Here is a 72,089-nt window from a genome sequence, read left to right on the forward strand (position 1 = left end):
ACATTGCATTAGCCTACATTGCTCTCTCTCTCTGTCTCTCACCCGCTGTCTCTCTCTCTCTCTCTCTACCCACTCAACTGTTGTGTCATCTTTTGGCGTACAGTATGTGGTGGTGACATCATTAAAAGAGGAAGAAGGGCTGATGAAAGGGAGAGAAAACACATGACTGTGTAGAAGAGGAGAGGAAATGGGTAAATACAGATCCTGTGAAAGAGTTGGACACACAGTATGTGATCATCACGAACCAGCACGGCTGAACTAACTGGGAGAAGCGGATTATAAAAACATGATAATTATTTTCCTTTTCACCACATTCCTTCTCACAGGTAAATTAATATCCGCTATTTTGAAGGTGTCAAGATCAATAACTATAGTTGTTTTGTATCATTCAAACCAGCACCTCTGTCTGGGAGTGTGTTCATTAATTTTGCATTTCCTGCACTAAGACGTTTCCTGGTGCTACTTACTGTATGTTTGTATGTACAGTATGTACTGTAAGCAAGCCTTGCAGCGTATGACGTGCTGTGTACTGTATGTCTATTAAATGTATATGTAAAGGCACAGTCCATTCATTTGCGGCCCTCTGTGTGTTTGTATGTGTGTTGTGTATTCCTAGTTTGCCTTGCATTTCTGACAGAAGCGGGACATAAACTGTGAGATAAAAAGTAGCAGGAACATCTAAGGTTAAAGGAAGACACAGACATTTTGGGACTTTAGCTTATTCACCATATTCCCCAGAGTTAGATATGTCGATACATACCCTTCTCATCATGTAGTTACTCTGTCTGACGTACCCACTGCTAGCCCAGCTTAGCACAGGTGCCTCAAAGTGGCCGGCTCCAATAGTCTAATAGTGGTCCCCAAACTTTTTCTTCCGAGGGCGAGCTCACTATGCCTGACTCTAAGAGAGGGCCAGAGACTTGGAGTATTTTAGTAACCAAAAATAGCTTAGTGCTGTGAACAACAGCAGTTGACCTTAGTTGAATATTCCATTACATTTAATCATAGGCTACTGCAATTTAATACCATTGGCTGTGTTTATATTGCCATCATGTCATATCAGTGTAAAATGTAGCTCAAATGAAATAGTACTTATAAAAAGACTTTAGCATTCCTAAAAGTATTAGCTGGGAGTCCCAAAAGTTTATTTTATTCAAAATGTTTGATTCAAAACAAATGACCACTTTCACTCACCTGATGAGAACTTTGTGAATTGTGAATTTGTATGAACATTTGAACGAGTGAATAAAAAATAGAAATAATTATCCAAGAAAGTCACAGAAATATGACTTGAATAGAAGTTAGTTAGTTATTAACAATTAATTGATAAACTTTTAGAATACTTTGAGCACTGATGCAGTCAGCATAGGCCTCTTACATTGTTTGCATGTAGGCCTACATTTCATTCTGTTTTCGATGGCAAACGTGAAACAGCGCCAAAACAACCACTAGTGGACAAAAAGAGTATTACATGTGTACTGTTAAGACTCGCCATAGAGAATGAATGGGGAAATTACGGAGAGTATAGTACGATGTCATACTCCTGTGCGGGCCAGATGCTATATACCACGGACATGTTTTGGGGGGCAACCCAAAATGAGGTCGCGGACCGTAGTTTGGGGACCACTGGTCTATATGTATATGTACAAAGCTCTTTAAACTTTATATAAGATGAGTGAGTCTATGCATTTTAATTGTTTTTGCAGTTAATGTCCAGGCCCTTTCTTTAACTGGACACACAGGAGGTGCTGTCATTATGAAGTGTGGTGGCTATGATGTACACAGGTACATAAACAACAGAAAATATCTCTGTAAAGCATCAGGGCCAGTGTGTTCTACGAATATCATAGTGGATAATGGAGGCACCCCTGCACAAGACAAACGGTTCTCTCTACATGACTACAAAATGGAGGGGAATTTCATGGTATTGATCACACAGCTGACTCCTGCGGACAGTGGAACATATAAGTGTGTGGTGGAGAACGCTACTATATCTAGGCCTGCTGACATAACATTGACAGTTAAAACAGGTTTGTAAAATTTGACTCACGATTACTTATAAAGAAAGAGAAAGACTTCATGACTCCATGAGGAGGGATAGGCATACTTACTTTTGTGTTTTGACTCATTTGCTGATTGACAGGTCCATGGCAGTCTACTACAATCTCTCGTCTTCCTGAGGAGAGCTTTACGTTTATCTGCGCTTTCCCTGAAGCATACAAAGAGAGACAGAAATATGTTTGCCACCATCAGAGAAAGTTGACTTGCTTCAAACTCGTCAATTCTCCAACACAGAGGAGGCAGATACACATACTATCTAATGTCTCTGTGTCTGTGACCCTGGACCAGCTTACGGCAGAAGATGCTGGAGATTACTGGTGTGGAGTACAGGCAGCTGTAGGTGAATCCATCACTATGATCAGCAGGACCCAACTCATTATTGGTTAGTTATACATTTCATATGATGTCTGGTATCTATAGATGTTGTGATACTACTTTGTTGACACTTCTTGACCATATGTTGGTGAATATAGTTTGTTGTTTCTAATGTGTGGTCATATGACCACAGTAATATCTTCACTGTGTAAATAGCAGACAAAGTCTGCTCTAGTCTGGTATGTTTTAAAAATACTCAGCTCTAATACAGCTCTACTTTGACCCAAGTGGTCCTGATATAGGGGAGACCACACTGAACTTAATGTTTAAATATGATGTTGGTTTATTAAAGAATGATTTGTCCAAAGTCAGTGGTAAGCAAACCAAAAGTGTCGTGCTTATCAGTTAGATGTAAGTGTAAAGCAAAAAGCTGAACAGGCAAGGAGCGATGACCGCAGCCAGCCTCTGGTCGTCAGGCCGAGGTAGTAGAAAGAGAGAGCGAGCCGACTGGAAGGCAGTGATTTTAAAGACCCGCTCATCGGCCTACCAATTAGCGCAGCACGGCCCACCACAACAGCTCCACCTAAAGGCGACAGAACAGCAGTAGAAAATGCAGGCTGGATTACCTACGTAGGGCCAAGCCAGACACGCCAAGCACACACCCAGCATGGCATAGACGGGCGTGACAGGAGTTGAACCTTTTTTTTTTCAGTTTTAGGTGCTCAAGGCGCGTTTGCAAAAAAAAATGTGAGGCGCTTAGGGAGCTTAAGCAGCGTGCATACCGCTTACAGAAAAAAGACTCCTCACTGCAAAAAACAGCATTCTTTCTAATCGTGTCTAAGCCCGAGGCAGTTTCGGTTGTTGTGGTTGACATTGGGAAGGAAGAGGAGAAAAGGTGTGAGCAATCAGGGGCGTCATGCAAGCCAAGATTCAGAGGGGGCACAATCAGGCAATTTTTTTCGGGGGGGGTCATGTTAGAGGGGGCCGGAGATTTCTCCCCCTAGAAATGTTTAAATTCTGGCTGCTAAACATTTCATTTCAGGGTATTTCCCAGAATTGGGGCCTATTTCTGTCCACAGGGTGTAATTCTATTAAAAACACATTAAATCTAATAATGTTTAGCATCACTAATTAGTATAAAGAAAAACAAGCCTAGACTTTTTTAATGGTTGCTCCTACTCATGATTTAGACACATTTTATTGGTGTTTTATGGTACAATATCAGTGTTTTGGTGTTGTCCGCAACCAGAGTTTTCACATATTGTGCCATATCTCAAACATTATTATAGTCAGATATTTCTTTTTTTTTCTTTTTTCTTTTTCGCATGTCCAAATTTCCGTCAAGGATTCCCGGGACACTGAAAGACCGGGGTAGACGAAACTTGGTGGGCATGTAACCCCATATGGATAGCATGGAACCATCGTTTTTCGTTTTGATCTGTAGCCCCCCCGCTGGACTGCACCCCCCGAAAGGAGGGTAGGGCAGACACAGTTTTCTGTGAATATCTTGAGAACCGTAAGGTTTAGGAGGACCATTTTTTTTGTTTGTTGATCTCAAGGGGCCATGTCAACCCATTCCATAACCACTCATTTCATGTATAGCGCCACCTAGTTAAACCCAAAAAAGTAAAAATTAGGTGTTGTAATCGCAGGTATCTGTGACCTAACATAGTCAAAACTGCACGAAATTGGAAGTGTAGGATCATTATGACACCCTCTGAATGGACACCAAGTTTCGTCGAATTCCGTTCATGGGGGGCCACACAATAAATTAATTTATGTTACTATACACCAACTGGCCTGTAGGTGGCCGGAGACAGTTTTCTGTGAATATCTCGAGAACCGTAGGGCCTAGGAGGTCCACCTTTTTTTTGTATGTTGGTCTTAAGGGACCCCCCCGCTGTACTGGACCCCCCGAAAGGAGGGTAGGGCAGACACAGTTTTCTGTGAATATCTTGAGAACCGTGGGGCCTAGGATGACCATTTTTTTCCGTATGTTTGCCTCCAGGGGTCATGTTAACCCATTCCATGTGCACACATGTGCATAAACACCACCCCCCCCCCCGTGCTGGGCCCCCCGAACCCAAAAAAAAAAGTTTTTCCTAAATAACTACCTGAACCCACATCAACCTGGCCCATAATCACTCATTTGTGATTTGCCCCGGTAAAAAATGAAAATGCAATATTATTCTGCTTTAACCGCCCCTATCTTCAGTTAAGATGTTCAGAACTGCACCAAATTTTATGTGTATGATTGACCTGGCATTCTCTGGGGGTATGCCAAGTTTCGTAGAATTTCATCCATGGGGGGGTCTAAAACAATTAGGTTATGTGTACATTTAGTGACTGTACACTCATTGGCCTGTAGATGGCGGGCACACATATACACATGCACACACACACAGGCACCCACATACTATCGGTATTAGAACTGCCGATACATAATTACAAATTCAGTAAGATTAAAAGAAAGCCAAAATAAATATTCATCATCATCATCATGGCTGCATTTTCAGTATTGGCGATAAGTAGTCGTTTGTCCACTAGATGGCGCTTGTCGTTGCAGTGAGGCGTAATTTTGTTGGAAGTTAAAAGTGGGTTGGAAAAACAATGGGCGCTTCCTACAAGGACTGTACAGCGAACATCTAATAAGGATAGGGCGATGTTCACATGAAGTGTAATTCCCATTTCTTCTTGAAGCGAAATAAATCTGAGGATGTTTATTGGACATGCTTGGTTTTACTGCAGGAATGCGTTAATCTTGTAATATCAATAAGGACCTAGGTAATGTTACCCCGTTGGTTGAGTGATGGAGGCCAATTTGATTGATTGCATTTGTAGAAAACTATAAATGCAGTTATACCAAGAAAATTGATAGCAGCACTGTTTGTATCTTTCGACTGTCATTTATTGCACGTGCTACAAAATCATTCTGTGCAATGGAAGATTTACCAACGTTACACGGTCTGATACAGTTTTGCCTATACATGCGTAAGACTGAGGCGCCTGTTTATTTTGTTTTTAAGTGCGTGCAGGGTGTGAGAGGGGAATCGATGTGCTTTGATTCCAGCTTGGTAGTTGTAGTCTGTGAAATTAAAAAGCACGTGTCTGTGAAGTATCCAAACAATGACACCTTCATTTCATTATGGCTGCTTTAGCAACACACCTTAAGCTACTGTGTAGTGGGTCCCATTTAGAAGTGGCTACTTCATTGGCGCTTTCCTTGACTCATGGAGCTGCGTGAATTTTATTACAACTTTTTAAGCCCACGATATGGCAGTTTAAGTCCGCTTGATATACTGTAAAGTAAGCCGTTGGTTTCAAAGGAGATTTTATTTGTGTCACCAGCATAGCCTATTGACAATTTATGTTGTAAATAGGCCTACCTTATAATCCTACCTGTAGCTTAGGGAAGCTAACAGCTTTCTATTAGGATCTAGTTTGTTAGTTACAGTTTTGTCATAACTCCCTGATGCATTTTGCATTTAGAATAGCCAAGCGTGTATATCTCAATCGGAAAATTAAACAATATCGGTGCCTATGGACTAGGCTGGGTGAACCCAGCCTGATCTGGCCGCTATTTATTTTTGATTTCTTAAAAGATTGAGCTTGGTCTGATGAAAGCCAGACTAGCCATGGACCTCAGTTACACAATGCAAGGGAACATGAATCAGCCTATATTTGCCGCGAACAATAACGGACAAAAGCTCTTCAACTTTGGCCCGTTAAAATGTGTATGAACAGTCTAGCGACGCATTTCATCAAGGCCCATTTGGACATGTCCGTTATTTGCACCACTGGTTAGATGTAAAACAGCATTTCGTTTCAGACTACTGTTACTTAATTTGTGCATTAACAATAACGTTTCAGACTACTGTTACTTAATTTGTGCATTGACAATAAAATATTACATGAACTAAAGATGACTAAAATCTTATGTAGAAGAAGAAACATTCACAAAAAATCCATCCATCCAAAAATGACCTTTTGTTTTTGATAGCTGTTGAAAACGGCATGGAACTGACAGAGATGTTTTTGTTTATAAATACATAAAAAATAAATAAATAACATTATGCTGATACCTTTTGCTTTTCCCAAATACAATGTAGCCTACAGGTGTAAGTGACCTTTCATCAATCCAGTTGCAATGGATGAACTGTGATGAACTGCCCTACTTGTGATTGTTTAGAGATTTTAAAGGTTTTATAACAATGCTACATCTTCTTTGGCTATTCTACAATCTATTCACCTTTTCAGCACCAGTAGGCTACTTTCTGTGCAGCCCACACACACACACTCAGGCATGCCAAACAAGCATACACAAAAAAGTTTCAAGAGTGGGGATGGAGTAAAATATGGAGACAAATTGAAGTGTGATTCATTTTCGCGGAACGGCTGTACAGGACTGAGCGGCGGTCATATTTTGTACCGCTATGCGGTACATCTAGTTTATCAAAAATTCATTTTAAAAATCATGCATTTGAATTAAATGTTACCTGAACTAATGAACTGCATGCACACATTATGCATATATATGCATTTCCTGTTTTATTTTGCTTAATGTTTACCTGTCCCATGGTTTAGCCGTCATTACCAGCACACTCTACATAAAGGCACTTTGCTACTGTTTTTTCATCAAAAAAATATTTGGTAACCATGGTCACCTAATACCACAGTGGAATACATGGGTGTCAAGCAGAAAGATTGATGCCTTGATGTCCAGAAACATAAGAAAATCTACTCTTTATCCCTCGTTTTGGGCATGTACACTTATTATGTGTCATTACCATACGCATTGTATTTCTGTATTTTTGAATATTCCTGAAATTTTAAAATGACATTAATAGTTTAAATGATGTACATTACATGTAGAAAGCTAGCTACACTTGCATGGTGATCATTTTTGCTTCTTAGGGTAGTTTTTCGATATAAATGTCATCACCAACACAGTCATTACCAGCACATTATAGCTTGAAATGTAGTGGTAATGACGACTGTGTTGGTGATGACATTTTTGCAGATACATTTAAAGTACTATTTTTAAAAGAAATACGTTTTTTTTTCCCACAAAGTCAGTTCATCTTGGGTTTCTAAATTATAAACATTTAATTGCAATAGATTACGATCAGTGATTTGTCATCACCGCAACAAATGTCATTACCAGAACTGCAATGTCATCACCATCACCATGCATTTTTGCCAATAGAATATGTATAAATTACAATAAATTACATTAATTAGATATTTTTGACAATGTTGGACAGTCTAAATTGCCACTGGATGAAAACAGATATGATATTTGGCATTTATTTCAAATAAATGAAATTCCAAGCCAGGGTCAAGTGAAAAAATAAAGAAATAAGATACTTAAACGACTATAATTCATGTTGTAAGTAAAATTCAACAATTCTAATAAGTTCAAGATAAAATAGACTTCACGTGAAACCATAATTGATCATTGATTGATCATTGATTGACCATTTCATCTTTAAAATGTACATATTAGATAATGTGATGGTAATGACATTTACCTGAAAAATGACAAAAAAACATAAATTCCCTTATATTGTGGTCTCAACCAAGCTCACAAGGTTACTCCTATCAAAATGACTGATAACTTGTTGCATACCAATTAGTAAAAGTTTGAATTTTATTTTTCAAAATTTCAGTAACCCAAATAGGCCCGAAATCTGAGAAATGCCCTTCAATGCAATTTGGAAGGGACAGAAATACCTTAACAGAGCAAGCAGCAACCCTCATCTATCTGAGGACTAAGATAAAGTATCTATTTTTGTAAGTTAATGTAAAACACATAGGTTGGTGAAAGAACTGTAAGCTCAAATTCAGCTCATTAAAGTGTAAGCTCATTAAAGCATGTTTAGACACACATTTACACCTAGCCATACTACACATGATTTCTTCTTCAATCTTACATTAAAAAAGTTGCTGAGGTCTGACTTTGTGGTGCTCAGAAATTAAATTAGTTTAATCTTAATTCATGTGATGAAGGACTTTGAACGAAGTTTGACAGGTTTCAGTGCTGAGTAAGGTTAACACTAAAATATTTGAATATTTTACTACTAGTAATATATTTTTCATTACCATTATGGCAAGCAATAGGCTAGGCCTACCTCATTTGTAAGTTGCTACCTGCAAATCATGAGCAAGTGACCTGATAACCTAAGTTATTAGCATATGAGAGAGACTATTATACTTTCTTGCCCTCTACATCACGGTCATAGCGATCCTATATAAAACAACTTTAGGCCTCCTTTTAAAAGGGTATCCCTTTTCACTACATGGATTAGCTGCCACATACGTGGAGAACAAGTGGAGATTGAGAAACATCCAACGCAATGCCTTGGTAGGCCTAATGTTATTATATTAGGTTGGATTTTGAAGTCACTGCAAATTTAACACCCTCGTTTCTATGAAACTGGAAACAATTGAACCAGGAGACTTTGCCAAATATTTGTAATATGTGTAAGAGTAGCCTACACTGACACCATGTAGGCTAACGTTAACGTAATGCTCTGAATTCGCGGCCAACATCAAATCCATAGTTCTATTTGATCGCCAAGTCAAAATTTCCTGGTCAACCACAAATAATTCCACTACTTTTTATTGCTTAGCTAGACTACTTACCACTTCAACACCAATGACTGTATCTGTTTAAACTGTAACTAACAGTTCAACTGTTCAAACTGTAGCGTTAACTGTAACAGTTCAACACAAGCAAAACATCGCGAGCTCAATGCGTGCGTGAGTTGTTACGGGAACATACACAGACACCAATTTTAGGAAAAGGGCTAATGTTGACCGGTCTTCAGCTATTTTGGTACGGTTTATTACACATCCAGAAGAATGCATTTGAGTCGTTATAGGCTCTGGCTTATTATGGAGCATAATAGGAACAAAGTTATGATCAAAAAAATTATCAGGGAGGAAAAATCCGAGGGGGCACGTGCCCCCTTTATTTCAATGGGCATGATGCCACTGTGAGCAATGATTCTAAGGTCATGGGTGTGGGTGGAGGGAGGTGCCAGCAAAGGCAAGTGAGAAGATCTTTTAAATCTTGATCATGTTCTTCCCCTATAGGTCCCGATACATCTTCCTCAACAACATCCTCATGGTCCACATCATCACCATCAGTGCTGCCGACGGTACCTGGCCTGAGTAGGTTATATTTCACCGCACCTTTCTGTCCTTTCTGTATATGATCTATGTTGCACTCAAATATCAACAGTAGCCTTTTGCACAGAATCACAACCAGTAAGTTTAATTTATAAAGCACATTTAAACACAGCATAAACTGACCAAAGTGCTGTACAGCAGACAACTAAGATAAAGACTAAGACAGATAATACAGAAAAATACACTGAACCAATAGTCATAAGAACATAAAACACAACACAGACATATAGGATGAGCAGAAGTACAGGGTTAGGGAACAAGGAAGGCCATGGAGTAAAGATGGGTTTTTAGCCTGGATTTGAAGGCAGAAATGGAGGGAGCAGATGTAATATCCAGGGGGAGCTGGTTCCACAGACGTGGAGCAGCAACTGCAAAGGCTCTATCACCCCTCTGTTTGAGCCGTGAGCGGGGCACATGCAGAAGCCCTTTGTCTGAGGATCTCAGGGACCTTTGGGCTGAGTAAGGCTGTACAAGGTCGGTGATGTAGGTTGGGGTCTGCCCATTAAGTGCCTTAAAAACAAATAATAAAACTTTAAACTGAATCCTAAAAACAACTAGGAACCAGTGCAAGGAGGCCAGAATAGGGGTGATATGTTCACACCTCCTGTTGCCAGATAGAAGACGCGCAGCTGCATTTTGGACCAGCTGCAAACGAGGACTGGGGGAGGCCAAGGTAGAGGGAATTGCAATAAACCCAGCCGTGATGTAATAAAGGCATGGATAACTTTTTCAAGGTCATTGTTGAATAGGAAAAATTTGAGGTGGGAGATTGTTCTCAACCAGTGTTGTTAAAGGTGGAGTAGGTAGTCGTTTTGTTATGTATGTAGAGTATGTATGTAGAGTTTGTAATTGGGCAGCTGTAGTTGACTCCATCTGTTCAGGCTCTGTGTGTGTGTGTGTGTGTGTGTGTGTGTGTGTGTGTGTGTGTGGACGCACACACTTGTGGGTTGATCAGCTTTCCTAGGTAAGAGTGTGATAGTCCAGGCCGGTCTGACTGCTGTAGCTCTGCTGCTGGTGATCATAGTCATCATCATCATCATCATCTGCAGGAAACAGAGGACAAGAGGTCAGTGACTCTAAACTCATCAAGAGGTCAAACGGTTAGCAACAATGCTAACACACATATACTCACTCAGTTACACTCATTCATTGTATTCACACATACTCACCTGCACACAAATACACAAACAATGCTATTTTCTACTGTGTTCTACAGAGCATTCCCACCCATCCGACAGCCCATCAACCATCACTGATAAAAACAACCAGGTAACAATGTAACCACCCAATAATGACAGATTGCAGCTAACATGTTTAAACCTTTAGGGCTCTATCTTGCACTTTAACGCAATTGACTTCGCGCAAATCGCTTTGTGGGCGGATCTTGGGCGCTGTTTCTATTTTACCGGCGGAAAATTGACTGTTGCACCCGACACAAATCTAAAATGGGGTGTTCTGTAGCAGCTACATTATTCATGGGTGTGGTTTGGGCGTAACGTGCAATAAACCAATCTGAGCGTCATCTCACATTCCCTTTAACAACAGGCACGCTTGTTCCATAGCGGATTGCTATTATGATGGCGGATTTGCCAGGCGCAGCCAGGAATGGTTCACAGTGCTATAGGGCCCTATCATGACATTCTAAAGTGCATCGTCACTCGTCAAAAGTCTATTCAAATTTAGTAGGATGTCCAGTTCACATTGGGAGGGGTTTCGTTATCAAACGTGGAGCTCATGGCGCAACAAGGTGTTGCTAGTTTTTTTAAATCAGTCATATGGGTGTGTTTGGGACGTAACATCATTTAAACCAATGAGAATGACATCTGTCATTCCCTTTAACGGCGCAAAGCGCGATATGTTAAATAAATGCATCGGTATTTTGGCATTCAACGGCGCATTTAAAGGAGGCTGCTTGCGAGACCATGCTTTACTAAAACCTAGCATAGCCTTCACGCATTTGCACTCATCTATTATTTGAACTCATTGGCAAAGTGAAACTAACTTCACCAAGGTGTCAGTCAACGAAGACAGTTACTTTACTTACTTACTTTACAGTTACTTTCACTATTGACTGACAATGGGTTACCATCGAAAGCATAGGCTGGAAAAAGAAACACTTACCCTAATATTGCTCAAATGACTGAATAAAACAACATTTATCCTGCAGAGGAGTTGCTTATATCTCGTGACAGTGTGTCTTAAGCTGTGCTCCATACGTGTCTCTCGCCTCTCCCCTAATCACTTTTAATCGTCATTACCAATTTGCACATGACGGTGAATAACTACTCATCATGAGATGTACAGTATTTCGTAATATCTTTATTCTAATTATGTTTCCCATTGTAATCGTGCAATTTGTAATGCTTTGCATGGACGTGCGCTGGTGTGCGTTCATGAATGATAGAAGGATGGTGCGTGGCCTGCCAATATGACTGTTGACATGCGCTCTTAAAACAGCATATGAACAACTCGCCATTGACTTCTGACCATGTTTAGGTGGTGCATGATAGCGATTTTTAGACAACGCGCCAGGCGTCTCTCTAGGTTGTTAATTGCCACACCCCTGGGCGCAATGTTTAAAAAATAAACGTGCAAAATACCGAATTAAACTTCGCACGGCTGGAAAACGAGCTTCACGCCATGCGTTGGTGTCCAAAATACAGCCCATAGTAAGTTGTGAACAGTTTGCTATTGATTATTCCTCTTGACAAAATGTAATACAGAAATGTCACTTTCCGATGTTTTGGGATCACTCTCACTGAATCACGAGTTTATGAATGCATGGTGATATTTTTGCAATGTTATCTAATATTACCTCACTATAGAGAATGCAGATCTGTCAGATAAGCTCTCCTCTCCCGTGCTGCTGCTGGGGCATTTGGGTTAAATGGCATCGGCATGCAGTTCAACATCACGTCTCAAGTCTTCTAATATTTCCTAATTTATGTCATCAACACATCCGTGATTTATGGAAATGTTCTTACTCGCACTGATTTCCCTCGTGTAGCAATTTGTATTTGTCCTTCTAATTATGTATGGTTTGGAGAAATGGGAACTGTGCCATATAGATGAGAGGAGCAAAGTGCATTGCTCAACACAGGCGCCCAAGCGCTCCTGCAGGTGTAAGCTACGGCTGTACATGTACCTTACCAACAGGCAACGAGAAACACTTTCCCAGTTGACCTAACTTTCCAACTCTGCTCAGTATCCCATTAACTGCATGACAGTAGGCTATTTACAATATTTATTTTATGTAGAGTTTGTAAACACGTTATCATCAACTTAATGCACGCACAACTTTTGTTTGAGCAGGAGAGAGAATAACAATGAATGGACGCAGCAACTACAGAAATTGTAGCGAAGGCTACTTGCTGATTTCTTTTACTGTCTATGGTTGCTGGTTAACAGCACATAATAAGCTTGTTTAAGCGAATTCACAAACTCAAGACTTCAAGGCCATCATGGATATAAAACATTTTTTGAAAACAACGAAAGGATGTAGGGAACATAGCAAAGTTTGGAGTTATTTCAGATGGGCTACAACAAGGTAGGCAAAATTGTGGTGCTTGTCAAAACCTTAGTGCAGCTGGAATAATGCTTATAGGCTGATGTTAAAGCGCACACGATGTTTAAAGCCATACACAACGGTAAATTGGAACAAAACTAAAGGTAACTTTAGCCTTTATAGGGCTGTATAAAGTTGTCCAAATTAAGAGGTCGTAATTAGGCGTTGTTGTTGTGAAGATATTGCATGTAGATATACTGTATAGGCGACTAAATTTTTCGTTGACCTATGCACGAACAAAACCGGGAAACAGACAAATATTATCAAGGCTTTGAATGTTTCCATCTGTGCACAGGGTGTCTGTAGATCGGTGTGCATAGCATTCATTTCTGCAGGCCTGTGGCCATGCATGCACCCTTAAAATAGCATCTGAATTTGAGCCACTGACTGTGCCGGAATTGTTTTCTGAAACTGCAAAATATCAACAGGGACCGTTTGTGCCAAAACACGCCCCCTCTTTTCGCTGAAACGCCCTGTGGGTGCACATGTACCTGTGGAGGGAAAATTCCAATATGCGCTGACTGCAAAATAGGAAAGACAAAAGCGTGAGTATACAAAGTCAATTGCGCTGGTGTGCAAGATAGAGCCCTTAATGTTTTGGTCCTTTTCCCCCCACCAACAGATTTCTGTCACTGCCCACGTGTATGATGAGATTATAGATACCAGTCAGACTCCTCCCATACTCAACTCATGTTATGTCATGACCCAGTTACCCACAATCCTTCCTGATGACCCCACCTATTCAACTGCTGGATTGCCCACAAACCCAAGAACGTGATACCACAATTTCCCCTTAGTGTTTAAAGGTTCTATTTGACATTTTTGTCCAAATTGAGTTATTGATAGAGTCTTATTCTGTGTGAACTTGATAGATGATGTGAGGCATTTCTTGAGGTTGTATATATGTTTTGACATTATATCTAAAGTGATTTGTTCCACTTATCAGTGTAACAGTAGGAATGGAATTGTAAACCAAAATGAAGAACTGTTCTGAACACAAATAGAACCTTTTAATTCCGAATAATCCTTGAGCCAGAGGGGTCGTCGGTACCATCTGAGGGGAATAAGTTTCATAATGAGTTTTGACAAGGTACACCACCCTAGAGTTAGAAAATAAGTGATAGCATTGCATTGGTAGTAGCTTTTTGTGTATCATCACCCTGTCTGTCTATTATATGCTTAAGAAGGGGTATATTAGAGGTGAATAGGCTACAATTCTTAACTAATATCCCCACAAAACTTCCACAGCTGATTATTTATATTATGTCACTATTTTTTTGTATTGGGAGTTTTCTGAAATATGATGTATACATACAGTGATGGCCAAAAGTATTGGCACCCATGCTAAAGTTGACTGAAAAGAGGAATATAAAATAATCTTTTGGAAATTGATCTTAATGCCTTAAGTGAAAAATGAGGAAATATCTAACCTTTAAGGACACCAATTTTCTTAGTGAATGAATAATGTATCATAAATAAATAAATGTTCTTCCTTAAAATACAGGGGTCATGAGTATTCCCACCCTATGTTAAATTCCCATAGAGACAGGCAGATTTGTATTTTTCAGTTAGCCTATTAGCTGGTTTGATTTGAATTGAGCATCAAACCAGCTAATAGGCTAACTGAAATAACACCCATGCCAATCTCTAGGTATGGTGAAGGGTATGTGATGATGTGGGGCTATTTTAATTCAGGATGCACAGTATTCTGGATCCATGAAATAACTGGCCTTTAAAAATACAAATCTGCCTGTCTCTATGGTAATTTAACATAGGGTGGGAATACTCATGACCCCTGTATTTTAAGGAATAACATTTATTTATTTATGATACATTATTCATTCACTAAGAAAATTGGTGTCCTTAAAGGTTAGATATTTCCTCATTTTTCACTTAAGGCATTAAGATCAATTTCCAAAAGATTCTGTCATGTATAGAATGTGGTGTGCAACTGTTAACCTTCCATTCTTAATGTGATGACAGCTCAATGGTTTTTTTTGTTTGTATAGTACATATATAATGTTTTTTATGAACTTTTAATAAAGAAGTTCACAAAAAAGAGGGTAAAGTCTCCACATTTGTCAAATAATCGTATGTAAGTAAACAAAGAGAGCTCTTTATTGAGTAATACTTTTGTTTTTTATTTGTAGTGTTACTTAAACATTTGAGTAAAATGCAGCAGCTAGGACTCTAACAAAACCTAAAAGAACTGACCACATTACTCCAATTCTTAAGTCCTTGCACTGGCTTCCAGTAAGTCACAGAATTGACTTTAAAGCGCTATTGCTTGTTTATAAATCAGTAAATGGAGCAGGACCTAAATACTTGTCAGACATGCTTCAGCAGTACACACCTTCTCGTCCTCTCAGGTCCCAGGTGAAAAACCTGCTAGTAAAACCTACAGTTAGAACTAAACATGGTGAAGCAGCTTTTAGCTGCTATGCTGCTCAGCTGTGGAACCAACTTTAGGATGACATTAAAAGGCCCCAACTGTAGCCAGTTTTAAATCTAGACTTAAGACCAAACTGTTCTCAGATGCTTTCTGCTAACTGTGCCGAAGTTACAAATTCGAATCTGCCTTGATAATTATTCTACTTTGTCTTTTATTACTTTTTTTTACTACTTTTGCCTTTGTTTTGCTTACTAATTAGTCTTTATTTTTAAATGATTTTTACCTTGTGTTTTATGTTTTCTTTTTATTATGATCTTTACCTTTTAACTATTCTTTGACTATATTGCCCTTCTATGCTTTTATTTGTTATTATTGTTTGGTTTTTTTTTATGTAAAGCACATTGAATGACCTCTGTGTATGAAATGTACATATATGTGCTATATAAATAAACTTGACTTGACTTGAGTAACCATTCTGTAGTCAGAACTCCCACAGTCAGTAATGATCCTAGTATGAAAGTTGGTCAGAGGCTACAGTGCTGACCTGGCTCATTATGCTCATCTGAAAATAAAAATACATTACAATGGTCAGTTCTTCTGGTAGCGTGCCACTTCCAACCCATTAGTCCCTACGGTGTAGAATGGTAATCCTAGCCGTTCCTTGTGGCACACCATAAACTGGAGGATATCTAAAGAAGCGCAGCTAGGCAGGTCAGAGCAATTTATTTGTCAGGTACATGTTACTCATCCAACACATTTTACAAGTACATCTAAATGAATAATATGAATGTTACGAAAACAGGTTAAAGGAATATTTAGGATATCATACGAAACAATCAGAGAATGAACATACCCAGCTCAGAGGATGATGGCTACACACTAAAGTGGTGCAGGAGTTCTGAGAATGGCTCCTCGAACATTGTGTGAACTTCTCTGAAATAGGCTACCTAGATTGTGATTGATAGGGATTACATGGTGAGTTGTTGATGAAACTGAGAGAATTGTTGTAGTGAGACCATTAGAGTGAATCAATCAAGATATGACGATACATTTGATTACATTTCCTGGTCCAAGTTAACTTCTGTGGACATGTGACAAGCATGTGACAATAGGCCCACGATAGGCCCGAACTTAGTAGCTGATCAAAAGTCCACATATGATTGAAAGGATTATCATCAGCCTGGGAATCCATTTTACACAGCAATACTGTACAACATTAACAATAACTAAGTAGCCTGGGTTTTCCCATTACGCGCGCAATTTTATTCATGCTGCTAGGCAGCCTGGATTCTATGGACTTCGTTTTCACCTCAACGAAGGAACCAATCACAGAACGGAGGGAGGGCAGCAAGACAATGACGACACACCAAAGCCGTTATGAGCTACGTACAGACGCATTTGATAGACATTCGTAGCGCCCAATAAACGGCCCTGGGCATTTGTAAACCACGTTTCAAATACGAGAAAATGAATGTCTAGTTCCCAGACCCCATCACAATGGGATGAGGTCTGACGTTAGCCAGGCTAATAACTAATACTATGGTTATTGAATTTCACAAACATGAATGTAGATATTTTTTTCTTGTTATTATTGAGGTAGGATAGTGAAGTGAGCCTAGAACCGAATAGGATAGAGCAGGGCTGCCCAATTGGGGACCCACGGTCCAAATTTGGCCTGCTATTTTTTATTTTTTTTGGCCTGCGGCCTGGTACAAATTTTATTCTGTTTCAACATTCTATTGATTCAAAGACTGGTTGCAGTTCACTATCTGGCCACAGTACAGTGTAACATTGTTTTAGATGGGGCGATAAGGGGAGCTATTGAGCTTCTGTCAGCCCAGATCCATTAGTGAGGAGGGCTGGGAAGCTAGTAGCTAATCTGAATTGTCCAATTGCCATTGCAGTTGTCATTGCTCAATCAAATTTATTTGTATTCATATTTTGTTTATTACTATGTGTATTAATATTGTCTGAATATTTATTTTATTAATATGTGTTCAACTTCAAATTTATGAAAACACATGTGTTGCACAAACTGTTTTGAAACATATGGTTTCCATTCCATCTCCATTCCTGGAGAAAAATAGATGGCTCTGAAGAATTATGTCAATTTGTCCCATTATTAATTCGTATTGATGCAAATTACTTTCTTCCAAGACATATAATTGCTTCATATGCTTTTATTCAGATTTTGATTGTTTCAGCCACCGTGCAAATCTAGGCCTACTACTTTAAACAGCTATATGGATGTTCAATCATTTAAAATATTTATAAAAATAGTGTAAACACATTGCAAAGACAAACACAGTAAATAGTACTATTTTTACTTCTTAAATATTAGTCTACCTTTTATAGAATGTTGTTTTTGCACAACATATGCAATACATTTCAATTTAATGGTCTACGACTTAACATTTATTTTTGGCCCGTGGCCCCAACACCCAGTTTTGGGCCTTGACGGAAAAGAATTTGGGCACCCCAGGGCTAGAGAGATGGGATCAGGAAAAGACTGTGGCCAGATTGGATTTGAACCCAGGTCCCTTTAAAGCAGGGATTCCCAAACTGTGGTACGCGAGCTGCCACTAGGGGTTACGCAAGATGAAAAGGGCAATGGCGGAAAGGAATTAAAAATGATTAATTAATTAATACTCTAATTAACTCATAAACAATACATAATTTCGAATCGGGTTATAATGATATGGAAACGTGAAATTAAAGGTAATCATTTGTAAACTCTATAATAGGCTATGCTTTCATTAAAAAAATAAGCTACACACAATACACGTGATTTCCTGCGGGCAGCCAGAATATCTGGCGCGTTAGTTTCGTTGAAGTATAGGCTAGGTAGAAGGCTGCGTAAACGTGGAAAACTGGCTAAAAACAGGGACACTGTCCAAAAGGCCTAATTAAAGCGGTCGAAGAGGAGAAGCGAGAGAAACAGAGCAGGACACAGGTAACGATGGGATGGGGGGCAGAATGATGAAGGTGGAGATGGAGCGCAGGAGGATAAAAGAAAGAACGAGACAGAAAAGACTGCGCGAAGAACATGAAAGTATGATGAGGCAAACAGCCCTCGGCTTCACGTGGATTGGGAGACAGACTGCCCAAAGCCACAGTGCGTGGTCTGCAGTGAGATGCCATTTTAATGTGGTTCTCCACACTGTTTTTTTTTTTTTTTTTTACGTGAGAGCTCATAGACCAGTTGCACATTTTGATTTTGTTATCATGTAGGGTGGCTAATTAAACAACGATGCCTGAAATGCGTCAATAGAATGTGTTACTTTTTTATGTGTTGGATGGTGGGGGTACGCAAGCCGATTCAGGATGTAGAAGGTGGTCCGCGGGGAAAAAAGTTTAAAGGGTCACCATTTCGGGAAATCCGCTCATTTTCGACCTCCCCTCGAGTTGAACTATTGAGTTTTGGCTGATCGGATTTGAACCCAGGTCCCTATGGGCTCCTGGAACCGAATATGGTACAGACCCTGCAGCTACACCATGAATGCAGATGTCCTACTGGACTCCAGAAACCATAATTTCTCCTTGATGGCATGCACTGTGCGCATGGTCTCCACACTCTCCACTGTCTGGGGGTCATCTAAGGCTAAACATAAATACTGTTGCTCAGTCAGATGAGTTATAATCATGTTAGCATTCAATGTCATTTCCTGTGAACACACACAGACTTGTCCACAAAACCTCTATCTGCCCATCAAAGTGACTTCACTTCCCCCTCCTCTTCACCACTGGAAGTCCCCTGAGGCAGCAGGAAGTCCCCTCCCCCTCCCCCTCAGACTCTGGAGGGCTATAGGAGCGCTACCAGGCCATAAGAGAGTGGGTAAGGCTATTTTGAGCTTTGTGTGGTTTGAAAATAGATTTTTATTTTAAAGTGGTTATATGCCTGCTGCATACAGGCTGTAAACCATTCATTGTTAATGCAAACAACGGTCTAGCTCAAGATTCAGCTCAGGCTATTTTAACTCCGGATATTTCTTAAAGGTTTATGTTTAGTGATGTTCAGTAATTGTTCAACAATAATTTAACTTTCTGAACTTGAATCGTAACAGATGATGTGTGATGTCTCCATGTGTGATGGCTGACATTCCAAATAAAGCAACAGCTTGTGTGATTCTCAGAAATGTTCAGTGAGGCAGACGTGGACTGGACATCCGACTCATGACTGTACAGGCCTAGCCTGAGACTGGACATCCGACTCATGACTGTACAGGCCTAGCCTGAGACTGGACATCCGACTCATGACTGTACAGGCCTAAAGACCAATCGCTGGTGAACAGGAAAAGCAGAAATTAGCACAGCACACATTGCATTGTACTACAGGGTGGACACAGGCAACTGCAGACCTCTAAACTGAACTAGAACTGATTTAGGATGAAGATGCTTGTTCTAGTACTCCTTTTCATCCTACCAGGTAACTGATATTGTTTTTGTTTTTTTGCCATGTATCCCATAAGCTCTTGTGCTTGTGTGGGTAAATGGAGGCTTACAGCTTACATACAATATTGATGGCTGTCTGAGGTCTGTTGTCAAGAGTCATACAATCTTACAAGTTGGCTAAAGAAGATAAAAATGTATGTATGTGTGAATGCAAATGTTCATACAGCGTTGTACACAAATATATGGCAAGGCTATGATGAGTGTGTGTACAAGTAGCCCATTATAGTTAGATTTGTCTGTTACACATCTTTATGTTTATTATTTAATATTTAAAGGTCCCATGTGTAAGAACTTCTCCCATCTAGTATTTAGGGAATATATTGTAACCTAATAGAACTACGGTAGCCGTCGCACATCAAAAACATAACACCCAATTCACACCAAAGATCCGTGTCGAGACGAAACCGTCGCAGATGGAGTTGCAGCGGTGTGAATTAAATGCTAAATGGTGCACGTCGTTGCCAGCTGTTGCAAGCCATTATTTTAAAATGGAGATGGAGCCTCTCCAAACGCTATGTATATGTAAATGTCGATTTCTAAGCCAATAGATATGCTTCAAATTGGTGGTGGTGGTAATTAAACATGAATGAGGCCAAATTTATGAATGGGAAATGTTAATTAAGTTAACAAACAACGGAAAATGTTCCACACTGTCCTTTTAAGATCAGTGTATGAGCAGTAAAGGGTACGCCATTTTGGAAACCGTCATATTGTCCATTTCTGTATGACTGTTGTTAAGGGGCGGACTGACACTCTGGGAAAATTCCAGAACGGCCGTCTATCCGACGACCGTCGACTGCCTGGCTCAGTGCCTCATCGGCCAAGTACTGCTACTGTCTAGCTCTCCACATAAATATGTGACACTCATGCATAATCAAAGCTATCAGTAGGCCTATGTCTACACTACCAGTTGTCATTGTCATCCAAAAAAGTAAACATTTGCACCATTGCGTTTTCAATGATACAGGATTGGCAAGATGATGCAGCCTTTATATTTCAACCCTCTCTATGGTTCAGTCTTGCGCATAATAACCTTGCACCTCTAAAGCGCACTAGAATTTAATTCTGTGTGCAGAACAGGTGGTAAATGTCAGTGTGAGTCGAGATGTCTTCATGGAATGCTTGAATATGAAAAAAGTTTTTAAAGGAGCTACGAATAGGCGTGCAGCACATTTAGGCATTAGGCCCACCGTTTGTTTTCGTCCATTCAACAAAAAACATTGGCTTAGACTTAGAAAACTTTAAAGAGCGTGGACCAGAATACAGGTCCTAAACTGCTTAAAGTAAATAAATGTTGCATATACAAACTTTTTTACCAGAGCTGTAGCCTTTCTGGATTCTGCTATCAAGCATTCAGACATACACTTAGGCCTACATACAGTCTCACAATAGCCCCTATTGTTTGGGCCAGCCGAGGCCTACTGGTTAGCGCTTCGGACTTGTAACCGGAGGGTTGCCGGTTCGAACCCCGACCAGTAGGCACGGCTGAAGTGCCCTAGAGCAAGGCCCCTAACCCCTCACTGCTCCCCGAGCGCCGCTGTTGTAGCAGGCAGCTCACTGCGCCGGGATTAGTGTGTGTTCACTGTGTGCTGAGTGTGTTTCACTAATTCACGGATTGGGATAAATGCAGAGACCAAATTTCCCTCACAGGATCAAAAGAGGCTATATACTTATACCTTTTCAAATTACACACACACACACACACACACATCACACTCCACCAAGATGGTGGCCATTTCAGTAGATTTACTCACTAACATTGTTGTGGAAACACAATAAGCATGGAAACTAAATGCACACTTCCTGCATAACTGCATTAGCCTACTTGAAATAAGTTACTTCTCTAGTAAATAGTATTCACATGAAATAAAACAATAAAACATTGAGACCATTCAACAAAGGACACTGGGTAATAACAAATTCAACACATGAACTGGTTGCTATGGACTCGTCTCTAGGCTTCCTCAGTCATTGTAAAGCTGCCGAAGCTGACATTATTCAAAACTGCATTTCTCCGACGAGCGTCAATTTGGGAGCTTGCATGCTGCACTCCTTCCTTTTCCGGGTTTATCACATATTTTAACTTTTCCCCCGCTGTCTTGCCGTTTTAATATTTTCCCGTAGAATATCCCATAATACTCTCATAACATTAGTCCTGCCATCTGGCCTGTCTCTGTGTTGTCCTGTTGTTACCCCCTTGCCCTTCCAGCGAAATAGATGTCTTCAAATCATCGTTTTGCTTGCTTGAATGCAAACTTAGAGTGATGTTAACCTATTTAAGTTAAAGGCGTGGTTGTCGTGAGAGCACGACTCATTGGTGCATGCCGTGTTCGGTCGTATGTCTACGTGCTCACCTGCCTATCAGGCTACTCAGCTACGAGTGGAAGATTTCCCCTGTTTGTATATTTACTCCAAGTTGGCCTACCATAACTTACCAACTCTACACTGTAGACCATAAACTGGCTATTTATATGAAATAACCAAATGTATTTATTCAACTTTATGAAGCAGAATTACGCACTGCTACTTGGAACGTAACACATTTTTGTTTGCGCATGAAAGAATGACAGCGATTAACAAATTGCACTTGTTGCTGGTTTCCAATAAATACTATATATTTTTTTGCAAACAACAAAAACAGAAAGGATGGAGACAGCAAAGCTAGAGATGGGCAGAAACAAGGTAAATTGGTAGAAATGCTTGTCAAAACGTTAGGTGCTGGATGTGTGGATGAATGAAGCACAAATAGGTTATGCTTTACTGTGTTAAGCATGCACACTGTTTAAAGTTAGGCTACACGGTAAACTAAATGTAAACCAAAGGTAAATGTAGCCTTTTAAGGGCTGTATAAAGTTGATCAAATGATGAATATAGGCTGTTAGGCGTGAATAAAGTAGGCTACTTTGTTGCTCCAACCCCAACGTTAATGGGGACGAATGTGACATTTTCCCCTATTTTGGGTGAGAAACCCGGGAAATCTCCCTTATTTTCAGTGTTCAATGTTGACAGCTATGGAACGAAAGAATGTTATATTGCGACAGAAATCAACAATCAAACAAGGCAATTTGATTTTTTGCTGTTTTCATGAATACAAAAGTTGGGTGACCCCCCCCTCCTAGACAAAAAAAGTTGGGTGACCCTCCCCTCAACAAAGAATAAAAAGACATGACCCTCCCCTATTTTCCTCCGGTGGCCCCTTCAATAAATAACAAACAATCCCTTACACAAATAAAGAAACAAGAATATGTTACCAGATCATTTACATGTTATAAGGGGTTATTTGCAGGGAGCCACCCCTGCCTTTCCTACAGACAAGAGGTAAAACATAGGCCCGACAGTGTTGCTTTGTTTAGGCTATAAGATAAGGTTTATAAGATTACATTTTTTCTATCCTCAGTAAATGTTATGTTAAGGTGAGTTTAACAGATGTGACCTTTACATTATTCAAATCTTGCTCAGGAGCTAGACTCCATTGATGTAATAAGTGATGAGATTTAAGGGGTGGTTCAGGACATAGGACACCTTTAACTCCTCTGCTTTAACATTTAGTCTGTCTCCCCATGTCTCATTCTTCACCTCCTGTCTGACAGTTCAGCTCACAATAAATGTCACAGTAAACCTTTCCATACCTATTAATAAATGCAAGTAGGCCTAGTCCTAAGACGTACAAAATGTATAGAAATATATAAATGTGTTATTGAAACAAGGAAAAAACACCACACATGTAGTATATTATGTGTTCATTTTAGTAAATAGTGACTCATTTTAGTGCATTTATTTGACAAAATGTAGTAAACGGGCCTAGCCTGGGTTTTCCCATGCTGCCTTACGCGCACGATTTTATTCACGCTGCTAGGCAGCCTGGATACCATGGAGCAAATTTTCGCCCCAGTTAGGGGACCAATCACAGAACGGAGGGAGGGCAGCAAGACGATGACGACACACCGAAGCCGTTGTGAGCAACGTACAGACGCATTTGATAGACATTCGTAGCGCCCAATAAACGGCTCTGAGCATTCGTAAACCACGTTTGAAATACGAGAAAATGAATGCCTAGTTCCCAGACCTCATCTCATCTGACGTTAGCCAGACTAAAACAGGCCCACAATTTTGTAAAATGTTGCACGATTTAGTAAAACAATACATCATACATCATTTTTTGATATACATCTTGCAACACACACACACACACCTAGGGCTTCCAACTCTCACGCATTGGCCGTGAGACACACATTTGATTAGTTTCACACGCTCACACGCCACACCCCCGATCGCTGTTGATCGCCACTCGTGATCGACTAGTTATGCTTTCAGAGACAGTGAGGGGGTTCAAGAGCACCCCTCTGTCTGTGGAATTTTCTAGAATTTCTCTCGTTTGCGATGCTAGGTCTACTTCACAAGCCATCCCAGGTGCATTTCCCCCCGCATTTTCCCGGCTTCAGGTATACTTTGAGTATTTATTGAGTATTTTTCACACTGAAGTGTGTAGGTCAAATACCTGGCAGATGAGGTTCAACTAAACTAAACCTATACAGATATCATACATCATGTGAATGAGCGGAATCTAAGCTTTCTAATGATATTTTACCGCCAAGTTGCTGTGATAAATCATTCGCGAGAAAATTAACATTGAACTTTTGAGCAATTTAATCATATTTGTATTTTGCACACAGTGCACACCCATTACTCTCGGTTAAATATCTCACTAACCCTTCACACAACACATGGCAAACCCAATATCACAGCAAACCGTAGCTACCGAAGACGAGGATATAAAGCATGCTTCTGTGCAATAAGTGGTTCCTAAGTAATCCGGTTTTGAAATTGCAACACATTTCTACAGGCTAGTCTCATTGGGGCGAAATTAAAATGTATTATAATGTAAACTATTTGTCAGTACATACATTTTTTGCAAATTGCTCAGCCATAGATTATCCCACTATCATGATTCTTATATTGCCAGGTTCCAGCCAATCCTACTTACACAAATAAATTAATATATTTCTATTGGCATGCTTCCTATTAACATTAATGTAAAAATATGACGAAAATAAAATAATGAGACACAAATATTTTTTTTTTCTTGATATAAAGCCTGACATAAGCCAAATGCAAACATTCACATCATACTCCCAGATATGGGTACATCCTGAAGAAGGAAGAGCATGTAGGCTATAGGCTAGATGGCCATTACAATGACCAATATCTTAAACGAACTAGCTGAATAACACAGGTGACCACTTCTGCATAATTTCATGGAGTGCTGAAATGTACGTACACATTTTTGACCATTTCGGAACTGTGAAATATAGCATATACTGTATGTTTTGTGGTTGTGAACTTATTGCAATATCACCATAACTATTCCACCTGTGTGTGCATGGTTATAATTCTGTGCAAAATAGTTTAGGCTACAGCACAAATATTTCCATAAAAATAAGCAAGCAAGCAAAGTGCACCCAATTGATGCATTTAAAAGTTAAAATATACAAACATTTCTTAATTCTTACAAAACACCCTTAGGACGACACAGCATCAGATGAACACAAGTTCAGGCCGAGGTCCTAGTACTAGGCTTAGATCCCTTTGATACCAATGTTAATTTAACTCTGGGACCCTGGTCCCTATACCTGATGTAGCCTACGTTTTTTTTTTTTTAGCTGTACGGTAATAATGCTGCTGAATGAGCCAAACAAAGATTTCCTATGTAGCCTACGCAGCAAAATTTTGGTTGGCCCCTCACCAAATCTCACTCCAAGGTTTTTTGAAAAGTTGGCAACCCTGCACACCACATAGCTTATATTATATCAATACACCCCTCCCCCAGTAACTGAACTGAACCCGTTCCTTGTTTTCATATCAGAAAGTTGGCAACCCTACACCCGAGGCAAATAAATTACAACGCCAGACTATCGATGTAAATGTCTGTGTTGATAGAATAATGTTAGAAATAAAACTACCCTACCCTACCTCTAATTAAACAACCTGTGTAAGTTTTTGTAGGCTGTCAAAGTCAAAGTCTGCTTTATTGTCAATTTCTTCACATGTCAAGACATACAAAGAGATCGAAATTGCGTTTCCTACTATCCCACGGTGGAGACAAGACATATTTTACCAATTAGGTCCACAGACAAACATAACATTCAAGTAAACAATATAAAAGTAAAAAATAAGAAGGCACATACAATGAAGAAATAAGAGCAGCAACATTTGGTAGAAATTGTGCAATTGTGCATACAGTAGACAGTCAATATAATAGTGCAAAAGTCAGGCCAATAAATGGCTGAGGTAGTCTTGTTTGACCTAAGTATGCAAGTGGCATAGTGGTGCAAGTTATGTAAGAGCAGCAGAAGTGTGTTCAGAAGTGTTCAGGACAACAGGATAACAACAACAAGTTGCAAGTGTGCAAGTGTACAAGTGGAGTAGTGCAAGTGGAGTAGTGCAAGGCAGCCATTTTTGGTCTAAAAGTCCAGGATGTTATGTAGCTGAGGGTGGAGGGGGGAGAGAGTTCAGGATCCTAACAGCCTGGTGTATGAAGCTGTTGGTGAGTCTGGTGGTGCTTGGGGCGCAGGCTTCTGTACCTCTTCCCAGAGGGCAGTAGATCAAACAAATTGTGAGCGGGGTGACTTGCATCACTCACAATTTTGGTCGCCTTGCGGGTGAGGTGGGAGGTGTAAATGTCCTTCAGGGAGGGGAGAGAAGCACCAATAATCCTTCCAGCTGTGTTCACTATGCGCTGAAGTACAGGCGGTGCTGAGCTTTCTTCGCCAGTGATGCAGTGTTGGTGGTCCAGGAGAGGTCTTCACTGATGTGCACCCCCAGGAATTTGGTGCTGCTCACTCTCTCCACCACAGCACCGTCGATGGTCAGTGGCAGGTGTTGGGTGTGACCTCTACGGAAGTCAACAACAATCTCCTTGGTCTTGCTGACGTTCAGCAGGAGGTTGTTGTCCCTGCACCACGTGGTCAGAAGGTCGACCTCCAACCTGTATTGAGTCTCGTCGCCCTTGGTGATGAGATCCACCAGAGTTGTGTAATATATTATATATTATAATATATTGTGTAATATATTTCAAGTCAATTTATCAATTAGTTTCCACAAAATTCACTAAGTCATACTTTAAGTCATACTTTAAGGGGTTATTTTTCAAAAAATCCTTACAGGGGAGCATGCCCCCGAACCCCCCTAGCCTTTTGGAGGCCCAAAAGTATTTGATGTTGTTGGGCCCAAATTCTCTAGCAGCACTCAATCAATAGCATTTTTGTAAAATGTGACTGTTACAGGATGTACTCCATCTAGTGTTTGTTCATTGTCAGTACTACAAGTTAATATTTGCCCACTGTTCCGCACACTTGTTATAACATGAATGCACCAGCACTCCTGTGTCCTCGTTTCTGTAACATGGTGTCAGAAGTGGCTTAGCTGTTAATGAAAGCGACAAAATGACAACTAATGGACAGTGTATCAGCACAATTACGGATTGAGTGAATATGCATATTTAGTTTTTTTTTCACTAGTTTAGTACAGTATTACTAGCTAGCGCTACCGGCTAACTACCTAGCTTTAGCGCCGTGGCTTACTGACGACGATTTGTTGACAAGATGGCATTCAAACACACAATTCCCCCTCCCGGTCCAATGAAACTCAGCGGAGACTGGAGTGCAAACTGGGACATTTTCAGGGCTGAATTTAAAGATTACACAGTGTTTCCTCGTCAACGTTACTTCCGTGATTTGGGAAAAGCCAGTAAAAGTCCTGGCAGGAAGCGATTACATCAAAGTTTTTTTGGTATATCCAGTTTTTAATATTTTTTCTGAAGTGTTTACAACTTAGTGTTAACTGATAATTGTTGCAAAGTGGTACTACGAACAAAATATTAGTGCATTCCTGGATCTACATCCTTATGCATGCTTCCTGCCAAGACTTTTACAGGCTTTTACCAAATCACGGAAGTAAAGTCGACGCAGCGGTAGATAGCAGCGTTATTTAAATAAACTCCTGGTGTACTTACAAACTTTTCAATGCCTCGTTTTCTGAGTACAGGACATACTACTGTAGAAGTTTCGTACCATTCAGGACATTCTTAGTGAGGTAATTTACAAGATACTCTATAGGTTCCATAAGCGCCTGCAGAAAATCATTCATTTCTGACAGTGCTACTCGACCAGGGTTCGACCAAGGGAAAACAGGTTCTGGGAGGGTGTTTGGCTCGGGGTCATGGTGCAAAGGACCCTCGGATGAAATTACTCCGAATCATCGCTTTAAAGTATTTGCAAAGCAAGAAACTGATTTCCAACTGACTTGTGCGGGGTTGTTTGCTGAGACAATGTTCAGAGTGTTGTCGTGCACAAAGGCTATTACTGTACACGCCCGGTGACAGGCTGGTTGAGTTTGTCAGCTAAATTATCAGCTGTATGTCTATCTGAGAGGCTCTCGGTGGAACTGCTGACTTTACATGCCAGTCGTTTTCAGTGTAGTGGCAAGTGATTGGAATGTAGATCTCTGTAGTCAGTGCTGTCCAACAATCCTTTGTCAGAGTCACATTAGCCGCGGCTATCTGTGTTTTCAGCTCAGCCTTCTTGTTTATTGTAGCGTGCTTCCAAGTGAGTAGTTATCAGTCCCTCCAGGATTTCGCGAGGATTTTTTGAGATTGCTGTGACCTAAAATGCCTGATTTCGCGACAACTTTTTCTAAAAAATTGCAATGGAAGTTCCGGTGTTTTTAGCTGTTTGTTGCAAAGAAATTGTGGGAGAAAGTGAAAATTGCAAAAATAGTTGCGATTTGTTTTTTTAATTGAGGGCAATTAACGTTTGTAAGACGAAAATCACACTGATCATCTTGATGCTTATTAAAAAGGATAAGTAAAGGTAAATAGTAAGGATTACAGAAAATCAAAGTAGGCCTACTTTATTTGTGTAAATGCTTTAATTCACAATGCAGTAGCCGATAACCATTTTGTAGAACTGTCCAAAAAAGACAGCTACCCCCTAAAGAGATGGCATCAGGTCATATGTTTCAATACATTCATATATTTTGCAATTCATATTAAGTTCATATCTTTTTAATAATTCATATTCTGTGACCTGCATTACTAATAGCCTACTAAGTATCTAGTTATTTCATATAAACTATTATAGACATAGACTAACGTTATCTGAGATGCTAGTTTTTGTAACGGCAGGAATAAACACACATGGTAACAAAATCAATCGAAACATGTGTAGCTTTACTGAACACATTAACACTATGATACAGTGTAATTGTCAAGTTGTATGGCTCACTGTGTTTAAAGTCGATCTTAATAACCCTCTTCACCTCGACTATGTGGTGGTTGTTATGGGAAACTAGCTAGTAAATGCAGCTTTACTGTAGTGAAGTTCGCAAGATTGGAAAGAGGAAATAACATGTCCATTTAAATTATAGCCTAATCTAATGTACTGTGCGTTTTAAATCCGAAATAAGATGGAATGTGAGGAGAGTTCTATTAACTTTAAAGAGGCCTATCTACAATTGAAACTATCTGCATTCTGCAGCCTATGACGCAAATAAGCCTTATGTCCGTATGGATGTCTGCTTTAGCCTATTGCTAGATTTTAATGGGCCATGTTGAAGAGCTGATGTCCGTTATTGTTCGTGAAATATTGTTTCATTTTGCTAGTGATATCCACGCTCTGGCGGTGTTCGCCCCCGTTTCAGAGATTCTAAATGCAAAAATGCACAGAGGGAGTTCCTAAGCTATATAAGGTATAAGCTAGGCCTATTACACAACATAAATTGTCACTATTTTGGGGGGGTCAGTCACGTGATCGGGATATGACGGGAGTATTTGTGTGGGCTCGGGATGGGATGGGAGCGAAAATTGATTCCCGTGTCACCCTCTACTAGGTAGGTTAGCAACACCAGATTGAGAGATGCAAGTAAGCAGATCATTAACGTTAGCCTTCTATTTATTGTCATCAAAACTGAGGAATGAACCGTTTTGACGCTTCATGTTTGGTTTCTTTTCTTTTCTTTTTTTTGGTCTCTCACCGCCCACAAGAATCTTGTGTCACGTTCAAGTACGTCCTGTGAAAAATGGTCTTAGATTGCAATGTTCAATTAGCCGGCAATTAATTTAAATTAAAAATAAATCGTAAATTCCGATTGTCAATTAACCGTTTACATCCGTACTTAGAAATAGTTTTTTTTTCGGTTTCGAACTGCACTTGCTGCCTCACTCCCCAGTTAGATATCTTAAAAGGCAACAGTTTTTCCCGTTTCGAACAGACCCTATGCCATCCAAAATTTGGTTCGTTTTGACCAGTGTGATCGCTAATTGTTTTTTTTGTTTTTTTTTAAGTATTTTTGCATGGATTCTACCTTTTAAATATATGTATATTTTAACCCTTTGTTTTTTTAGGGCATTTTCACTACCTTTATTCATAAGGATTTATTCTGGTCATTGTAAATGCCACAAACATTATATGTTGTTTTTTTCTGGCAGAGTCTACACTGTAAAAAATAAAAAGTTAAGCTAACTAAAAAATGTAAGCATTTTCAAGTTTACTCAACTTTAGGCCTGTGTAGTTGTGCTGACCAGGTTTTCAGAGTTCATACAAAGCAGTGTTTTAAGTTTCTTCACCTTTGCTTTGCAAGGGGAAATAAAGTATACGTGTAACTAAGCTGAAATTGAAAAAATAAGTCAGGGAAACTATCACCTCAACTTTGGAAAGCAGGTTAGCACAACTAGATGGTAACTTAAGTCAAGAAAACGTACAAATCCTTTGCAGCCGGTTGTGTTACATTTCTAAGTATGTACAGCTTCCTTTAATCTTTAGTTAAAACTATGCTCTTTAAGTTTATCGAACTACGTCAAGTAATAAAAGGCAATTGTCTATTGTATGTATATCTTATCACTCGGTTACAAGACAGACAGAAGAAACAATGAATTCTTAAGTAAAGAACACAACTTTTTCTTTGAAACTTATTTTAAAACACTGTCCTGTCACTGTCTTTGCGCTCGTGACAAATGTGACTTCAACACACCTGGAGTTCTGAAAGTGCAAACGCACTGAGGATAGAGACAGGGCAATGGACTAGTGCGTCCTTGATAGTGGCAGAACAGGTAGTGCTTCAGAAGAATGTCAAGGCTGAGACTCTCAAATCCACACAGTTTACATTGCGTTCCAAGTCAAGTCAAGTCAAGTCAAGTCAAGTTTATTTATATAGCACATTTCATACACAGAGGTCATTCAATGTGCTTTACATAAACAAAACCAAACGATAATAACAAATAAAAGCATAGAAGGGCAATATAGTCAAAGAATAGTTAAAAGGTAAAGATCATAATAAAAAGAAAAACATAAAACACAAGGTAAAATCATTTAAAAATAAAGAATAATTAGTAAGCAAAAACAAAGGCAAAAGTAGTAAAAAAAAAGTAATAAAAGACAAAGTAGAATAATTATCGAGGCAGATTCAGAATTTGTAACTTCGGCACAGTTAGCAGAAAGCGTCTGAGAACAGTTTGGTCTTAAGTCTAGATTTAAAACTGGCTACAGTTGGGGCCTTTTTAATGTCATCCGAAAGTTGGTTTCACAGCTGAGCCGCATAGCAGCTAAAAGCTGCTTCACCATGTTTAGTTCTAACTGTAGGTTTTACTAGCAGGTTTTTCACCTGGGACCTGAGAGGACGAAGGTGTGTACTGCTGAAGCATGTCTGACAAGTATTTAGGTCCTGCTCCATTTACTGATTTATAAACAAGCAATAGTGCTTTAAAGTCAATTCTGTGACTTACTGGAAGCCAGTGCAAGGACTTAAGAATTGAGTAATGTGGTCAGTTCTTTTAGTTTTTTGTTAGAGTCCCTAGCTGCTGCATTTTGTATCACCTGAAGCTGTTTAATAGTCTTTTTAGGAAGGCCTGTGAACAGTCCATTGCAGTAATCAACCCTGCTGGAGATAAATGCATGAATGAGTTTTTCTAAGTCATGTTTTGACATCAGCCCCTCTGAGTTTGACAATATTTTTGAGGTGGTAAAAGCTGATTTAGTTATCGCTTTCATGTGGCTGTTGAAATTTAGATCACTGTCAATTAATACACCAAGATTTTTAACAGTATCCTTTGCCTTCAACCCTTTTGTGTCAAGGAGAGTGGCAACCCTAAGTCTTTCCTCATTTTTACCAAATGATTTCAGTTTACAATTCTCAAGTTCTGTTTTTTACAGTGTCCAGATCTGCCATCATTTCATGTATTAGTAGCATTGATCTTATATCTTGACATGTATCTCACCACAGCAAGCTCATAGCTCTACATGCATTTCATGTGTGTGTAGGGCAGACTGTCCTGAATCTGGCAATATCATTGCCACGGTGGAGGGATTCTCTGGGGCTGAGCAATTTACAGACATATGTGGTGTGCGCCTTACAGAAATAAATGCCATTTTTTTTATTTAGTGATTAAAAATGACCTTTCTGCGCTCCATATCTGGAACACCAACTGATCTGACCTGACTTGACCTGAGTTTACATGTGTGTGCCTGTCTGCACTGCACTCATGATTCTCTACAACTTTTTACTGCGTTGCCATGAACAAAGTAAAGGCAAAAAAGGTGTTTCTTTGTCGAACAAATTGGGAAGCAATGTGAGCCTTGATTTGATTCTTTGCCATAGAGAAACACACACAATGCGTTGGATTATAAACATGCTTTGCCACAAAAACAGACAAAAACTTGAGGTAAGTCGAGATATATGAAGTTATTATTTTACTGTCACTTCGTCTGTTTTATAACCCAGAAGGATGTACTTGGTATCAATGATAGCTCTGTGTCTCCTCTTTCATCTGACATGCGTGGCATATCTATCCAATCACAGGTCCGCGAGTAGGCTAATTCTAACGAGAGTAATGGGTGTGCAGTTGGTTTTTGTACATGACGTTATTATTTTGCAGTTATTTCGTCTGTTTTCATAAGGCAGAAGGATCAACATACTTGGCACCAATGGATAGCCCTGTGTCTCCTTTTTCATCTAATATGCTTGCCATAGCCTATCTATGCGTTCACGGGTGAAAGCAGAGACTGTAAATATGATGCAATTTGATTTAATTTCATGATTTTTATTAATCTTCATACTTTAACGTACAGACAAGTGCGTGGTCTCGTTGGAAAGCCCCACCTCTGCTCTGTCGAACAATAAAGGCTTCTCGCTGCTATGAACAGTTGCTGAGCAATGTAACAGAGAAGAAAGGGTGTGTTTTTTGACGCACTTTGCGTCAATCGGCTTCTAAGGGTTAAAATCTCACGTACCCCCTGGAGTGCCTTCACGTACCCCCAGGGGTACGCGTACCCCCATGTGAGAACCACTGCTCTAGAGAACAGCAGCTCAACCGTGCCTGGGTACATTTTGATAGTATGCAGTGTGAGTGCGGACCAAGAATGGGAGAGAACCATACTCCGGCATGGTACAAGTGAACCAAGTGCCCAGTGTGAGTGCGCCCTAAATATGCTGATTGTACGTTGCCATTTTATTTACAGACGGACTCCAGGCCTTGACTGTGACTGGATATGAAGGAGGTGCTGTCATTCTGAGATGTGGGTACCCCGCACAGTATGGAAGCAACAGAAAGTATCTTGATATGAATTCAAGCAGACTATGTTCTAATAATAACAGTACAGGGGTGGAGAGTATGCATGAGTGTGTGAAAGACAAAAGGTTTGTCCTCTGTGACAACCCACCAGAGGGGAACTTCATGGTGTTGATGACTCAGCTGACTGCTGAGGACGGAGGAATATACAGGTGTGTGGTGGACAACGCCTCTCGTTTGGTCTCCACAGATGTACAGCTGAAGATTAACACAGGTGAGAAGTTTTGACCCGCCATGTGTTATGTGACCGCCAAGTAGTGGTGATACCTGGGGCAATCATTCATGTTTGAGCAACATTGCTGGGCAATCGCATAACCAGTCCCATGTATTCTGATTGGACGATCATGATGACATCCCTACTGATGTTTAAAGCTTTCCAGAGAACAAAAAAATGGCCACTATCAATAGACATGCACAAGAACTACAATACTCTAATACTAATATTGCAGAGATACACTGCGCAGAAAGATGCTCACCTTGGATATCAAGGGTTCAGATTACCGGTGTAAGACCTAAAGGGCGCCAATGGAGACGGTTAGAGTAGCATGGTGGTAATAACTCATTTTCTCACTGACAGGCGGGTGGCAATCAGTTACAACATCATGTCTTGCTGGGGCAAGTGTGAAGTTCACCTGCACTTTTCCCGAAAGATACAAATACAGACAGAAATACTTCTGCCGGAGTCAGAGAATGTTAACTTGCTCCAAACTCACCTCTTTCTCTGTGACCCTGGACCAGCTGACGGCAGAAGATGCTGGAGAGTACTGGTGTGGAGTACAGGCAGCTGTAGGTGAATCCATCACTATGATCAGCAGGACCCAACTATTTGTTGGTCAGTGTCAATCTACCCATCCATCCTTCCATCTATCCATCCTTCCATCTATCTATCTATCTATCTATCTATCTATCTATCTATCTATCTATTTATCTATCTATCTATCTGTCTATATTTGTTGTTCCATGTTATCCATGTGTTTGTAAATTTTTACTTGTTGTGTGCTTTGTAGTAATTCCAAATGAGAGGAGTGGGTGACAGTTTTATTGGAAATACTTTATTATAAACCTTGCCATTTTGGTTGTTATACAAGCTTCAGAGTGATATTTTCATTCCTTCACTCACACATTCTGTCGGTGTATGCTTTGAGAGATCAAGCTTATGCACAACCACAGAAACTAGAGAATAGCTTACATGACTAGGCAGTGATGTGTTTAACTTCATATGATCAGTTCTTGGTTGATAGGTAACTTTTTGATTCCAGTTGATCACTATACAGAGCCGTGGGGAATCCATGTGTGAAGTCTATTTGCTACATGCTCTCTCTTTCCTATTCTCTCTCTCCATTCACACTTTCTCTTTATTATGATCTATGACATTTCATCCTTCCATCATTCTCACAAAACTTCTTCAGAACCTGAAGCTCCACCATCATCATATCATGGTATGAAATTGCATCATCAGCATTACCTAAACATATTGATAAGTCTCTTTATTAGTCTAGAGCAGGGGTGGGCAAACTGCGGCCCGCGGGCCGGATCCGGCCCGCCAAGCATTTTCATCCAGCCCGCCGAGCATTTCATTTGGTTATCAGGCTGCTCGCTATTTTTTTTAGAGCCGACGTTGGTTAGCTTTACTGCAAACTGCTTTTTACTCTCCTTAGAGAACGTTTACAATGTCAATGTCAAAACATCATGTTAAATAGAGATGATAGATAGGCCTACTCTTAGTTAGATCTCCTTTGCAGCAGATCTAACGTGAACGTTATGTGATGCATCTCACGAGAGAGAGCGGCAGGTTCTTGCTGGCTTGTCCTTGTTGATAATTGATATCTCCTTCTTATAAGAAACTTTAAAAAGGAAATCATGAAGGCAACAGTAGTTCCCACTACTGACCATTTAAAAACTGTGAGAGCGCACAGCCATAGGTAAAGCACTAGCCATAGCGGAGCAGGCAGAAGATCATTGAGAAATAAACGTGAATTGATCTTAAAGCGACAGTGCACAATTAATACATTTGTTAAACAGCATCAAAATAGCAGTATTTTTAAGCAATTAATATAAAAAACACTTTTGATGCTAATTATTATTATAGGCTATACATTTTTAATAAAATTCATAAAAAATATTTTTTTTATGTGTGTATCGTCGTGGGGGGGGGGGGGGGTTGTGCAGCCCGCCGGCCAATTTTCAAAACCCAATGTGGCCCTTGAACCAAAAAGTTTGCCCACCCCTGGTCTAGAGGACTAAGTCTAAAGTAAGTGTTTATGACTGTTGACAAACGACTGGTGACATCAAGTGATGGCTTTTGATAACGTCTGTATGTCTGTGTATGCTGTCGCCTCTAGCTACCTATGCATTTATCCCCATGGCCGTGTTTGGAGTAGTGCCTTTTGTATACATGAAATGCAAAAGGAAGATATCAGGTACATACATTTCAACACACACAAACACACACACACACACACACACACACACACACACACACACAAATACACACAAACAGATACAATAACACTCACAATAACATGTTTTTTTTTTTTTTTAAGTTTCTGCTGCCCCTAGCCGGAAAACTACTGCTCCTTCTGCCACACCAGAGGTGATATGTGATATGAACTTTGTTCCAGCTACTCAATAAGCATCAGTCACAAACACTGAACTCCTCAATGCTGTTCTGTCTGTGGAAATCTTATTTCAGCCGGCTGTTTATGAAAATGATCTGACTACAACATCACAGGATGAAGTTCCATCGAACACCACAGCACCTGAGTCAGTCTACCAGAGCCTGAACCCCAACATCATGGTACAAGATCCAGTTTATCATCAGCTGAACCCCAACACCATGGTGCAGTATCCAGTATACCAGAGCCTGAACCCCAACACGATGGTACAGGATCCAGTTTATCATCAGCTGAACCCCAACACCATTGTGCAGTATCCAGTCTACCAGCACCTGAACCCCAAAACCATGGTACAGAATTCAGTCTATCATCAGCTGAACCCCGACGCCATGGTACAGGATCCAGTCTACCAGCACCTGAACCCCAACACCATGGTACAGAATTCAGTCTATCATCAGCTGAACCCCAACACCATGGTACATGATCCAGTCAACCAGTGCCTGAATCGGGTGTAATCACTGTGACGAATCTGGTCAGCAACAACTGTAGTTTGCGGTTTCTCCTCCTAAATCTCTTCACTAAAATATACATTTTCTTCAGAGTAATTATGAGTGGAAGAAAAACTTTTTTATCCAAACTTTAATGTGCAGCCAACACATTAGGACTTCAAAATCATATTTCGGGGCACAGCTCTTGTAAGTTGCATGGCTGGTTTTCTCGGTTAGGGACTCCCTACGTCTATGCTGTATAGCTATGTGAACGATTCACCTTTTACATGTTCGTTTAGCATCAAATTGGCTTCGTAAAGGTGAACATTTTGCATAGTGTGCCTTTAAGGAATGTGTTCGTAGTGAAATTAGAAAATACATAATTTAGTCATTGTTTTCAACCCTCTCTGCGTTCAAATCGCTATATCTCGAAATAGTTTTCCACGACATAGGACTCATTTTGTCGTGGTATTGAGATCAAAGTATTTGGAACAATTTGACAACAATTTGTTTTTGTCAAGTGACACACGTTGCATGAACTATAAATGTACCTTTAGACTGCTTACCCACAGCTCCCAGTGCACAACCAAATGTCATGTGTTAAATGTGTGAATTGGCTTAATCCTACACAGATGGATTTATGTTTGCACATCTTTTTTGTTTGGTAAATAAAGCATTTCTACAATTCAAAGCAGTGTATATGAATTTCACATATATTATCTACGAATGTAGATAAAATATGGATGAATAGTGTTAAGCAGACACTTTTCCCCATTCTGACCATATAAAACTGACCTCCAGAAAATATGACCTCTTGAATGAACTACTGAGGTATGGTGGTAGAAAAATCTAGTCCTCAATGAGACTAACTTTATACTTTATCAAAAGTGTATTCCTTCTGCAGAGCCCTAATCTACAGATAAATATACAAACATGCAGGTGCACATACATTGTTGCCATGGCCATCACACCAAGGTTTGTCACTTTACCAATGTGGCAAATTGAAATAGAACATATTTATAACGGTTACACAGAGTTATATTTATAGATTAATTCAGACCAAATGAATTTCGCCACATTGGGTGATTGCATTTCCATTTTTAATCCAGCAGAGGTCACTCTACCTTCGTCTATGTACAGCAGCATTAGTATTACAGTATGGAGCCTTTTCATCATTAAAGGTGCTCTAAGTGATGCCAAGCGTTTTATTAGGCTAAAACATTTTATGTCACTTACTGCGAACATCACCTAACCAACTGCTCAATACACATCTCTGTGGACAACCCAGGCTCCAAAAATGGCAACAAAAACAACCTGGGCAAACCTAGCCCATGGAAACATAACAAACTGTTACCAGCAAATCACAGACAAGATGCGTGTTCAGGAGAGTTTCAATTGCACAGGACCAACACGGGAGGGAGGGGGAGGAAGTAGCGAGCTAGCTCTCTGTTTTGTTTGAAAGTCAACAGAAGTGACGTTACCCAGCATCACTTAGAACACCTTTAATGCATTTACACATAAGGCACACTGAAGTATGAAGACAAAAACACACACACACCATACAGTTGAAGTCTTTTGTTACTATGAATGTGCTTCTAAGAAGAATGTAGTCCTAGGGGTAGCGGAAGGGGTGGACCTCACACATTTGTGTGGACAAAAAAAAAGAAACACAAGACTAAACCACGTGTCTGACCAGGAAGAGAAAGCGCTTCATGCAGAATAGAGCTGACAAGAACCATCTGGGCTAAATTATACAGAGAGCAACTTAGAATGCAGATTCCCACTGTTACACTTCTCTTCATTCTGTTTTGTTTGAAAGTCAACAGAAGTGACGTTACCCAGCATCACTTAGAGCACCTTTAATGCATTTACACATAAGGCACACTGAAGTATGAAGACAAAAACACACACACACCATACATTTGAAGTCTTTTGTTACTATGAATGTGCTTCTAAGAAGAATGTAGGACCAGGACCAGGAAGAGGACAATTATAGAAAGCTCTTCATGCAGAATAGAGCTGACAAGAACCATCTGGGCTAAATTATACAGAGAGCAACTTAGAATGCAGATTCCCACTGTTACACCCCTCTTCATTCTTCCAGGTAACACATGTTTTTAAAAGCAGTTTTAATGACTCATAGAATGTACATGTTATATGCCTGTTTAATATTACACCCTTAAGAAACAATATGAAAGCATATGCTGTTAGGTTGTGTATTTTCTACCTGACCTGGCAACACCACAAATTTGTGATTGTGCTGCTTTCTAGTTGGCAAATTAAGCATTGTATAAACTGTAGCATATACAGTACATTCACAGACCACTATGAAGGATGCAGTATGCCAAGAGGTATACTTACAAGCATGTGCCTTCCAACAACTATTACATGTTACAAACACATTGGATTATTATTCCAATTTTATCCAGCAGATGTCTCTATACAACCCCGCTGGCATAGAGACTTCATTGTGCTGTACTACTAATACACCTTTATCATTCATGCATGTAACCATTAAGCAAACTGACATAATGTACATGCACTAAGGAAATAATATATTCTCTCTTGTTAGGGTAATTGTATTACATATGGCAATATGTATTTCTCAGAAGTAGGCCTAAGTAGAAATATAGGAGCTCACACATTTGAGTGAACTGAACACCAACGCCCTAACCACGTGTATATGAACAGGAAGAGCACAGATATCAACTGCAAGTGTGGATTCGCTGCAGGCAGAATAGAACAGACCACAGCCATTGCAAACATTCAGATCAATCTATAATGGAGTGTATTGGTCGTCTCTGTATCTCTCTATTTATTCTCTCAGGTAAATCTTATTTTATTTGTATTAAAGCCAAATATAATTGTCTTATAATAATTGTTTAAAGTACCAGTGGCTTTCCTCACGACTCAAATATCACAGTGCCCTTTGTTAGTGGCTTAGTGCAGTCAAAGATCCTTAATATACAAAGATAAAGCAGCTTTATCAGCCGCCTCTGGTGCAGTGGTTCCCAAAGTGGGGGTCGGGATCCCCTAGGGAATCGCGAGAAAGCAAGGGGGGCTCGCAACATGATTTTCAAAAATAAGATTTTTTAAAAAACTATTAGAAATAGCACAACGTATGTATACTTCTAATAAAAGTATAGAATACATTATATTATGGTTGTTAAATGATAATTTGTATGGTTGTTAGGCTGTTTGTTGTGGTATTATGCTTGTATTTCAGCCTATTAATGCATGTGCGCTGTTATGCACTACGTTTGCATACTTCTACCACCTCCGGGGATAGTGGGGGTCACAAGTCACTGGCACTGTTATTTTGGGGGTTGCAGGCTGACAAGCTTGAGAACCCTGGCTTAGTGTACTGTTTAATTTTACTTTTATACTCCTCACTAACCTAGTATAGTCTATACTTTTATTTTTCTATACTGCACACAGCTGTATGTCCAAGATCAGTCAAATCTTTAACCTTAGAATGTGTGTTGTACAGTAGGTTGGTAATGGTGGGTGCATGTTTGTAGGCTACTTGTGTGCATTTGTGTATTTGCTATTTCCTGTACCATCATGCGCTAGTCCCACTGACAGAACGTTTAGATTTCTACATGAGTAAAAGTGTTATGTTGGTTCATATTTCAGTTCAGCATCTGTTAGTGTGTGTTTCACATTACTAAAGACTAGCTGACACAAGAACACCCCACGAGAAATGCAGATCAGCAGAATGCAAATGCTCACTGTGCAACTGCACCATTGCAAGGCCTGCCTGCTCATGCACTTCGGACCACAGCCTCGCATTAAACTGGTAAACAAGGGAAAAACACTGACCTATGTCCCTAATGCGTGTTCTGTCTTTCCACGGTGCCTTAATGACGATGTACTAAATTAGAGTCTCTTGACCAATCTGACTCCAATTGTTTTATAAAGGGTAGTCACAGATTTATTAGTGGCAATTAGTTATTAAAGTAATTTCAGAAACCACTGGTACAGATTAGCAGTTAACATAACAATGTGTTGTAATGCCCGGAATAATCATCCCCCTACAGAAAATAACTACATTACTTCAAGTGTAAAACTGCAATTTTCTGAGTATCAAATACTAGTATATTTTAACTTTTGAATGAATCAATCTTGTTCATTATTAATTAATTAACTAGTTAATTCAATTAATAATTGAAAAGACATTCAGAGGTTAGACTTGCTTCTTTTTTACCTATGGATGTAGGCTATTTTGCATTTCCGAATGTTAACCATGCACACACAGGTGGAATAGTTATGATGATACCTCAATGAGTTCACAAACCAAAAGGCATAATGCTAAGTTTCAGAGTTCAAAAATTGCACACAAAAAATAGTGTACAGTACATTCCAGCACTCCATGTATTATGCAGAAGCGGCCACCTGTGTTGTTCAGCTAGGATAAGATAAGATAGTTACCTTGGTCATTATGGCCATTTAATGTATACTGTACATGCTATCCTCCTTTTTCAGGACAGTCTGGGCTACCTACTATATATCTGGGAAAGTATGCAAGGCATAATGTACAGTATTGACCGTTTCAAGAGAGTTCCATTATCAGCATCATAGATGTTCCCACAAACCATTGGCATGGTTTCATTGTTATGCTCATTGAGCTCAATGCAAATCAAACCAGCTAATAGGCTAACTGAAATAAAAACCATTCCAATATCTAGGTATGGTGAAGAGTATGTGATGATGTGGGGCTATTTTAATTCCAAAAGCCAAGGGGACTTCATCAGGATGCATAGTATCCTGGAGCCATGAAATAACTGGCCTTTAAAAATAAAAATCTGCCTGCCTCTATGGGAATTTAACACAGGGGTGCCGATACGTATGGCCCCTGTATTTTAAGGAAGAACATTGGTGTCCTTAAAGGTTGGATATGTTCTTCATTTTTAGTTAAGGCATTAAGATCAATTTCCAAAAGATGATTTTATGTTCCACTTTTTAGTCAACTTTAGCAGAGGTGCCAATAATTCTGGAGGGTACTGTATTCAATACCCTCAACACATTCAAATATTACCTTCTACCTCAGGTAAGTTGGGAATACCATGAGCGCAAATGTCATTTTCCTCTCCTAAACGAGGGCAATTGGACATTCTATACTCAATGTTAGATTGATGGGAACACAAATATATATATATATTTATATATGTGTGTGTGTGTGTGTGTGTGTTCCTAGTCCGAATGGCAGAGAATATACATTTCTACATAAGCGCATATTTTAACTTGACATCTTTTAGCTTGTGTTTTCTGCTTTGTGGAATAATGTAGCTGAAACTAGAACACCACACGAGAAAGGACCATCAGCATAGTACAAATGGCAGAGAGTATACATTGCTATGTGAGGGCATATGAAAGGGTTATGTTGGCGCATATTTTAACTAGACATGTCAGCGTGTGTTTTCTGCTTTGCGGAATAATGTAACTGAAACTAGAACACCACACGAGAAATAACCATCAGCATAGTGCAAATGGTCTCTGTGCAACTGCATCACTGCAAGGTCTGCCCATGTACATCTGACCACAGCCTAAAACTAAAATCTTAACTTCACTTTTTAATATACATCTTTTTTTCATGAACAGGTGGAGTTAAGACATTTGAGGTGATTGGACATGAAGGTAGTGCTGTCATCATTAGGTGTACATATGATTTGCTCTGTCAAAACAACAGCAAGTATCTCTGCAAAGGACCATTGACTAGTTGTTCCAGTAACATAAAGGTAGATAGTAAAACTAGCCCTGCACAAAATGGAAGGTTCTCTCTCTATGACAACCCATCAGAGGGGAACTTCATGGTGCTCATCACTCAGCTGACTACTGAGGACAGTGGAGACTATAGGTGTGTGGTGGAGAACGCTCCTCCTAATACCACTAACCACATACAGCTGGACGTTCAGAAAGGTTTGGACATTCAGTTCACTGTCTGATATTAACCCCTCTGGAGTTGTGGGCTTCAGTGTTTAGTAGTGTTTACTTCCATAAAGAGAGAATGAGAGATTTCATGTAACAAGTGAAATGCTTCACTCAACCTTACTCAATTATGGATATTTCATTTGACTAAATTTAACTGAGAGAGCAAGATAAAGGATGCAATATAATCGTATGGCTCTCTTCCAGTGTTGCGAGCTGTAAATCCAAAAGCAATGACTGGCCTTCACGGAGGAAGTACTGAGGTAACCTGCCCTGGATACCAACACAAATCCATCTACTTCTGCCACCACCAGAGGGAGTTTACCTGTTACAAACTTACTTCAATTGCACCAAACAATACAAAAATAAAAGTAGTATCCCCTGGTACAAATGAAGGAAAGTACTCTGTGAACTTGCACCAGCTCACTGAAAGAGATGCTGGAGATTATTGGTGTGGAGCAGGTACAAATGGATCATACAGCTTCATCACTCTGACCAAGAAGACTCATCTCTCCATTGGTGAGTACTTTGATCAATTAATGTTGTAATAATAAATGCTGTCTCACTAAAGCCTCTCATTGGCTTTTGATATTACTGTAATGTCATTAATGGCCCTTTAATTCAGTCAGGACCACTTTGTCAAATAAATAGCTTTTATTTACCATTTGCATAATATTACATTTGGTGGTATGCTCTGTTCTGGGAACCCCCTGCCATTCCATGTGCAAACATTTAGGCAGAGAGAACAGTGATGATTAAACCCCCCATAGGTACAGAACTGAGCAGACATCAATGACAAACATTGACACAGTAAGTCAGAAGTATGAGGAGGAGATGGGGTGGAGGTGGGTTGCAAGGCTTGCAGAGAAGCAGCAGTCAGAAGGTAGGCTAAGGCAGCTCAAATATGACGCTCTGAATGATCTCTGCCAGTGAAAGAACAGAAGATGATCAGCTGGTCAGTCAGCTGGACAATCAGCTTAGCTGCTCAGGGAAGCTGGGCAAGACTCTGTGGCCTGCCTGAACTATATGCTCCATCTATGTGTCTATGCAATGTGTTTTTCTCATTTTATGTTTAGATATTTACATACATATAATTTGTCGTTTTGTGCATTCAGTTACAATTATCATTACTTCTGTCCACTTAAAGAGACTCAGCTGAGTGGATATGAAGGTGGTAAAGTTCAGATCATCTGTCCATATCACCCTGAGGATTCTGAGAAAATCAAATTCCTCTGTAAGGATGAGTGCAACAAAAACAACAGGCCTCTCATTAATTCTCGGAAAAATTCACACATTCATGGCAGATTCTCTTTGCATAATGACACCACTGCTGGAGTTTTTACTGTTACCATCACTGGACTAAAACTAGAGGATTCTGGGAAATACTGGTGTGGAACCAACTGAACTTCTGTGTCCATATTTGATTACTACACAACACTGCAGGTGACACCAAAGCCAGGTAAATGTGGCTGTCTACCATGTGTGAGCATTCTGTAGTTAGAAGTGAAGCCTTGAAAACCTAAGCAGGGATTTATAATGTTCCACAGCAGTGTAAATCTGTTTTAGAATTCATTACACAAACAAAGATGAGTTGATACCTGGAAATGTGTTCTTTTCTCTCTCTCTCTCTCTCTCTCTCTCTCTCTCTCTCTCTCTCTCTCTGTCTCTCTTCCCTCCCCATAATTATTACCTTACCCCTTCATCACCAGCTCCATTGAAACCACCACCATCATCGTCATCCTCATCATCTCCATCCTCTTCCTTCACCACATCCTCACGACCATCAGCCATACCTGCATCTCCCCCACCCCCACCACCACCACCACCACAAACTTCACCACCATCCAGATCTGATTCTGTCTCCACAGCTTCCTCATCACCTGGTACGAACATGAATCTTTATGTTAATATCCATATTGTACATCATTTTGTGTTGTATATACTTCTACTTTAGTATAATTCAGATACCTGTATTTAGAATAGAGATGCACAATTTATTTAGACTCATTTTGGCTGATTACCGATGACAATGCCAATATAAATACTTTGTTTAATTTCCTTTAAGGGTCTCTTCTGTGCTAGAACTATAGAGTCTTATCGATTAGTCTTGCTGATTTATCGCCGGCAATATCTGCAGGAATGTTCCGAAATTGCACATTTTATTTATAAAAAACTGAAAAAGCAGACTGCACAAATGCACAACTTCTCTTCACTTAGAAAAGTAAGCTAATGTACCCTTAAGCTGTTATCTTGTTATCTGCCAATGTAGATGTCCTATAGATAATCCCCTAACTAATAAAGAATGGAATGTTGGAACATGAGTGACATTCTTCCATACAAGCCTACAGTGATTCCTATTTTCCTGAAAACCCTAATAATGTGTGTTGTTTTGGATAATATATAATCATGTTTTTATCAGTTGTAAGGCAGTCAAATTAACTGCACCATTGTCACCCCCTTAGGTTGTATAATTTTGTTAGACACAGAACGTAGTGTCACTGCACATTTTATTTAACTCCTCTGACTTCAATGGTGTGACTGGTAGAGGTCAGTGCACTACTATAGAACTAAGCTACTTCCGCAATCACTTAGATATAAGGTGAAGTACATGTGCGGTTCAGCAAAACCAGTTAGTTAACATTAAATACCCCTGCACTTTTATGTTTGGACACAGGTCTGCTTTCTACTGCTAGTGAAGTCTGTTTTTGGTGTCTAATGTCGGGTTAACTCTCCTATCAGGTGCTGTTGTGGTTGTCTGTGTGGTTCTGACTGCTGCAGCTCTGCTGCTGTTGATCATTGTCTGCATACAGAGGAGAAAAAGGACAAGAGGTTAACCACCCCATGCTAACAGATTACAACACACACACACAGACACACACACACACAGACACACACACACACACACACACACACACACACACACACACACACACACACACACACACACACACACACACACACACACACACACACACACACACAACATAACATGCCTGCTCACGCATGGATGTCTTCTATTCTAATGTTATGCTGCTTTCTACAGAGCGTTTAAATGCTGCTGATGGTGAAACAGCTGGCAACACACAGGTAACAAACTTACCAAACTCAAAACAATGGCAGTGATGGCAAATACACAGACACTTCATTTCTCTCTCACACACACACACACACACATACACTCTCTCTGTCTCTCTTTATCTCTCTCTCACACACACACAAACACTCTCTCTCACATACATTCTCACCATCTGTCACGCACACCCACATCCCCACACAAACTCCCTCCCTCTCTCTCTCTCTCTCTCTCTCCCCTTATCAGGTTCCACTGACAGACAGGACGTATGAGGAGATTAAGGACCCCAGAGCCCCACAACCGACTGAAGCCACAGACACCAACCCCAACACTGTTTATGTCATGGCTCAATTACCCACAATCCCATCTGATGACCCCACTTACTCCACTGCTCAATTACCCACAATTCCATCTGCTGACCCCACTTACTCTACTGCTCAATTACCCACAATCCTATCTGATGGCCCCACAGGTTCCACTGCTGAATTACCAACAATCTTATCTTCTGACCCCACAAACCCTTGTGATGATGGTACTTATTCTCTTGCTAAATTGCCCACAAGCCCCTCTGATGATAATGCTTATTCGTTTGCTCAAACACCCATAATAACCCATTATGATGATGGCACTTATTCCTTTGCTAAATTACCGACAAATCCTTCTGATGAAGGTACCTATTCTCTTGCTAAATTACCCACAAGCCCCTGTGATGACCCGACATACTGTACTGCTGAGTTACCCATAAGCTCCTGTGATGATGGGAACTATTCTCTTGTTCAGCCACCAACAGACTCCTCTGAGAATCCCTTAATCACCACTGCATTATCCCCAAACCTCACTGCCGAACTGCTCAACAATCCCTGATGATGCAAACTGTCCTATTGATGCCTGTATTGAGATCAAAGTAATCAGAACAATTTGAAAACATTTATTATTGTCAAGCGACACTTAGACTGACCATAGGCAGACTGACCCCACATTGACCATATGAGCAGCACCCCCAATGTGAGCCAGTCGCCCGGCTAACCCATAGTCCCCAATACACACCAGAATGCCCCTTACACATTTATGTTGTGTGTTTAATTTCTGAACTGGCTGAATCCTACACAGATGTCTTTTTTGTTTGGTAAATAAAGCATTCTACAATTCAAAGCGCTGTGTGTATGAGTTTCACACACATGTGCAGATGAATGCAGATTAAGTAAAGACTGGTGTGCAGCAGCACTTTTATCCAAAGCGACACACAAAGGTGGGCCATTAAGATGATGCTGTTCCACCACAACCCATTCTGACCCTATGCAACTGACCTCCAGGAAAGATGATCTCTTGAATGAACTAATGGGGCTTGGAGGTAGACAAATGAGATCACCTATATTTAGAATAATTTCATAATGTGAAGCTCTAATAATAGGCCAGGCTCTGTCTATATCTACATTCTCTTTAGCTCTAGAATAATAGGCCAGGCTCTGTCTATATCTACATTCTCTTTAGCTCTAGAATTAAAAATTTGCAAGAAATCTCCATCGAAGTGAAATGGAATACACCAATCACATGCAACCAGTGTTAACTTCTGATCTCTCAATATGTCTTTTATTAATTAACTTCGGCCTGACTCCGCCCACTTTGTGCGTCTGACTGCTTTGGTTACAGTGTGCATGCGCTGATGGAAAAATATGTTGTCATGGAAAAGCGCTGCCATTTTTTTCCACGGTCTCTAATGGGAGTCACTCTGTTTTCTCTACCGCTCTGGGTTTCACAAGTCTCTCACATACACACAGACTCACTTTCTCACAATCTCACAATCACACACACACACACACATACGTTGTATATATTCCTTCATGACTGCATATGGTGATATTGGGTTATGTTTTTATTCTGCATGTATTAGTGTTTGTCTTCAGCTTTGCTAAAAACCTTGCTGACACTACAACACCAAGTGAAGAAATGATCATCAGCAGAATGCACCATGCACATGCTTAGTGTACAACTGCAGCAAGGCCTGGGCCTTGAATGGAAATGGAAAGTTCTCTCTATATGACTATGGGGAACTTCATGTTGCTCATCACTCAGCTGACTACTGAGGACAGTGGGCACAGGACAAGTGTAGGTGGAGAGAGCTTTTGTTATCTCTACTGACATAGAACTGAACGTTCAGCAAGGTTTGTACATTCACGTCACTATAGTATACCACTTAATGATACAACTTGAGTTGTGATATTCAGTTTTCAGTTCAAGAGATAATGAGTGATCATGAGAGAGTGTGTGCAATAGAATCATTCTTCTCTCTTCTAGGTTTGACAGGTAACTGGAATCATGAATCAATGACTCACTTTCATGGGGGAAGTATTGAGATAAACTGCACTTTCCCTGAACCCTACCAATACAAATCCAAATACCTCTGCCAGCGTCATAGAAAGTTATCCTGCTTTGAACTGACTTCACACAAAACACACAAGATGAAAATACAAAAGCTCCCCGCTGATGAAAGTGAGGTGAAGTTCTCTGTGACCCTACTCCAGCTGACTGAAAGAGATGCTGGAGAGTATTGGTGTGGAGCTGGTGCAGCTGTACAAATACACAGATATATCACTCTGATCAACTCAACTGAACTCATCATTGGTGAGTTATACATTTTGGGGCGGAGCTATGACCTGACCTCTCATTGCCCTTACTTCTCCAACTTCTCAATGGCTAAAATGTGTTTTATATAATATGTTTACTAATTTCATTGTGTATTATTATTTATGTTTGTGCATACAATTACATGCTTTTAACAGCATCATTGGTTCGGTCCACATCCAAGAGACTCAGTTGAGTAGATATGTAGGTGGTGAAGTTCAGATCATGTGTCCATATGACCCTGAGGATTCTGAGAAAATAAACCTCCTCTGTAAAGATGACTGAAACAGAAACAACAAGCCTCTCATTCAATCTCAGGAAAAAACTAACAAAGTGGCCACAACAAGTGGGAGATACTCTCTCTATGACACCACTGCTGCAGTCTTCACTATGACCATTACTGAACTGATGCCAGGGGATTCTGGGAAATACTGGTGCTGGCCATCACCACAAACAACAACACCATCAACACCATCATGGTCACAGCCATCATCTTCAACATGTATGTTTAATATCATTTGCATATTTAGAATAGAGATGCACAATATTTGATTCAATTATGTTATGAACGTCTGTGTCTCTTCTAGCTTCCACCGCACACACACACACACACACACACTCTCAGATAGAATAACACTTGTATGTGTTTTTCTCAGTTTCTGCTGTGCCTCTTGGCCAGATAACTGCAGCTCCTTCTGCAACACCTGAGGTTAGTTGTGATATCAACTTTTTCACTACTCAATACCTCTCAATACACATCAATCAGAAACACTGAACTCCTCACTCAATGTTGTTCTGTCTATGGAAATCTTTTTCAGCCGGCTGATTATGAAAATGATCTAAATGCAACATCACACGATGTAGTTCCCTCCAACACCACAGCATCTGAATCAGTCTACCAGGGCCTGAACCCCAACATCATGGTACAGGATCCCGTCTACCAGCACCTGAACCCCAACACCATGGTACAGGACCTAGTCTACCAGCACCTGAACCCCAACACCATGCAGGATCCAGTCTACCAGCACCTGAACCCCAACACCATGGTATCAACACCTAAACACATCATCTTGCAGATAGATTCCATCACACCATGAACCCTATCACTGGTGATGGTGATCCAGCACATCAGTCCTACAAGACCAGCACCAATCATCTCCATTTTCCCTGAATCCACCAATTACACACATCCAAACATGCCAGCATGAGAGTAGGTTTAAGGTGAAAGCCTGGTCAAGGCAGATTTGCCATATTCCTTACATTCTTTAATTATGGATTTCACTGAACTCCAGCAGGTGTGATTTTAACATTATTTTTTATCAATCTCCTCACTTATGCTTGTCAATAACCTTTTCTTTGAGTTGTTTAGTGTTATTTTGTCTTCATGGTAGAATATTTTTTTAGCCAAGTTATCTTAAAAATAGGATTTACTTTAGTGAAGCAAAGCTACCCATAATGGCTATGCTATATGATATTGAAGCGCACATTCCAGTCTTACTTAAAACTGCACCAGTTTACAATGATTTGGTGACAAAATGTACACTTGTCATCATCCAAAAAAAAGTCAAAGTTGTTGTTAGACTTGGAATTTACATTGATGCTTCTGTGTGTATATTCATAATTTTTTGCTGTATGACATTTTTCAAAGTATAACCCTCACAGCAAGATAGATATTGACCTAGCCTACTGTCAGTCATACAGTCTAGTTTAGTAGATGCTTAGTTAGCACCACAGCCTTTCAGACACACTTGTGGTTCCACTGAATGGCTGTCGAGGGATCAGTGTCATCCGGATAGCTCTACTGGTGACCTGGGGAAAGCTGGTAGTTTCTCTGGCTACAAGGGAACACTGTCACCTGCCAGCTTTTGTGAGAGACGCAGGGAGTAGGGGTGCATCCCTCTTTCTCTCTCTCGGTTTTTTTACAACAGTACAGTGAGTACAGAAATGTCACTGTTTCAACTAGAACTGTTCACAGACCTGCAATGTTTTTCCCCTTGAATGGCTATCTTTTATATTTTCATTTCTGTGTGATTTGTGAATGGTATGCTATTGAGAGTAAGTGTCGCCACAGTGGCAGGCACAGTGTATTTACATTTTTGACCCTATGACCATCAATAAATTCTTTATACTGAAATGAACTCAGTTTGTCATTATTTAGTCATTGCTGAGGAGACCACTGCATTGATATCAGTGCAGGAATTATTACTTAATAATTTTACAAACCCAATTATGGGTCACTTATTGTTTAGGGGCTCGGAAACTTGTCTTAACATCACACTTGTGGTTTTATTGTGTTATGTGTTTGTAGTGAACCAAGGCCATTTCTCTGTAGGTGATCCATGGATTCTCTGGCCAACCAGCTTAGTCAGGTAAACAACACCAACAGAGCCCATTCCCTTAGATCCACAGCTGACAGGTCTTTAATAAACTATGGGCGATCTACTGGAAACAATCCCCAGACCAGAGCCAGCAGAGATTAAAGCTTTCCAGCTGTTCCTATTACTGTGCCTTTCACATCAAGAACAATAACTCTAATAATAACAATGAATGACATCATTAATGTCAACGGTATCATTGGGAATCAGTTTCAAAATGTTTTTGAGAACGATAAAAAGCTGACAGACAATCAGAATCCAGCAAATTTTAGCCATCAAATTATTAATATGGAAGAGACTTCCTTAAAGGAGAATTCCGGTGTGATATTGACCTAAAGTGTGTTGAAACATGATACCGAGTGTGAACGTATATGTCTCATAGCTCATCTCACCTTGTCCCCTGCACTCAGAAATCTGGAGCTAGTTAGTCGATGCAGTCTAACAGTAGTCGAACAGTTTTCCGATGGGGGTGCCTCGAGCATCGGCCTAGCCATGCAAATAAATCACTGTTTTACACCATTTACGAGGCTCAAAGTAGCTCCATACTTCATTGGTAGACTTCCGAGGGCCTTGACATTTAAAACGAGACATTGAGAACTTTGAAAAAGCACTGGTAGTTTATTTACAAGACTTTGTAAGAGATTTATACAGACAGTACCTTCAAGAAGTGTACCGTTTGCAGCCATCTTGAACTTAGTCACAATAAGTCGAGCGACGAGTACAAATGAACAGGTATTATACGGGATCATTAGCCAAAAATAATTCTGTGGAAATGCATGGATTCCAGTTGCTGCTACTGGGAGCTTTGAACAGATGTTTGCGTCTACCGCAGGGAATTGGCAAACAAGTTGTCAATCAGGGACCACAGCTTTATTTGACATTCATTCAAGGCTGGCTGCAACAAACCTCGAAGATATTCTTGTATCCAAGGAATAAGTGTCTCAAGTTCAAGTTTCAAGTTTATTGTCATGTACTCAAAAAAGAGGTTTCGAATGACATATGATTTTACTGTAAAACCCATTGAAAACACCCTACACAATTGAATCATGTTATGAGCCTTTTTTTCTCTATGGAGACTCCAAAAGGACCTTGTCACCCAAAATGCATACTGACAATAAAACTCTTACTATACAAGAACCCCTTTGGGTAGAAGCATAACCTTGGTGTCAAATGAAACCGAGTCCTCTGAATGCATTTGTTAAGAAAAATATATTTTACTCTATAGTGATCTACTTTGAGCTACAGATTCACAAGATCTGGTTCCACGCCTCAGCTGTGCTTCAAAGGTACGTACTGTAGGTGACCTAGAGGGCCCAAATTTAAGCAGTTCCAGAGATGTATGTTCCTTTCTGAAAGAAAAAAGCAACATTCAAGCCTCTTTGCCAGTCCATTCCACAGTCACTCTGTGACTGTTTCAGAGGTATACGTATAAGTATAGTATAAGTATATATACTCTTTTGATCCCGTGAGGGAAATTTGGTCTCTGCATTTATCCCAATCCGTGAATTAGTGAAACACACTCAGCACACGACCCTCCGGTTACAAGTCCGAAGCGATAACCAGTAGGCCACGGCTGCCCCACAATGAAGGTACAGCTTCCAAATGAGGTAAAGCATTTGATGGTGGGCCAAAGTATGTAGGAACAGTCACCTTCTAAGTAGATGATGTGCAATGTTTGGCAAAACAATTCAAATGAGGGTGAGGATTAACTGTTCAAAAAATCTGAGCATCGGCTTGGATTTAAGCGTATTTACATGTATGGTCTAAGATTTAATCTGTGTGTATTAATAACGTTTAATAAATGAGGCCCCATATATTGCAAACATTGATAGTTACGCTTACGAAAATTAACCATGGTTTTACAATGTTTTTTGGGGTAACCATGATAACCATGGTTTATCACTACAGTTGATAAAAAAGCATCATGCCCCATGTGAGGATCAAACTCATGACCTTCAGATTATTGGACTGACACTGTACCTACCGCTCTAATGAGGCTTCAGCTGCAGATTTCAGTAACCATGGTTTTCCTTGTGAAAAGGACCAACAGATGCCACCAACAGACAACTATATCACTACATTCCCATTCAACACAGCCGTGGCCTACTGGTTAGCGCTTTGGACTTATAACCGGAGGGTTGTCCGTTCGAACCCCGTCCAGTAGGCATGGCTGAAGTGCCCTTGAGCAAAGCACCTAACCCCGAGCGCTGCTTTTGTTGCAGGCAGCTCACTGCGCCGGGATTAGTGTGTGCTTCACCTGTTTCACTAATTCACTGATTGGGATAAATGCTGAGACCAAATTTCCCTCACAGGATCAAAAGAGTATATATACTTATATACTTCAAATATCATTGCTGAACTGCCTAGCAACCCCTGATGATGCAAACTGTCATTTGGGGCCTGTACTGAGATCAAAGTAATCAAAATAAGAACTTGTTATTGTCAAGTGTCACTTGTTGCCTGAACTATAAATTGACCATTTAGACCAGTAGTCCCCAAACTACAGCCCGTGGGCCGGATACGGCCCGCCACCTTATTTTGGGTGGCCCCCCAAATCATGTCCGTGGTATATAGCATCTGGCCCGCACGGGAGTATGACATCGTCAAACTATGACCTCTGCAATTTCCCCCATTAGGCCTTTTCACAGTGAACATTCAAAGTGAAAGAAATATAACATATTTATAAGGAATACACAGTCAGAATGATATTTATAGATGAATTCAGACCAACGGAATTTTACCATGTTTGAATGATGTCTTTCCATTTTTAATCCAGCATTATGGAACCTTTTTATCATTAATGTGTGTGCACATAAGGCACAAATAAGACACACTGAAGTACAAAGCACATTTACAAAGGTAAACACACACTCCATACAGTATATGATATTTTGTTACTATGAATGTGCTTCTCATAAGAGTGTAGATCTAGCGGAAGAGGTGGACCTCACACCTTTTAGTGACCAGAAAACACTAAACCATGTACGTCTCAGCCTGAACAGGAAGAGGACAAATATAGAGCTTCCTGCATGCAGTGTAGAGTAGAGAGAGGGCATCTGTACTGAAGGAACCAGAGAGCTTTCTAGAATGGAGATCCTTGCTGTCGTGCATCTCTTCATTCTTTCAGGTAAAGTGCATTCTATATCTGAACTGGCAGAGCAACAAATGCTTTTGTGAATGTGCAGCTTTGCCGTTGGCAAATAAGGCATTGTATATATACTGTAACTCATACATCCCCAATCAGACAGCTATGAAGTATGGAATATGCTTTTTGTGGTATGCACTCTGATATATAGATATAGAAAATTAGAGTCCTGTAGAGTTCAGCAATGGCAGCCTCATCTAACAGAACGGTCACACACATTTGATTATGAATGTGCTGAGATACTGAGTCTGACCAGAGTGAATGTGCTGCAGATTGTGACCAGGCATATGGTCACTGAGAAGGCCGTAGGCTGCTCTTAATGATACTGAATATCAGATAGAGTACTGTTGACTGAACAAGAAGGTGAAGAGATCAAAAGATCTAGAGGTCAGCGATACCTAGAGTTACAGTATGTTTACAAGTGTGTGCCTTCTAGCAACAATTAAATGTAAACATATTGGACCATTGCAACTGTAGTTCCATCCAGCAGATGTCACTATGCCTCCTTGTTCGAGATTACATTACATTTAGCAGACACTTCTTGACCAAAGTGACTTACATATGTCAGCTTTATTACAAGGAATCACATAGTCCCCGGAGCAACTTGGGGTTAAGTGCCTTGCTCAAGGGCACAACAGTGGAAGCCTGGAATTGAACCGACAACTTTCAGGCTACTGCACGCTAGCTAGCCCACCTCCTACCACCGCAAGAAATTTCAATGTACTGTACTACTAATATTACACCATTATTTTAGCATTCACAAGTTTAGCATACTATTAGTCATCATATAACTTTGCTGAATCAAGTAAAGAAATGTACTAAGAATATTGTAAAATGTGTTCTCTCTTGTTACGTTAAAAGTGTCTCTCAGAAGTAAGCAGAAATAGAGGAAGAGGTGAACCTCAGACATTTGAGTTGGCAGAACAGCAACGACTAAACCCCATGAGTTTGAACAGGAAGAGAACAAACATAAACTGTGTGTGTGAATTAGCTCCAGGTATAGAATAGAACAGACCACAGCCAACCTCTGGACTAAATATGACAGGAAGCCATCAATAATGGAGATTATTGCTCCTCTCATTATCTTTCTTTTGATATTCTTAGGTAAATCTTTTTAAAGAGTATTGCTACTTTTAGTGTTGCTGCCTTATTGTATTACTCAATTTTGCTTAAAATTAATTTTGCTTGATTATCTTAATTATACTTTTTATATACTGTGCACAACTCTATGTTCAAGTTCAGTCTGTATAACAAAGTCAAAGTGTATATTCCTTCATGACTGCATACGGTAATGTTGGGTCATGTTTGCATCCAGCATGTGTTAGCATTTGTCTTCAGCTTTGCTAAAAACATTACTGACACTAGAACTCCAAGTGAAGAAATGCACATCAGCAGAATGCACCATGCACATGCCCAGTGCAGGGCTGCCAACTTTTCAAAAAACCTTGGAGTGAGATTTGGTGGGGCCAATCAAAATTTTGCTGTGGAAATATTTGTTTGGCTCACTCAGCATTATTACCGTACAGTAAAAAAAAAAAAAAAAAAAAAACGTACATCAGTGGTTCTCAGGTGTAGGGACCAGGGTCTCAGAGTTTAATTAACATTGGTATCAAAGGAATCTACTACTAGGATCTCGGCCTGAACCTGCGTTCATCTGATGCTGTGTCGTCCTAAGGGTGTTTCGTAAGAGTTGAAGAAATGTTTGTATATTTTAACTTTTAAATGCATCAATCAGGTGCACTTTCAAAATAAATTCAGAGGTAAGATTTGCTTATTTTTATGGAAATATTTGTGCTGTAGCCTAAGCTATTTTGCACTTCCAAATTATAACCATGCACACACAGGTGGAATAGTTATGGTGATATTGCAATAAGTTCACAACCACAAAACATATATGCTACATTTTACAGTTCAGAAATGTTCAAAAATATGTGTACATTTCAGCACTCCATGAAATTATGCAGAAGTGGTCACCTGTGTTATTCAGCTAGTTAATTTAAGATAATATATTGGTCATTGTAATGGCCATCTAGCCTATAGCCTGGATGTACCCATATCTGGGAACGTATGATGTGAATGTTTGCATATGGCTTATGTTAGGCTATCAATATTTGTGTCTCATTATTTGATTTTCTTCATATTTTTGCATTAATGTCACTAGGAAGCATGCCAATAGAAATATATTCATTTATCTGTGTAAGTGGCATTGGCTGGAACCTGACAATATAAGAACCATGATAGTGGGATAATCTATGGCTGAGCAATTTACAGCATGCTTTATATCCTCGAATTCGGTACAGTTTGCTGTTTATTGTTATATTGGGTTTGCTACGTGTTGTGTGAAGGGTTAGTGAGATATTTAACGGAGAGTAATGGGTGTGCACTGTGTGCAATATGCAAATATGATTAGCCTAAATTGCATGTCGGTTCAATGTTAATTTTCTCACAAACCATTTATCACAGCAACGTGGCGCTAATATCATTGCTTAGATTCCGCTCGTTCACATGATGTGTGATATGTATAGGTTTAGTTTAGCTGAACCCCATCTGCCAAGTATTTGAACTACCAGGTTGACACTTCAGCGTGAAAAATACTCAATAATACTGAAAGCATACCTGAAGCTGGGGAAATGCACCTGGGATGGCTTCTGAAGTAGCATCGCAAATGAGAGAAAATTTAAAACAATTCCACAGACAGGGGGTGCTCTTGAACCCTCTCACCGTCTCTGAAAGCATAACTTGTCGATCAGTGGCTCAACAGGTAGATCTATAGATAGGCTAAACTAATTTTTCAGGCATCTGACCGACCGGGTTGACACTTCAGCGTGAGAAATCGGGGGTGTGAGCGTGTGAAACTAATCAAATGTGTGTGTCTCATGGCCAATGCGTGAGAGTTGGCAGCTCTGTCAGTGTACAACTGCAGCAAGGCCTGGACATGTGCTTCTGCTCTGCCCACAGCCTCACACTAAACTCTTTTATATTTTCTACATATTTTCTTCATGAACAGCTGGAGCTGAATCCTTTAGGGTGACTGGACATGAAGGGGGTGCTGTCATCATTAATTGTACATATAAGTTGCTCCATCAAAGCAACAGGAAGTATCTCTGCAAAGGATCAGTGTCTGGCTGTCCAAATAATATAAAAGCAGATAGTACAACTAGCCCTGCACAAAATGGAAGGTTCTCTCTCTATGACAACCCATCAGAGGGGAACTTCATGGTGCTCATCACTCAGCTGACTACTGAGGACAGTGGAGACTATAGGTGTGTGGTGGAGAACGCTCCTCCTGATACCACTACCCACATACATCTGGACGTTCAGAAAGGTTTGGACATTCACTTTACTAATACCACTTAATTATACCACTTGAGTTGTGACCTTCAGTTTTTAATTTCTAAAAGAGATAATGAGAGATAGATCATGATAGAGTTTGAGTGTGCAATACAATCATTCTTTTCTCTTCTATGTTTGACAGGTAACTGGAATCATGAATCAAGGACTCACTATAATGGGGGAAGTATTGAGATAAACTGCACTTTCCCAAAACCCTACAAACACAGATCCAAATACCTCTGCCAGGGTCATGGAAAGTTATCCTGCTTTGAACTGACTTCATATGAAACACACAAGATGAAAATCCAAATGATCCCTGCTGGTGAAAATGAGATGAAGTTCTCTGTGACCCTACTCCAGCTGACTGAAAGAGATGCTGGAGAGTATTGGTGTGGAGCTGGTGCAGCTGTAGAATCAGACAGATCCATCACTCTGATCAAGAAGACTCAACTCATCATTGGTGAGTTATACCTTTTGGTGTTGCTGCAGATGCTATGACCTTACCTCTAATTGCCCTAACTTCTCCAACTTCTCTATGACTAAAATGTGTTTTATAATATGTTTACTAATTTAATTGTGTATTATTATTTATGTTTGTGCATGCAATTACATACTTTTAACAGCACCATTGTTTCTGTCCACATAAAGAGACTCAATTGAGTAGATATGTAGATGGTGGAGTTCAGATCATGTGTCCTTATCACCCTGAGGATTCTGAGAAAATAAAACTCCTCTGTAAGGATGAGTGTAAAAATCACAACAAGCCTCTCATTCAATCTCAGAAAAAATCTAACAAAGTGGCCACAAGTGGAAGATACTCTCTCTATGACAACACCACTGCTGTCTTCACTGTGACCATCACTGGACTGAACCCAGAGGATTCTGGGAAATACTGGTGTGGAACCAATGGAACTTCTGTGTCCACATTTGATTATTACTACACAGTGCTGCAGGTGATTCCAAGACCATCCGGCATGCCTGCATCTCCATCTCCACCATCACCTGTTCCCCCTGCTAACCCCTCACGTTTACAACCACCATCCATCTCACCCCATCCATCACCAACATCCTCATCTCAACGAACAACAACACCATCTACATCAACATCACCATCCGGACCATCATCGTCACTGTCATCATCTTCCTTCACCCATATGTCTGTACAACATTCAGTCTCCACAGCCTCCTCATCATCTTCATCACCACATGGTATGAATCTATATTTTAATATTCATCTTGTACATCATTTTGTGGTGTACATACTTACTTTAGCAACCACCTTCATCTTCAGAGCCACCATCCATTTAACCCCAGGCTTCACCACCATCCTCATCCTCAATAGGGTTGTACAATATTGGATTCAATTATGGTAATACAGCAACAAAAATACAATTATTCAATATGCTGATATCTTCTGACTCATTACTGATGCCAAAACCAATATAAACATATTTTATTGGTTTTATTTCCTTTAAGGGCGTCTCCCTGTGAATAGGTAGCCTTGTGGTCCATGAGAAGCATGAGTCCAAATAGTGTGTAAGGGTGCATTGAATGAATTATCTGAAAAATTCTGACAAACACCCCTGTGGAAAAAAATTATTTATGAATAACACAGACGATTAAAACATACAACGAACAAAAAAAAGCTTACATGGACTCACATGGACTCTATAGCCTCATTAAAAATACAGACACTCTCAACAATGTCGACATACGTACATTATGTGCAATAGAGAGGCATCCACCTTCCCCCACCATGGGGATTTTAAATAGATCAGGTGATACTCTCTTATTGAAAATCCAGGGCAACTCATCAGGCTGATCAGCCAATTTGGGTATGCAGTCAGAATGGAGCACACACCCCTTCTTGCGCATCCAGCACAACTAGGCCTAGGCTACAAATAAATAAATAAATAAATCACAATGTGCATTAACACAATCACAAAACATAATAAAAAAGCAAACAATAACTTACCATGTGTACACCACCCTGCCAAGAAGAAAACATATAGCCTACAATGTTAAAGAGTAAAAAATATAGTGGGTCACATTGTCACACTCCGGTATTAGAATTGTATAGTCTTCTTGTCCATTAGTCTTGCAGATTTATCTGCTGGAATATCTGCAGAAATGTTCCGAAAATACTAAAAATACAGCTTGTAAGCCGATGCCGATGTTCTATAGATAATACCCTAATTAAGAAAGAATGGAATGTTGGAGCATGAGTGATGTTCTTCCATACAAGCCTACAGTAATTCCTACCTGATTATGTTTATAGCTCAAACAAATGTAAATGCACCATATTGTATGCTGCATATTGTTGTAATGCCACTGTGCATTTTAATAGAACTGGTAGAGGCCAGTAGCCTGGCGGGCCATCCTATATCATTGAAATGTATAGTCTGGAATCGACCTATTCACCTCGCTTACAGTAATCCAAGGGGCGAGTAGAGAATTGTCTTTCAAATTGCCTAGGCATACAATAAGCCAGCGCTACGAGCATATCCGTATCTGGTCGGCAAAATGGCAAATACATCCTTCTTCGAAAGGAATGACTTAAGTGCATTGTGTTGCTCAACTTTCAAAGATAAGCACAAGTCCAACTCCTCCAAAGTTGACGCCAACACCGATTCAAACAACCGCTCTTCGTTCGCCATTGCCACCTTCCTTGTTGTTCACCGTCGCAGGACTGTCGTCATCCTGTTAAGCCTGCCTTAAGACTCTCTAACAAAATAGACAGCTGTGATTGGATGACGTCCACGGCGTCAGCCAATAGAAATCCCTATGGTTTGCTACTAGACGTACAGGCTGAGCAAATTAATTTGCCGCAGCTAGGGTGCGTCTAGATTTCTAGGCTAAGTGGCCAGTGCTCTACTGCAGAACTTAGCTACTTCCACAGTCTCAAGCACAGATATAGGCCTACAGGGACGTATATGTGCTGTTCAGGAGAACCGATTAGTTAACATTTGATACGCTTGCACTGCTATGTTTGTGGACACAGGTTTCTACTGCTAGTGAAGTCTGACTTTGTTGGTTTAAAGATGCTCTAAGTGATGCTGGGTAACATCACTTCTGTTGACTTTCAAACAAAACAAAGAGCTAGCTAGCTACTTTCTCTCACGCGCTGCTCCCGTGCAATTGAAACTCTCCTAAACGCGCATCTCGTCTTGTGATTTGCTGGAACAGTTTGTTATGTTTTCATGGGCTAGGTTTGCCCAGGTTGTTTTTGTTGCCGTTTTTGGAGCCTGGGCTGTCCATGCGTTGTTTTACAGTGTGTCGTTGCGTTGTTTTACAGTGTATTCAGGAAACAGACAGCTAGCTGTTGGTTACAGTAGGTGATGTTTGCAGTACAATGTTTTAGCCTTAAAAACGTGTGCCATCGCTTAGAGCACCTTTAACTCTCCTTACTGTTTTCTACTGTTACTGAGGTCTGTCCTTAACTCTCCTATCAGGTGCTGTTGTGGTTGTCTGTGTGGTTCTGACTGCTGCAGCTCTGCTGCTGTTGATCATTGTCTGCATACAGAGGAGAAAAAGGACAAGAGGTTAACCACAAATGCTTACACACAAAAGTTACACACATACAACACACACACACACACACACACACACATACACACACACACACACACACAGTTGTCTTTTATTCTAATGCTGTGCTGTTTTCTACAGAGTGTTCAAGGACTGCTGGTGAAGAAACAGCAGGCAACACACAGGTAACAAAACAATGACAAGCTATGCTCCAGTAATGGCAAACACATAAACAATGAATCTCTCTTTTCACACACACACACACACACACACACACACACACACACACACACACACACACACACACACACACACACACACACACACACATACTCGTTCTCAAACATTCTCTCTTACTTACACTCTCTGTCCTCTCTCTCTCTCTCTCTTTATCAGATTCCACTGACAGACAGGACGTATGAGGAGATTAAGGACCCCAGACCCCCACAACCGACTGAAGCCACAGACACCAACCCCAACACTGTTTATGCCATGGCTCAATTACCCACAATCCCCTCTGCTGACCCCACTTACTCCACTGCTCAATTACCCACAATCCCCTCTGCTGACGATGGTATTTACTCACTTGCTAAATCACCCACAATCCCTTCTGAAGATGGCACCTATTCTCTTGCTGGATTTCCCACAAACCCCACTGATGATGGTGCCTATTCTCTTGCTAAATCACCCACAAGCCCCTCTTGTTGCATGCTAAACTACCCATTAACCCCTGATGACCCGACATACTGTACTGCTGAGTTACCCACAAACCCCTGTGATGATGGGAACTATTCCCTTGTTCAGCCACCAACACCACCAACAGCCAACAACGACTCCGCTGAGAATCCCACCACTGCATTGCTCCTAGTGAGCTCTACAGCCGAGCTGCCCACTTTGTACGAGCACTTAGAGGCTCACCTAGTATTCTAGTACTGTACGAAGAGAAGTGTACTTCACAGTAGTATTGCTCTACAGCCGAGCTGCTCACTTAGTACAAGAATTTAGAGGCTCACTTAGTATTCTAGTAAGAGAGGTCTGCACACTTCTCTATAGTATTTTTCTTTATTTTCTTATACTTTGGCTTACTTGCTTGGTGGACTACTTCTTCTTTTTAAACATTTTGAAATGTCCTGTCCTGCACCTGGGATGTGCACAAAGACTTTCTCTAAGTCACTTAGTATGTGTACAGTAGCTTCCCTATAGTTTCTGATGTTGACTACACATGACCTTGTGCACAATTAGGACCATAAGCAATGACATCAGTGGAGATAGGGTATTGCCCAGGACAAAACATAGGGTTTGTCCCTTTCTCACCATGTATGAAATTCCAGACCAAATATTCACACAAAATCACAGAGGTTATTTAATACATGAGTTCTTATTAGTCTTTACACACCAAGGACAACATCACCACAAATGTCAACTTCGGTCTGTAAAGCACCTCTGTGATTACACTTTTATTACACTTTTTATTACACTTTTATTACACTTTTTATTACACTTTTATTACACTGCGGAATTACACTTCCTTACCACATATTGTTTTATTGTTGCAAACTGTTACTTTTATCGGGCTGTTTTGTCCCTGTAAATATATCTTTGCAAATTAAATGCGTGTAAGTATGTTATATTAGAGAAAATAGAATGGGCATTGAATACATTTGCAAGCATCTGCAATGTCTGCTATGATACAATTTTGGCTTTTGTGATATCTGTTTTTTTTTCATATGTTTTAGAACTAAAATGTGTATTCTCTGTTTCTTCTGATATTCTAATTCATATTTATCCACTTTTCAATAAACAATCATTTATAAATCCACAAATTTTTTCTTTATTTAAAAACACTACAACAACACTAAACATAGTGTATTGACATAATAGTCCAGGTCCATTCTAAGACTGAAATCCCTATGTTCTCCGCTCACTTGAAACCGTGAATGGAACTACAATCTCCCCCTTCATCTCACTCTTGTGGTCTGTGTCAACCCCAGTCCTCCTACAGTAGTACAGAGTTCTTAGTATTGGTGGATGCTTGCCTTTGATCATACCACTGGATGACAAAGATAAAACACAGTAATAAAAGAAAAAACCTGCTCTGTAGATAGTCTATACCTGAAAGGAAGCTGTAGGCTAACTGCTATAACCCATCAAACATTTTGCAGAGAAGGATGATGCAGATGAACTAGTGCATGCACTATATGCAAACGCTTGAATTTCCCCTGGGGATCAATAAAAGTATCTATCTATCTATCTATCTATCTATCTATCTATCTATCTAATCAGTATGCTTATTTGTTCATTTATTTATTTCCGTTCATTTCTTTATTTTCATACACTAGCTAGCCAGTCCACCCAACACACTCATATTGGCATACACTCAAGTGATGTCATCAAAAGTTTCAGCCACGTACACATGCACTCTCACCACAACACAGCTCGCTCACAAGTGACTCTGCCCGTTCACGTGCACTCTCACCACACCATAGCTCGCTCACGAGTGACTCTGCTCATCTACATGTGCACTCTCACCACACCACAGCTTGCTCATGAGTGACTCTGCACGTCCACATACAGTACGTGTGTGGTTTGTGTTTGTATCTGGATCTACAGTATAGCAGTCAGTGTGTGTTGTTCGTGAACCTCCTCATCTGGCGTGTGGTTGAAGCGAGCTTGGAGACTGTGTGAGCGCACACAGGCCCATTTGTTACTCTCAACTGTGACCTTTGATCATACATGCAGTATATTTCTCACTCCAAGTCAAACAGACAATCGAGGATTTGCATACACCTACATGTAAAGGGTGGGATTGAGAGAAACGAGGTAGAGAGAGAAAGAAAGGAGAGAGTAGCAACGAAAGAGGATGAAAAGAAAGAAAAGGAACAGAGGAAACAATTTATTAACACCGCTGTGGTCACAAAGGGGGGGCAACAAAGGGGGGGGGGGTGGCAGAGGGGGGTACATAGGTGCAGAGACAGTAATAATGAATATCATATTATTCATAAATGATGCATAATTTGGATCACCTTAAGATGATTACATGTCCAAGTGCCAAGTTGCATTATGCATACACCAACATGTATGGAAAAGAGGCTTTTAAATGAATAAAAGATTCAAAGACAATGGTGTGGCTTTAATTAAAGTCTGAAGCAGGGGCGCAGGAGATATTTTGAAAGTGAGGGGGACCAAATTGTGAACACAAACCTATAGTGAGATCAGATTTCCAGATATCGGATTGCCGCCTCTGGCCCACTTTCGACCATCATAATTTAAACTACTTGGGCCAATGGTAGAATACTGGTCACTACTTAGGCTAATGGTAGAAAAAAGCAACATGGGGTGTTGATATTTTATGAAGCCATGAATGAATCATCATGCCTATGATCCAAACATAGACTACATGATCAAATAGCCTAGTTAGGCCTATTTAAATTGTCTGGTATAAACCAAATCAACTCTCCACTGTGTGTTTGCAGTTAATATTTATACAACGTTAGAACTTAACAAGTGTTGGCTTAACAAGTTACCAGTCCAGAACACACAGAAAATTGCAACAGAAAGTTGCCTTTATAATCAACTATTTGTTCCAACAGCATTTAAACAAAGCATTTATAAAATTGAAAAAAAAAAGTGACTGTATCACATTCTCCCAAGCTTCAAAGAGCTCCCCACGTCTGTGACAGGCAGACGTGACACCGCTAAATTCTTAGCTTGTTTATACCCCACACTGAACGCATAAGAACGCTAGGCCCATCACTCTGGGGTGTGGTAGCCTACTCTCTGGGATTTATGCACCAAGGTAACTGAAGTATCCAATTTGTGTCTTGAAATTATGTTTGAAATAAATGTCAAAACGTTGATAGACTTGTATTTTATAGTTAGGCTAGTGAAAACGAGTTGATAATAGGCTAGTTGAGTTTGTTATCATAAACATAACAGCTAACGTCATGTTGAGCAGGAGGAGTTGAGCACTAGGCTACCATAAATCCTCAAATTATGCCCGGGATTGATTATATTTATAGCAGGACAAATAAAGGCAGGTTCCCATATACAAGACGGGGGAACAATTGCCTACCATATCACAATTGCCATCAGTCCACTAGAAGACATTGTTCGATTTAAGTCAATGAAATAACCTCTTCTTAATATTTTATTATATGTTGTATTGTATTGTATTATGTTGGTTGGATTAATAGCCTACGGTTGGCAAAGAAAAGTCGTTTTTCCTACCATGGGTCTCCAACACACGTTCTCAAGCTCATTCTCTTGCCGCCCTTCGAAGCTAATTGCCAGAGGCTGAAGCCTACTACATTTAAACACAATTGTTTGCGACTCAAGGCATTCCAGCCTACTTAATTTTATTTAAAAAAAAAAATACTAAATCATGCATAATTAAACAATAACTCAATTTAGGCTACTTGGCTACGCATAAAAGGTTTACATTACAGCACATCCCCTATTCAATGAAGGGCTGCCTTGTCAAATAATAAACAGCAGTGGAAATCCCGACACTTTTTTCAACTGCATGAAACAACTTAACAGTGAACCATCAAATATCTTCCAGATTTCAGTGCCCATCAGTCCCAACATTTAGCAATATAATCAAACAGTCCAAAAGTACATTAAATCCCAAACCAAACCGAAAATGCTTTTGATAGCCTACGGGTATGCATGCCGTTCCAAACAAAATGCATGTCTAAAGCCTGCCTCGAATACCAGCCTGCCTCAAATAAAGATGATGATAAATGATTTATGCTAAGCAAGTAGCCTGGATTATTTTATGATTGTTAGTAGACAAACTGGCTTCAGATATCCAACAGAGTGAATATGAGATGAGATGAGTGCAGTCTTACAGTACTGTATATGGCTGTGGTTAGTGATGTGATGCTGTTAATGGGGAGTTTTACAGTTAGCGCAAATCCTATATGTTATTATTTATTTAGCGTACCTATAAGGCTTTTTTTCCTTATCAAAAGTGAGGGGGACGACGGCTGTCTCTTCAGCACTGCGGGGGACATATCCCCCACGTCCCCCGTGCCTCCTGCGCCCCTGGTCTGAAGAGAAGAAAAGAAAAAGAGAGAAGTGAAGAAAAACAACTTTTAAGGAAACATTTACTCTTCGTCCACTCCCTAACACACTTGCTCATTAGTGTAATAGTGTGGAATGCATACAGAAAGAGGAAGAGTTTATTGAGAGCTATGGAAAAAAGGCTGTAGCTAACCACATGCCTGTGAGAGGGAAGTGTATAAATACATTTCTGTGCGAGAAGACATTTTGTACAGCCGCGAAAGACAACCATTTGGTGAAGGGCTACCAGCTGACGTTATGGCTAGATTCATCATTCTCTCCTCGATCCTACCGGTAGTATCAGGTAAGTAATAACATTACTCTTTCTCTCTCTCTCTCTCTCTCATACACACACACACACCCACACATACACACACCCACACACATACACACACCAAACACACAACACTCACAACAGTCAGTAATTGAGTCAATTGTAGCAGTCTACCGTTTCACTGCAGTGGTGTGATCTTGTAAACATACAGTAGGAGATTTAAGCATGAATTTGAAAACCTTTGAGACTCATTTAACAACTTTGAGTGTTAGACAAGGATCGAATCCGGTCTATTGTAGCAGGGTGCTAAAATAGTTGCAAAACTGCACTAAGCATTTGCTATAGCAACAGGGGGACTGAATGTGTTTCAGGAAGTGTAATCACCGTGTACCCAAATGTGTGAAGACATTACATACTGCATACACAGTGTGCTACTCTGTAGTGTATACTACAGTTGCTAGTTTACGTAAAGCATAAACATTAAGTTTAAGCTGTTTAAAGCTGTGCTGTGCTTTTACGGCTGATTAAAGATGGCATGCTAGGACACTGCAAAGGGTAGGGTGGCCATTTCCATAACACCAAAAAGGAGAACACTTTGTGGTATTTAGTGAGGCAATAATAATTACATAGGACTCTGGCTACTCCCAACTACAATACAATTTTATCCATGATAATAAGGCTACTTTTCATTTTGCAGAAGTTCAGCTTTATCTAAACCAGAGGTATGCAACCTACGGCCCGAGGGTGGCCCTTTAGGTCCTCTCTAGTGGTCCACTGGCGTTCCCTAAAATGGAAGTTGTAAAATATTTTTAAGCTTTTTAAGTTAAGCTTCAAGCTGTCCCAACACATTAACAGTTTGTGAAAATATTATACTGTACAATACAGCATATGCAATGTATGGCGAGTATGCCATATGCCTGAGGCTAATAAAGATAGAGAGGTTTAAACTGATTTCTTTAAAATGGTTCCGATATATTTACGGCCCCAGACAGATTTATTTTTTTTCAGGTCAACAAAATGGCCCTTTTAAAAGAAAAGGTTGCCGACACCTGATCTAAACCAACTGAAGCTTGTCTGAAATATTGTAAAACCATGTAGGCTACTTGTTTTAAAAATGTATGGGAAAAGTAAAATCACCCATTAGTTTAGACAGGTCCTCATGTTTCTTCTGAAAAACTGCTAGTTTCATCTCGAGTATACATGATACTATGATGTGTTTTTTTTTAAATAGCCAGTCGTCTGCATTCAAAAAACTGAATAACGGTTATATTTCATAACTTTTGTGAATTATTCTGACTGAGAAAGGCTGGCCAGCAAGCCACAGACTAGGTAGGCTAGGCCTGCTAACCCCATGCTGTATCGATGCAAATAATCAGATCAATTTAATGTTAGATATACAAATATACTCAGATTACTTGTTGACATCAAACCGAGGAACGGACACCCGAGACCCGACTGCTGTTCCTTCTTGTGAAGTTTCTTCTTCTGTTTATCATGCTCTGAAGGGTAATTTGGTGTCATCTTCTTAATTTATGAGATATTTTCACTATCGCTACCTTGACTCAAGGGGAAATGGGGGAGGGGGCCTTGATTAACTTGCGGTGCCCTATGTAACTTAGCCTGGCTAGCGCCACCACTTCTCAATGAGACGTGGTCTGGGAACCAAACGTGGAATGTAGCCTCTCCTTTTTTGCTTTACAAGATTTTAGCCTGGGAATACCCATACGAACCTTTGACAAATTTGGGATCTGCTCTGCAGGTCTGTCTGGCCATTGACGCCCATTTCCAATGTTCCTAGAACCGAGGCGTGTTACAATCGCTAATCCGACATGGACGTGCAATTTCTGTTTAAGCAAGTTTCTAAGCCACTGTATACTGAGGCATGCTTGCATGTTGCATGAGCATTATGAATTGTTTTGTTGCTATTTGACAAAAGTATCAAAATATTGACAATATTAATTTGTTCCAAAAATGTAGTTTAGGTCACGTCCACCTACACTGTAAAAAAAGGTCACGTCCAACTACACTGTAAAAAAAAAAACAATTTCTGCCAAGACTCTAAAACCTGGAAACAAACAAAGTGTGTGCAGCTTGTCCCCTAAACAAAGACAAAACCCTGAGTGGAGTTTTTGGGAATATTGGAGAGAGGGGTGAGCTACCTTCTGGTGTGTTTTGTTTGGTCCATGGTTAAAATATAATGTATGTCGTTTTGGATAAAAGCGTCTGCTAATAAATTAAAATATAAACATAAACAAATGTAACTTCCTGCGCAATCGCTGACTGCACCTTTAACAGTTATTTTATTTTATGTGTTTTCAGTCTTATCATCAGCACCAGTAACGAAGCTGTCAACAGTATCTTCATCGTCATCTTCATCACCACCGATATCATCATCAGCAGCAGCATCGCCATCTTTGCCATCATCCTCGTCATCATCATCATCATCATTATCATCATCATCATCATCATCAACCTTACCATCAACATCTCAGTTAACACAATCATCTCCATTGTCTTCAACTTCATCACCATTGTCATTATATGGTATGGAAAAAAAAAACTAGTACTGCAACAATGGCACTCTCACTGATGGCTAAGCATATAGCAGTTTTAATCAGACATCAAATTAATTGTGATTTGTCACTGCTAACTATGCCTTAGCCTTTAGTTATAGGGCCCAAGTTTAAATGGTAGGCAAAGTGCAAAGACTATCAACAAGTAAAGTTATCGTGCATTAGCTAAAATTATCCTGGCATGTTGGAGCCTTGTGCTGACCTCTCAATGTTTGTGGTTAAGGTCTCGCTCGTGGTGTTAAATCAGCCGTCACATGTTGTTTTGTTATTAAGAGCCTATGACATCAGTGACTGGAGCTTTTCTTTCTTTTTTTTTTTTGCTTTAGCTTTTATGTTTATGCCTATACAGTAGCCTCCTTTCTGGGTTGAATGTGATGGTTTTGTCATTATTTACATATTTACTTTCTTTTCTTAAGGTTTTTTTTTTCTTCCCTGTATAATGACTGTTGGCTCTTCCTTTAGGCGTGACTGTGATCGCATCTGTGGCACTGTTTGCTGTGGTACTGACAGTGGGGCTCCCACTGATATGTATTTACGCGTGCAGGGGATACAAGAGACATGGTGAGTGTGTCAGAAATGCATAATGTTGTACATTTTCATATTCAGCTGTGCTAATACTAATCAGAGGTAAAACACACACACACACACACACACACACACACATAATGCGCACACACCCTGCTCTCTGTGGTGCAGTTGATATGCTGAATACAAGGTTCAATGTTTTGAGTATGCAGTGACCGTGTTTATGGTTCTTGTCCTGTTTAGACCCTTCCACTCAACCAAACAGCACACAGACGAACCAGAGAAGCCACATAGAGGTAAACAAAAGTCTAGTTACTGTATTTACTCAACACATTTATCTTGACCAATGAGCCTAAAGCACTTGCTTTATCTCTGTCACAACCCATACATATTGCTCTCCCTCACTCTATCTCTCTCTCTCATCTCTCTCTCAGATCCCAGTGTGTGACGAGGGGTTTAAGCTGACCTCCTGTGACCCTCCTCCCTCTGAGACACCAGATCTCACCCTTGTCTCCCCTGACAACAGCGACTCGGTCGCTCCTTTACCCATGAGCCTCTCTGATGACTACACATACATCTCTGCTGTGCCAACTGCCTCTGAGGAGGAGCCCATATACACCTCAGCTGATCCACCACTAAGCCCAGGTCACGGCTCTGTATGCGACTCTCCCTCAGATGGAGTTTACTCTACAGCCGACAAACCTTCTGACTCTGTGTCCACATCGTCCTCTCTCCATCGGTTGAATCAGTTGGGCTCCCCTGAAGATGATGTTTACTCAACTGCCGAATTACCCACAATCCTCTCGGGTGATGACGGCAGGCATTCCTTGACTGAGGTGCCACACGACCCACAGGATCCCACCTACAACCTTGCTGAATTGCCCAAGAGTCCCTCTGGTGAGACAGCTCACCCCCAAGCCCAAACAGGTGGGCCGAATTCTGTCTCTGAGGATAATGCTTATTCACTGGCAGAATTACCCGTAGATCTTTGCAATGACTCCACATACTCCCTTGCACAGTTACCCAGAAGCAGCTCTGCTGAGATTATATACTCAAACTCTACAGAAGATCCTATATACTCAGACAGCGACTCAGCCACAGACCCACAAGACGATTCCACATATTCCACCACGGAGTCCGCCGTAATTTCCCACAACCCAATATACTCTGTCTTGGAATCATCAACAAACCCTCCCAATTCCAACCCTGATGTATCTCTAAACTCTCAAGATCTCCCATACCCAGCCACGGAATTACCCACAAACCCATCTGATGATCCCATATACGCTGAAGCAGATGTGCCCTTGGACACCGCTCTTGACTGTGCAGAACAATTACCCACAAATCCTCTCTGATGACCCCATGTGCTGTGTTGCTCAGTTGCCTGTTGGACAACTCTGAGGATTCCACTCAACAACCCTCCACATCACCTTACATAACTCTTAATTAGCCTGATGAACAACGTTGGGTTCTATAACCACATCATGGCAATATAGTATATTAACATCAATGTAACGTTGGTCAGTGTTAGCAGTAATGACCTCATAGGTAATCGTTCGGGTGATGAGTATGTGGTGGTAGTGGAAAGGTTGATGGTTCGGCTGTATCTGTTGTCTTACATGTTCCAATTGTAGTGCACTTTGAGCTGCATTCTGTGTATGAAAGGTGCCATACAAATAAAGCTTAGTATTACTATTATTATTATTATTATTATTATTATTGGGATTGGAGACATCTGACTCTGGTGTGTCCACGCCTTTAACCCTTAACCCTTACAAGCCCGACCGTTCTAATTTCGTTAAAATTTTAACGATGACCAATCATCTAATATCTCAGCTGTCCAATGACTGATTTTATTTCTGAAATCTTCCCCGTAATGCTGACAACATAAGCTTCAATTTGATATGATTGGTTAAGGGGTTTATGGCGTGAAATGTTTTGGATACTTGAAGATGAGTCGTGGAAAAAACTTTTCACTTCAGTCATACATTTTAACATGGACCGCCAGATGCCACCTGCACTTCGTTGGAGTTTACCTCAACTGGAAACCACACAGCTGGATAAACTGAGGTAATATATATTTTACATCGTTTCTAGTTATGGTTAATCTTAATTTGTAGTCATAAAATCATGTTATTTGACAGTAATATGCTTTCTCATCAGCGTCAACATTATGGCATAAGGGGGGCTAAGTGCATCGTCATGTAACTTTAGCTAGCTGCATTACTCTGAACTGCTTGCAGTACTCTCGTTTGCTTTTGATATCAGTTATTTTCATTTGACAATTTCAATTAAAAACCTGTTAGTATATAACCTGTAAGTAAGTTTGTTTTCTAGTACCAATTTGCTTGTTAGGTAAGCATTATATTGGCAAGTCAGTAGCTGCTATAGCATACCAAAGCTGAATAAATCAATGGGCGCCCAGCGTTTCTAAGTTCGTTCTCTTACATGAAATAAGTTGAGCGATATTTTTACTCCTCTCAATATGTAGTTGTAGAAAACAAGATGTGAAATCACGGATTCTGTCAGAAATGTAGTGCTAATTAACGTATTGCCTCTCCTCGAGTTGTTACCTCGCTAGGCAGTTTGTAGTGAACTGTTTTACCTTGCTAACTTCTAAATGACAAACATCAGACGTGCTTGTCTCAACATTTTCTAAGATGGCATGACTTGATATTCTACTCTTCTCAATATGTAGTTTTATAGAAAACATGATGTGATCACATATTATGTCAGAAATGTCATTGCATTTAAGCAGTTAGTTACTAGGTGAAATGTAATCTGTCTTTATCTTAATGCCAGCCAGGCAATCAGATTTAGGGTAGCTAAACCCATGTGTAATAAAATGACTTTTCATACTTCTAAATATTTTTGAGTTACTCAAAATGCTTCAATAGTTTAGGCTACCTCTTCTTGTGTATGTATGTGCACACACCCACACATCTGTAG

The 72,089-nt window shown here is 40.1% G+C and overlaps 3 protein-coding genes across 5 annotated transcripts; all 3 read left to right on the forward strand.

The window, feature by feature from the left end:
* Positions 1 to 1,906: 1,906 nt before the first annotated feature.
* On the forward strand, positions 1,907 to 10,875 carry LOC125298260 (CMRF35-like molecule 1). The gene is made up of 5 exons (XM_048248963.1): positions 1,907 to 2,030; positions 2,144 to 2,443; positions 9,475 to 9,552; positions 10,526 to 10,636; positions 10,787 to 10,875. The coding sequence occupies exons 1-5, from the start codon at positions 1,907 to 1,909 to the stop codon at positions 10,849 to 10,851; spliced, it is 678 nt and encodes a 225-aa protein (XP_048104920.1). The 3' UTR covers positions 10,852 to 10,875.
* A 22,677-nt stretch (positions 10,876 to 33,552) lies between these two features.
* Positions 33,553 to 37,241, forward strand: LOC125298373. Of its 3 annotated transcripts, XM_048249076.1 has the most exons (6): positions 33,553 to 33,811; positions 34,336 to 34,429; positions 35,007 to 35,036; positions 35,940 to 36,017; positions 36,141 to 36,190; positions 36,290 to 37,241. In XM_048249076.1, the coding sequence occupies exons 2-6, from the start codon at positions 34,402 to 34,404 to the stop codon at positions 36,725 to 36,727; spliced, it is 624 nt and encodes a 207-aa protein (XP_048105033.1). In that variant the 5' UTR covers positions 33,553 to 33,811; positions 34,336 to 34,401; the 3' UTR covers positions 36,728 to 37,241. The 3 variants fall into 3 exon arrangements, with proteins under 3 accessions (XP_048105033.1, XP_048105031.1, XP_048105032.1); XM_048249074.1 differs by lacking the exon at positions 35,007 to 35,036 and having other exon boundaries at positions 34,336 to 34,383; XM_048249075.1 differs by lacking the exon at positions 33,553 to 33,811 and having other exon boundaries at positions 34,257 to 34,429.
* A 28,754-nt stretch (positions 37,242 to 65,995) lies between these two features.
* On the forward strand, positions 65,996 to 70,799 carry LOC125298206 (uncharacterized protein DDB_G0271670-like). The gene is made up of 5 exons (XM_048248908.1): positions 65,996 to 66,072; positions 68,362 to 68,586; positions 69,078 to 69,176; positions 69,384 to 69,436; positions 69,575 to 70,799. The coding sequence occupies exons 1-5, from the start codon at positions 66,027 to 66,029 to the stop codon at positions 70,493 to 70,495; spliced, it is 1,344 nt and encodes a 447-aa protein (XP_048104865.1). The 5' UTR covers positions 65,996 to 66,026; the 3' UTR covers positions 70,496 to 70,799.
* The last annotated feature ends 1,290 nt before the right edge of the window (positions 70,800 to 72,089 follow it).

The sequence above is a fragment of the Alosa alosa genome, chromosome 7, assembly GCF_017589495.1.
Source record: "Alosa alosa isolate M-15738 ecotype Scorff River chromosome 7, AALO_Geno_1.1, whole genome shotgun sequence".
NCBI lineage: Eukaryota > Metazoa > Chordata > Actinopteri > Clupeiformes > Clupeidae > Alosa > Alosa alosa.

Bases quoted from the DNA above. Each gene is read 5' to 3' on its own strand.
- LOC125298373 (XM_048249074.1), top strand. From the start codon at position 33,589: ATGAATTCAAGCAGACTATGTTCTAATAATAACAGTACAGGGGTGGAG. The intron at 33,812-34,335 runs GTGAGAAGTTTT...ACCCTGGACCAG, and splicing joins ACAGCTGAAGATTAACACAG to CTGACGGCAGAAGATGCTGG. The intron at 36,018-36,140 runs GTACATACATTT...TTTTTTTTTAAG, and splicing joins ATGCAAAAGGAAGATATCAG to TTTCTGCTGCCCCTAGCCGG.
- LOC125298206 (XM_048248908.1), top strand. From the start codon at position 66,027: ATGGCTAGATTCATCATTCTCTCCTCGATCCTACCGGTAGTATCAG. The intron at 68,587-69,077 runs GTATGGAAAAAA...CTCTTCCTTTAG, and splicing joins ATCACCATTGTCATTATATG to GCGTGACTGTGATCGCATCT. The intron at 69,437-69,574 runs GTAAACAAAAGT...TCTCTCTCTCAG, and splicing joins ACCAGAGAAGCCACATAGAG to ATCCCAGTGTGTGACGAGGG.
- LOC125298260 (XM_048248963.1), top strand. From the start codon at position 1,907: ATGGAGGGGAATTTCATGGTATTGATCACACAGCTGACTCCTGCGGAC. The intron at 2,031-2,143 runs GTTTGTAAAATT...GCTGATTGACAG, and splicing joins AACATTGACAGTTAAAACAG to GTCCATGGCAGTCTACTACA. The intron at 2,444-9,474 runs GTTAGTTATACA...CTTCCCCTATAG, and splicing joins CAGGACCCAACTCATTATTG to GTCCCGATACATCTTCCTCA.